The sequence below is a fragment of the Papio anubis genome, chromosome 16 (assembly GCF_008728515.1).
Source record: "Papio anubis isolate 15944 chromosome 16, Panubis1.0, whole genome shotgun sequence".
Classification (NCBI taxonomy): domain Eukaryota; kingdom Metazoa; phylum Chordata; class Mammalia; order Primates; family Cercopithecidae; genus Papio; species Papio anubis.
The window spans coordinates 16,404,733-16,476,821 of NC_044991.1; positions in this window are offsets into that span (position 1 = coordinate 16,404,733).

Sequence of the window (72,089 nt, forward strand, 5' to 3'; positions counted from 1 at the left end):
CACTGTAGACTCATCCTTGTCCAGAAACTCGGTTTGAGCTGTCCCTGCAGTCACGTAGGCGTTGGGCTGATGCTGGAGAGCCCTACACCCTCAGTCCCTCCCCTGTTATCTACTCATACAATAGTTAAGGTGAGAAGGTTCTGCATAAGGCCACACAGCACAGCTACACACAATGGTTCAGAGAGTACTTGAGCCTTCAGTTGGGTACCCAAGCCAGCAGAAATAATTAGCCAGAGACAAAACTAAAGATGCTAGCAGGGATGAAAGGAAGTAGAGTAATTAAAAGCCCCCATGAGGATTCTGTAATAAGGGGAAAGGTGAATGGTAGCATGGTGGGCAAAAGCTATCCACAGGCTACTTTCAAATTAGAAGAACAGACAGCCAGCTCCCTGGGGAATCTTGAACAATCTGGGAAACCAGGCCTCCATGGCTGGGTCTCCTGCTCATGAATGGAAGCTGCTGACTAGTCACATTCATTAAATAAAAGAGAATATTGGCTTATCTGTAGGTCTAAACACTTTCTGGTTGGCAAAACACTTTCTTCATATTGTCTTTCATTTGATTCTCTCAAATACCCTAAGGAGGAGGTGGTTGGAATTATACTGGAAAGAAAATCAAGGCACAAAAGTTAGGTGAATTGCACAAAGTCACATTGATGGTGAAAGGGAAACCTAGGGCTAGGACCCAGGTCATCTGATGCTAAACCCAGACGTTTTCCCACCCACTGTCACTGTCCCCAGGAGACCTGAGAACACTAAGCCCTGTTGGAAGCATCTTCTAAGCTCCTTCATTGGAGACTAGCAATGATAAGCTTCACTACCCTACAAAGAGCAAAGAAACTAGGTATCTGTCAAGGAACAGATATCAAGCTTGACTTAAAAATCTTCTCATGGGACAGCGGAAAATGCTTTTAAATGCTCCCCAGATGATTTTGATGTGCTACCAGGGTTGAGAATCACTGGACTAGAGTAGCGCTTCTCATTGGTATGCATCAGAATTACCTGGAGGGCTTACTAAAAGACAGCTTGTGGCCGGGTGCAGTGGCTCACACGTGTAATCCCAGCACTTCAGGAGGCTGAGGCGGGCAGATCATCTGAGGTCAGGAGTTCGAGACCAGCCTGGGCAACATGCTAAAATCCCATTTATACTAAAAATAAAAAATTAGCCAGGTGTGGTGGCGTGTTCCTGTCATCCCAGCTACTCGGGAGGTGGAGGCAGGAGAATAACTTGAACCCAGGAGGTGGAGGCTGCAATGAGCCATAATCGTACCACTGCACTCCAGCCTGGGTGAGAGAGTGAGATTCTGTTTCGAAAAAAATTAACCATAAAAAATAATAAAAAAAAGACAGCTTGCTAGACACCACTCCCTGAGTTTTTGACTGAGTAGGTCTGGGGTGGGGCCCAATAATGATGAATAAGATGCTGCTGGTCCAGGAGCCACACTTGAGAACCACCGAGCTGGAGCATGCGGGGCTCAGTCCTCGCCTTACTGTCTTCTTAAGACCTGCTGGCTTGCAGAGCGTTTCTTCCTAGTCAGCTCCCATATCAGTGGCACGCTCCATGGAACAGGCTTTGACTCCTCTGTAGCGAAGTGTGCGATTTTTTTAAGGAAACCCCAGAAAGAGCTTAGGTCAGAACCATATTTCCCAACCCAGCTTTGCTTAAAATAGAGCTAATATTTCTGACTCCTGATACAATTTTTCAATAGATTCTGTACTCGAAAGAGGAAGACAGGGTATTATTCTTCTGCGCAACACCACTGAAGAAGCAGCGTGTACTAGGAAGCCATCCTTCTCTGATCTGAGTCCTAAGCAGAGATAGTTGGGGCAGAGCGGACCTGACCTGAAGCCCTAAGCAGAGCCACCTCAGCCAGTATGTGGACATGTGAGTGAGAAATGCATGCTTGTTACTAAATGATACTGCATTTTGGGGTGGATGGTTATGCAGCATTAATGTATAATCACTGACTAATAAAAGAGGGATAATAGAAACCCAGAATGAGATTTAAAAGGAAACACATGAGTAGAAATAGTCCTAATAGAAATTATGAGTGTATGAGTCAGGTTCTCCAGAAAAATAGAAACATTAGGGGGTATCTTTTATGGATCTATGTCTATATCATCAACAGATTTCTTCTAAGGAATTCGCTCACACAATTATGGAGGCTCACAAGTTTCAAGATTTGCAGTCAGCAAGTGGAAGAACCAGGAGAACCAATGGTGTAGTTCTAGTTCACAGGTCATCACGATTGAGACCCAGGAAGAGCCAATGTTTGAGGTGGAGGCAGAAAATAGGAGGAAAAAAAAAAAATACTGTTTTAGTTTGAAGGCCATCAGGTAGGGGGAATTTCCTCTAACTCGAGGGAGAATCAGTCTTTTTGTGCTATTTAGGCCTCCAACTGGCTGGATGAGGCCCACGCACATTGAAGAGCACAATCCACCTCACTCATTCTGATAGAAATGTTAATCTCAGCCTAACAGACCTTCATAGGCACCCAGAATAACGTTTGTTCAAATATCTGGGCACCCCATGGCCTAGTCAAGTTAACATATAAATTAACCATCACAATAAGCAAGAATGCTCCCAAATAAATAAGACCAGATATTGAACAAGTTCATAGACTATCAAACAGCATAGAAAAAAAAAAAAAAAAACCTCAACTAGATATATGTAGTGAGCTTGAAGCACTTAAAAGACAAGAAAAAAAATTAAAATACAGAGAGAAATAGCAGGTCAAATGCAAATAGATAAAAATTTGGCTTTAAAATTGGTGTCATGGTCAGTCTCCAAACCCTGTCTGGGTCAAATCCAGCTGAACCAATTACCAGCAACCTATCATTAGGCAAACCACTGAACTTGGTCCTCAGTTTCCTTTTTTATAAAAAAACAGCTAATGATAACTATAACACTAACATTTACTAGAGTATTTATGAGGAGTAAATGAATACTGAGTTCCTAGAATAATACTTGCACAAAGGAAGTGATAGGCAAGTGTTCACTGCTATTATTTATATCAGGCTTTTAACATTCACACTAGATGCTAGCAGACAATGACAAAACACTGTTAAGTATTGTAGGGTGAAAATATAGAACTTATAGTTTACATTCCACTAAACTATAATTTGAAATTCATATAAAATATATTCTTGGATGTTGAAAACCTCACAAGGTTTACCTTTAAAAGGCCCTTTATGAAAATATTCATGGAAGAAAAAATAGAGCAAGAAAGGAGCCAGAGAAACATGGGACTAATGGTAAGTAACTCAATACAAGTCAATTTTGTTTAAATTAGTCACCAAAAAGATTTTTTTTTAAAAAAAGAAAAGCATATCTGTAGCATCCGTAGCAGCACAGAGGTAAAATTATTGATGAAATCAATATCACTGGGGTGCATGGCTGGGTGGTCATGAGAGAGATTAGGGTGCAAAACAGGGTCACAGAATAGTAAGATTTTTCCTTTTTCAGAGGGAAGACATTGGTATTCATTTAAGGACAACAATTATCTATTGGATTCCTGATATGCAGCATGCATTATTCTAGACAGTAGAGCTATCTAAGTGAACCAGGCAAAGATCTCTGCTCTTGTGGAACTTACATTCTAGAATGTGTGGTACAGCGGGAGGAGACGGGAGGCAAATAAATAACAGTAAACATGTCAGTAAATCTTTGGCATTTAAAAAAGTTAAATAAACTTTCAGGTTTGCCTCCAAAATGTAAAGATCCTGGAAGCTACCACTCCTGTCCTTACAACAACAATAAAAATGCTAGACAAATTTTAAAAAGTGATCACTTTCCTCAGATCCATTAGAGAACTGAATTTATAAGGCAAACCATCACCCTGAAGAGACTGACAAAATCCAGAGAGTCACAGCCAAGATCTACTTCCCTGGAGCAGAAGTTACTGAAGCCAGGAAGTGGTAGGACACTTAAATGGTCACTTGGATGAATTGCTGGGGACTGAGTGTGGACTAGCCCCAGAATGAGAAACTCCTGGGTCCCCCAGTCTTAGGGAGACCCCAGGCTAAAAGGGACCTGACATAATCATGGATTTTGCCTCTAGGAATCTCTTCTCATGGTAAAGATCCAAGAAAAATCGCCTGCTGGCACTGGCAGGGGAATGAAAAAGTAATCCTCCTGAAATACCTCCCAGCCTTCTTCATAAAAAAGACTTTCTTTTTTATGAGGAGGAAAAGATCATGCCAGAGAGCTTTATTCTCCGAGTCCCAGGGGAAAGGGCATTCCTGCCACTTCAGCCCCCTCTCTCCTTCATGTCTCTCCTAAGCAGGGAAACTATACAAGAAAAACACTTGGGAAGGGCAGAAGCCATAGACACAGGCCCACTGAAGAACTGAGAGCTCACTGAAAAATTATAGACCATCCCTCCTCACCCCTAAAAGAACACAACACACAGGATCTCTCTGAAAAGTATTTAGGGAAGCCCAAAGTCAAAAGGAAAGACAAAAACAGTATCATTAGAGGACTCTGAAGCCTTTCACACCTATAGCAAAATAGTATTTTTAAAAGCCCCACTCCTATCCAGATTTAAATAAATCCTCACACAAGAGACCTGTTTACCCCTCTCTTATCTGATACAGTGTCAAAAATGATGGTATGCAGACTTAACATAACGAAAATGGCATTTTACCTCTTTGCTCTTCCTGTCAAAACTCATAACCCCCCGTCTAATCATAAGAAATACATCAGACAAATCTCAATGAAGAAACACTACTCAAACTACCTGATCAGTACATCTCAAAACTTCTTTGAAGATTATCAAAACAAGGGAAGTATGAGAAACTGTCACAGCCAAAAGGAGACCAAAGAGACGTGACCACTCAATGTAATGTGATATTTAGCTGAAATCTTGGAATAGAAAAAAGACATTTGGTAAACACGAAGGAAATCTGAGTCAAGCATGGACCTTAGTTAATAATCATATTGCAGCATTAGGTCATTACCTACGATAAATGTAGCATACAATGTAAGAGGTTAATGATAAGGGAAATTTGCATGGGGTATATGGGAATTCTTCATACTATCCTCAGAATACTTTTCTAAATCTAAAAAGATTCTAATATTAGAACTTTATTTTTAAAAACAACAACAACTAAGCCATTAGGACATAATTCAGTTCATAACCTTGCATGAGCTCCTGAGTCAGCTTTCTTATTAGTATTTTGCTTCTTAGAAAAATGCAGCTGGAGATTCACACATAGAAAGGTATTGAGAATGAGACAGCACTCTTCTGACATCACCAGCTAGTGCAAGTCAAAATGGCATTACTGTATGTCACCATGCCACGCTGACAATATGGATGCACATGAGCTTTCTAAAATAAATGTCTTAAATTATACACTAAAATAATTCAGGTCTTACCCAATTAACTTTTCAATAGCTCTCTCAACATATTTCTAGTAAACAGGGCTAGAAAATACTCTTCATTTTAAACATGCTAAATTAATGAAAAAAGAAAAAGAAGAGCAGAATAAGTGTATAAGGACTGGGGATTTGAGAAGATAGATCTAGAAATGATGAGGGGAATGGGCAGGTAAGAATGGTAGATAAGGTGATCAGAATAGGCCTCATCTGAGGGGATGAGATTTGAGCAAAAACATAAAGGAAATAAGAGTTAGCCATGACACTATCTAGAGAAAAAGCACTCCAGGCAGAGGAAACAGTAAATGCAAAAATCTTAATTTGAAAATATATTGGTGGAAACTTACTGGAACAGCAGCAAGGAGGCCAGTATAGCTATGGCAAAGTCAGGAAGGGAGAGAGAGTTGAAGATAATGTCAGATCATCCATGGTCTTATAGACCACAGCAAGAACTCGGATTTTTTCTTTGAGTAAAATGGGAGCTTTTGCAGGGACTTGTACAGAAGGATGACATGATCTAACCTTATAATTTAAAAGACACTGGTTGCTATGATAAACATACCATCAGAGGAGGGATCTATCAGAAAGCTCTTTATTAACTGGGGATAGGTGATATCAGTGGAAGCCCTGAAAAGTGGCGAGATTCTGGATCTATTGTAAAGGTAGAGCCAGCACTATTTCCTAATGAATTGGATGGTGGTTATCAGAGGAAGGAGGAATTAAGAATAACTCCAAGGCTTCTAGCCTGAGTAATTGGAAGGATAGGAATTGCCACAAATTGAAAGAGAGAAGGTTGCAAGTGGCTCAGTTTTGCAGAAAGAGAATAAGATCTTAAGAAAAATCAATGAATTAGAGCTCTAGAGAGGGTAAGCTGAAAATATAAGAGAAAGGACAGAATGGGATGCATGAAATTGAAATAATAGGGACTTTGTAATTATTATTGACAAGATATAGACATATAAGCAGAAAAATGATTTAAAAATAAATATATCTGCCTTAATAGAAAACATTTAAAAGTTGAAACTAGAGACGATAAACATGAACAATGAAAACACTAAGGTAGCAATGCTAATATTCAAGGCAAATAAAAACACAGGGAAAAGAACACATTGTAAAATATATAATAATCATTATATATATTCACCAAAGATAGAGACTCAAAGTATTTAAAAGCATCAATTCACAGAAGCATAGACAGAAATAGATAAATCAAAATTTTCATTTGGATATTTTAATTCATATAAACAGTCACAGAAAATAAAATTTAGAAGAAATTTTGAATAACACTACTGCTAAGCTTGAACTAGTGTATGTGTACACTCAACACAAAGACATTAGCTATTGTCTCTGAGCATCACGGAACATTTGCAAAATCAACCATGTATTAGACCACATACCCTAAGTCATACCAAAAATCACATTTTATTAACTATATTCCCCTTAGCTTAATGTATTATAAATTAACAATAAAATATAATGTATTAATTTCTTATATCTAGAAAATAAATTCCAAGTAATTCATATGTTAACATAAAATCATGGGGAAAATTATAAAATATTTAGAGTTGATTGACACTGAAAGCACTACAAGTCAATACCGTGGTTCTTCACCACTGTGCAATACTTACAGGGTACATTACAACTTTAAATACAGTCATTATACAACAAGAGAATTTAAAAAGTAGTGGAATTAACTTTCAAATGGAGGAGCTAAAGAAATAGCAAATAGTAAAACTGAATAAACAAGGGGGAGTGAAACAATTAATTTAGTGGCAAAGGTCAATGAAAAGGAGCAATGTTAACCAAAACTCAATAGGGATCGTTTTCAAGACAAAAGGAGTTTGTTTAATGACAGACCTTTTACTATATTGATTACACACACACAGAAATAATTAATAATGTTTAATTTAAATGTCATATTGTATTAGTCCATTTTCACACTGCTATAAAGATACCACTCAAGACTGGGTAATTTATAATGAAAAGAGGTTTAATTGACTCACAGCTCCACATGGTTGGGGAGGCCTCAGAAAACTTACAATCATGGTGAAAGGAGAAGAAAACACATCCTTCTTCACAAGGAGACAGAAGTATGAGAAGTGAAAGGGAAAGAGCCCCTTATAAAACCATCAGATCTCATGAGAACTATCACAAGCAGAGCATGGGGGACCACCGCCATGATCCAATCACCTCCCACCAGGTCTCTCCCTAGACATGTGGGGATTATAGGGATTACAAATCAAGATGAGATTTGGGTGGGGAAACAAAACCAAACCATATTACATACTTAATAACAATAATCTATGTGAAGGTGTGAAATAGGATATACAATATAATGCTCACCTCTCTTACTACATAGAATTAAAACATACAATTTCCTATTGACTTTTCTATTTGGAGATATATAGAATATAAATATCATCTTTGAAAAACTAAAAGTTGTGAATATAATCCAACTTATGATGATGAAAGAGGAAAGATTGTCAAAATAGCAAATGGAGACAATGTAAACAAAATATTACGATGACATTAACAGAGCGTAAATCAACCATATAAATTGATGCAATAAATATGAATATGCTAAATACAGAATAAAATCTCTGATATGGGTTAAATAATTCTAAATCATTGCTACATAAAAGGGATAACAAAAGTGAATTAAAAATATTTTTTGTTTCAGTATGAAGCTGGACCCTTACCTCACATCAAAATAAAAATTAATTCCAAATGAATCAAAGACCTTAAGTGAAAAAGCTAAAAATATACAACTCTTAGAAAAAACATAGCCATACATTTTTATGACCTTTAGTTAGGCAATGGTTTCTTACATCTCACACCAAAAACACAAGCAAGCCGGGGGCGGTGGCTCACGCCTGTAATCCCAGCATTTTGGGAGGCCGAGGCGGACGGATCACGAGGTCAGGAGATCGAGACCACTGTGAAACCCCATCTCTACTAAAAATCAGCCGGGCGCAGTGGTGGGCGCCTGTACTCCCAGCTACTCGGGAGGCTGAGGCAGGAGAATGGCTTGAACCTGGGAGGCGGAGCCTGCAGTACGCTGAGATCGCACCACTGCACTCCGGCCTGGGCAACAGAGCAAGATTCCATCTCAAAAACACACACACACACAAGCGAGAAAAGAAAAAAATACATGGGACTTTATCAGAATGGAAAACTGTGGATCATCATCAAGAAAGTGAACCAAAATAGGCAAAGATAGAACGAGATGGCAAAATAGAACCATCCAGTGATTGGCCCCCCGCATAAACTTCAACTTGAAGAAATGTCCACATACAGAAATACTTTTACAAGAGCTAAGGAAACTAGGTGAGAGATCATAGTACCTGCTTATAGCACAATAATAAGAAAAGACACATTCAAGAGAGTAGGATAGACAGTTTTACATTACCTGTGTCACCCCTTCTTCAAAACCAGGTAGCACAGCACAGAGAGAGATACTGTCCAATTGAAGGAAAGAAAAGGAACTGTGCATAGGACATTGCCTTGGACCCTGACACTGGGTCCACCACAGTAAAATCCAGAATTAGGCAGACCCCTAAAGTCCCTAATTTCAGGGTGGTACCCATGGACTGAGCCTCCAGACCTGCCCCCTTGTCACGCAGGAACCCATAGCATCTGGGAGGCAGAATCTATCTTCAGTTCCATCCTTGGACTCCAAACAAACCTCAGGAGCAAGTAGGCATCAGCAGCTGTGGGCTTCAGGCATACTGCAGCTCCACACCAGCCTCAGCAACCATAAGATTACAGCTCAGCACCACACCAGCTGCAGTGGTCCAGTGCCTCAGTGTTCACAGGGGTCCCAGGCTTAGAGACCATGACAGATGGCATAACCAGAATCTCTGAACAGGCTTACCATTGAAAGGAATTCCAAAACTAAACCAGTCTGCAAAGAGCAAAATAAGTACCTACTTATTCAAATGTGTAGATCTTGGCACATGGTCACAAAAATCAAGAATAATTAGGAAAACATAGCATCACCAAACAGACAAAATAAAGTGGCAGTGACTGACTCTAGAGAAATGGGGATATTTGAGATGTCAAAGAATTCAAAATAACTCTTCAAAGAAAGCTCAGCAAACATCAAAAAAATGCAATGAAACAATTAGACAAAATGAGAAAAACAGTAAGTGACCAGAATGAGAAATTTCACAGAGATTGAAATAATTTTTAAGAATCAAACAGGTATCAGGGAACTGAAAACTACAATGAACAATATGAAAATGCAGCAGAGAACATGTAAAGAAAATGGCTGTGCTCCAGTCAGGAGTAGGCCTAGGCAGACATCCAGTGCAGCATGACACAGTAGGTTTGGAGTGCAGGTGCACAATCCCATGCCCTGTGTAATCACATTGCAGCCCTTTAATGTAATTCATTTTGTGTGAGCTCATATCTGGCTTTGAGCCGCTGTTGTCTGTGAAAAATATAACTGCACTTCTGACTCTGTTGGGGATATGGGAGAGAGTAAAGCCATGTCCCAAGGGCCTATGGTCCCTCAAGTGTTCTTTCAGCTACCTGCCATCCATCCACCAGCTCCCTTTGGACCCCGACTCAGGTTGAAACCTGACAATTGGCATAGTCAGCAGAATCCTGAGGTGAGTGAGCCCTCAGCCCCCAATGATCCTGGATCAGCCATAGTGGCCACAACATGGGTTGTGGTACCCAGTGGCAGTCGTGCTGCTCAGATGGGCCCCAGTGGAAACATGAGCAGTGGTAGATGGGTCCACCATGAGCATAGAGAAGGCACTGAAGCACCTGGAAGCACAGAGCACCAGGAAGGAGCATGCCTTTGCTGGCAAAGCTAGATGGACATTTTTGACAGTGCTATGGGAAGTGCACACTCAGTCCCCTGTGGGATGCAGCACAGATAAGTGACCTTCAGGTGCAAGCAGAGCACCTGGAGGCCCAGATACACAGCCTGGAATGAGAATTAGGGGCTGCCATTAGCGCAGGCCTGGGCCCACCATCCCGGTCAGAGACCCAACGAGGTCAGATACCAAGGAGGAAGAACCGCCGTTGCAGGCTCACCCAGTGGTCTATCAGAAAGTAGAGCATGAACAGCTGTTGGGACCCCAAGAATGGGCTCAGGGACCCCCTACCATGATGGAGCACATGTCATATAGTGCCTATACTCCAAATGAGTTGTGAGAATCAGGTAACCAGTGCCAGCAGTGTGCAGGGGAACCCCTATCCACCTGGATGCTTGGTCTTTGGGATGAGGGAGCCAACAGTATAGTATGCTCTGCCTCTAAATGGAAAAGTTGTCCTCCATTATGACCCATCCTTCCTTCCATCAGTGATCGCAGATGAGCAGGCAGTTAGCACAGGGGCAAGGCAACCACACCCTAATTGAACGGCTGATGGCAGCCATTTGAATGGTATGGAACGATGCCGAAGAAATAGCAGAAACTGTGAGTCAATGACAGTCATTTACAGATTCGGTGCAAAGTAATTCAGGAGATGGGTATGCGGCAGGCTATATTTGATCTGAATACTTGAGGGCCAGATAATGAACTTTATCTCCTCCCACATGAGATACCTTGTGTTGGGCTCTGAGCCCCTGAGTACCTTACACTCCCTGGCCACTGTCTTCACTCCGTATGTGGGACATCACATACATGAGGCAACTACTGCCATGGTGGCCCTCAGGGAAGCAGCGGGCCAAAGGCGGGATGGAGGAGTCCACACCATAAAAAAAGGCAGGCACCCCTTCTGCAGGGGGCCACCTCAAGGGACAAAAAGGGGTCTCAAATGGGTGACTCACGCAGAGATGCTGGGGTTGCCTGAGAGAAAATTGATAGGCAACCCAATGAAGTGCTGTTAACTTTGTGGAGGCAACTGTCCCCAGAGCAGCAATTCCAGAAAGTACCCAAGAAGGGGCAGGACAACGCTGCTCAACCCAGTCCTGCCCAGACGCTCCAGCTCAAGGACTACCTGCAGACGGCGCAGAGGTATACAGCCTATTGTATTTGATTAGGGGACTCGCCGAGGTGCCTGTCTTGGGGGAAACACCAGACAACTGGAGGCCACATGTGGAATTGGCAATCCACTGTCCCCCACCAATGCACATCAGGTGCTGGTGCTGGTAGACACCGGTGCACACTGTGGTCTCGTTGATGGCATCCCAGGTAAGTTTCTGGGCTGCATATATAGATGGCTATGGAGGCTGGTCAGTGAAAGTGAAATCTATCTTTCTCCCTTGGCGTTGGCTGCTTGACTCCCTGCTTATACACTCCCTGTATGTCTCTCCCATTCTTGAATACATTCTGGGGGTATTTTACGTGGCTTAGCTTTACAAATCATGGCCGGAGAATTCAGACTCTGAGTATGTGTGGTTAAGCTGGTGCTGCACAGACCTACATATCACCGGCCCCAGGTCCTGCCATAACCCTGACGGGTTACTTCCACCCATCAACACTGTTTGGCAGGTGGACATACAGAGATAACTGAGACTATTAAGAAGTTAAAGGAGGTGAAAATAGTGTGTGACACCCATTGACCCTACAATCCTCTGGTATGGCCACTCAGAAAGTCTGATGGAACCTGGTAGATGATGGTGGATTATCAAGAACTAAACAAAGTAACACCCCCTTTAAATGCAGCTGTACCATCTATCATGGATTTGATGGACTGCTTGACAATGGAATTGGGACAGTACCACTCTGTGGTGGACTTGGCCAGTGCATTCTTTTCTATTGACATTGCTCCAGAGAGCCAGAAACAGTTTGCCTTCACATGGGAAGGATAACAATGGACTTTCACAGTGTAGCCACAGGGCTATGTGCGTAGCCCCACCATATGTCATCATCATCTCGTTGCCAGAAATTTAGCCATATGGACATGTTCAAAGGGGGTCTACCTATTCCATTATATTGCTATTACATCAATTCACTTCCAGAGTAGGAATTTAAGATGAAATCTGGGTTAACTACCCAGCATTGCATGCCTGGCTCAGATATGTCATTAAAAAAGAAAATTCTAAGTTTCACATATATATCCTGAACACTTAAAAAATTATTTTATTGTGGTAAGAACATGTAACATGAGATCTACCCTCTTCACAAATGTTTAGGTGTACAATAAAGTGTTGTTAACTGTAGGTACAATGTTGTATAGGGGATCTCTAGAACCACATTCATTTTGCTTTACTCAAATTTTATGACAGTATTAAGCAAAGAAAATGTGGTCTATACATGCAACAGAATATTGGTTAGTTTTAAAAAATGAAACAAATTCACCATGTTGTCCAAGCTGGTTTCAAATTCCTGACCTCAAGTATCTGCCCATCACAGCCTCCCAAACTGCTGGGATTACAGGCATGAGTCACTGCGCCGGGTGAAACCCCGTCCCCACATCTGTACTAAAAATACAAAAATTAGCCAGGCATGGCGGCACGTACCTATAGTCCCAGATACTCAGGACCCTGAGTCAGGAGAATGGCTTGAACCCAGGAGGCAGAGGTTGCAGTGAGCCCAGATGGTGCCGCTGCACTCCAGCCTGGGCAACTGAGTGAAACTCTATCTTAAAAATAATAATAATTCTGCAATATTCAACAACATGAATGAACCTAAGGGACATTACACTAACTGAAACAAGCCAGTCACAAAATGACAAATATCGTGTGGTTCCACTTATATGAGGCATCTAAAATCGTCAAATTCATAGAATCAAAAGGTGGAATGGTGGTTACCAGAGACTGAGCAGAGGAGGAAATGGGGAGCAGATACCAGTCATCTGAATCTAAAGATTTAGAGATTACACAAGACTCAGGCACACATGGAACTCAGCTGTCTGGCAGTTTAAACAGTAAAGATTGTTTTATTCCTGAGTGACTCTAAAGTTAAACAAAAATGCTTTCTTCTGGCCAGGCACAGTGGCTCACACCTGTAATCCCAGCACTTCAGGAGGCCAAAGCGGTGGATCACCTGAGGTCAGGAGTTCAAGACCAGCCTGGCCAACATGGTGAAACCTTGTCTCTACTGAAAATACAAAAAATTAGGCAGGCGTGGTGGCAGGTGCCTCTAAATCCCAGCTCGTTGGGAGGCTGAGGCAGGAGATTCGCTTCAACCTGGGAGGCATTCGTTGCAGTGAGCTATGATCACGCCATTGCACTACAGCCTGGGCAACAAGAGTGAAACTCTGTCTCAAAACAACAACAAAAAAAGCTTTTTTCTTTCTCACGAATTATTTGCCGACGCCTCAGATACTTAGGAAAAGCTTTGCTGTGAAATGAGCTGTAGTGTGCTACACACTGGACCCACCACAGTGCTGGCCATCTATGCTTTCCAAAGCTTTCCTTGGTGCTGCACACCAGTGGCTGTCAGGCTTCAGAACGCATTGGAATCCCCAGCAGGGTTTGTTAAAACCCAGACTGCTGGCCCTACTTTGGGAGACTCCTGAGTCAGTAGATCAAGCGTGGTGTTCAAGGATTTGCATTTCTAACAGGTTTCCAGGCCCTGCTGGCTGATGCTGCTGGTCTGGGCACATGGAGTCCTACTGTGGTAGACCTTGCATATGCTGAAGTTACAAAGCCTTTGATAGCCAGAGTGACTGCACAGAAGTTGACTGAAGCCACTATGGCGTTATCCTTTATGAGATCTGTGTGGCCCTTCTGCCTTTGTGTATGCGCCAGTGTACACTTGATCTTAGCCAAAAGGCCAAGAAGCAATGGGCCAGTGTAAGTGGTGTTGCATCTATAGAAACAAATTTGCCTGTGGATAAAGCTGCCATAAGCTGAATTCACCAGCCAACATCAAATACCATGTGCTGTAGGGCTTAAAGGCCAGGTCTTAGAAGTTAGAGGCTGGCCCATTACCAGCCTCTAAAAACCGCAAGGTCAAAATGCCCTACTCATATGGTAAAGTTTAATGCCCGAGGTTACATGTTCTGCTTTTGCCAAGACTCCAGAAAAGGGTATCTGTTTTAAACTCAGTCTAACAATTCTTTCCTGTGTTGTTGAGAGTTGCTCAATTCTTATATGTGGTATACTAACTACATTTTGATTCATTTATATCATGCCTTTTCTGTATATCTTTTCCTAGCTTTTTGAGCCATCATGTAGATTACGTTTTTACGTGTATTCTACTTTTTTCTTCTAAGAATTCAGAAATTATATACTATCTTTTCTTTTAGTGGTTACCATAGAAGTTTTAACATACTTATTTACAACAATGTCAAAGGTTAATCAGTATCACTATCCTCCTTCTGAACAATGCATTATAACCCTGTATTCTTCTACTAATGTTTATTTGATCACCAGTCAAGGTTTTAGTGCAACCCTATTTTAAAGTTTACAATTTAAACATTATTTTTGTTTAACCAATGTTTGTTTATATTTACACATTCACTGTGGGATATTTTACTTCTTCCTGAAATTAATCCTTTCAATTCAGCCTTTAAAAACTTTTAACAACCGTCTATGGGTTAAAAAAATTATGTTTTTCACTAAAAATGTCTTAATTTTGCCACAGCATTTAAGAGATTTTTTATTGCGTATGCATCCTTAGTTGTCAGTAATCTTATGTCAGAAATTTGAAAATGTTATTCTACAGTCTTTCTTCAGGCTTCCATTTTTACCGAGAGGGGCAGCTGCTGCTCTGATTGTTCTCTGTGTAATTTATTTTTTCTATCAGCTTTTAAAATCTTTTCCTTGTCCCTTATTGCACAGTTTGAAATAGATAAATTCAGGTGTAAGTCTCATTTTACTTATCCTGTTCATGTTTCATTGGGCTTTCTGAATCTGAGCATTAGAAAATTATATTTATTAAGAAAATTTTCAGCCATTCCAATAATGTGTCTTCCCCCTTATCTTTATTAGTGTTCTGTGGAACTCTGATTAGACACATATTAGATTTCTCATTTCATCCTCTATTCCCATGACTTCTTTCCACGTTTTTGTCTATTGGTCACTCTGTGCTACATTCTACATACTTCTGCATTATTTCTTCAGTTCTATCTTTCAATTTACTAGTCCTCTATTTAGATGTGTTAATCTTCTCTTTATCTAAAGGTTTCTACTTTTGGTTATATAATACTTTTTCCTAGGAGCTCTTTTTGGTTCTTTTTAAAATCCACTTGGTTTGTTGAAATAGACATTTTCTTGTATTATAATTTCAGTAACTTTTCTGAACATGTAATAAACATACTTGTGTATATGGTATACATACATGTGTATATAGTATATATGCTATATATACTATGTGCTATATATACTATATACTATATATACACGTGTATGTATACTATATATATTACATGTTCAGAAAAATGTAATGTATGTGTGTATACTATAGTGTATATATACTATATATTACATGTTCAGAAAAACAATGGTATGTAATGGTGGGTGTATATATATTACATATATGTATGGTCTGTGTATATATACACACACTATATGTCACATATATATGGTCTGTGTATATCTACACACCTTACATATGTGTATATATAACATGTGTATACATATATACCATATGCACATATATACACATATATAGGCACATGTGTTATATATGTGCATATAGTATGTATACATATACACACCATATGTGTTATATATACACACACCATAAATATGTAATATATAGTACATATGTAATATACATAACATATATGTATACACTATACACAAATTTCTCTTCCCATTTTTACAATTTCTCTGATAGAATATTTGTTCTTACCGTAGATCTCAGCACCTCGGCATACAATTTTTTTTCATTCTTTATTAAGTAGAAAACTTTTACCTTTCCACTTGATGGGAGTACTTTATGACTTTTCTTTGGCATATCCAAATTGCTAACATCACTAAACTCTTGGGCTTTGGGGCAGTGATTAAGTAAAATAAGAGTTACTTGAGCACAAGCACTGTGACACCTGACAGTAGATCTGATAACTAAGATAACTACTAAGTGAGTCACTCATGTAGCATAATACAGTGTGGGTGCACTGGACAAAGGGATAATTGTCCCAGGAACAGAGTGAGACCTCAAGATATTTCATAATTGTATTGGTTCATTTAGTGTTGCTATCAAGGGATATCTGAGGCTGGGCAATTTATGTAAAAACAAACAAACAAAAAAATGAGGTTTATTTGGCTCATGGTTCTGCAGGCTGTACAGGAAGCATGGAGTCAGCATCTGCCTCTCTTGAGGGCTCAGGCTGCTTCCAGTCATGGCAGAAGGTAAAATGGAGCTGGTGTGTGCAGAGATCACATGGTGAGAGAGGAAGCAAGAGCAAGCGGAGGGTACTAGGGTCTTTCAAACAACCAGCTTATGAGGACTAAGCGACTGAGAACTCACTCCTGAGGAAGGCCATTAATCTATTGATGAGGAATCCACTCCCATTAGCCAAAGACTTCCCACTAGGCCCTGCCTCCTAACACGTCCACACTGGGGATTAAATTTTAACATAAGATTTGAAACGGACAAACATACAAACTACAGCAATTGTGCTACTTAGAATGGCACACAATTTAAAATGTGAATTACTGCTTTCTGGAATTTTCCATTTAATATTTTCAGACCATGGTTGACCACAGGTAACTGAAACTGCAGGGGGGGGGAAAAAACTGTGGATAAGGAGGGGATGACTGATTGATTCCAATTTCTGAGTGAATGGTAAAGGTAACTAAAACTCATGTAAGTATATACTCGAAGTTAAACATTCCCTGGGTGAACGCTTTTGTCTTTTGCTTTTTATTTTTTCAGATGAGCATGCACCAAGTCTAAGAGAAACAAGACTCCATATTGTATATCTCCGAGAGTGTGTGGGTGTGCTGTGTGTATGTGATTTTAATTCACCAATGACAGTATTGCCCTCAGAAGGGATCATCTTTATGCAAGGCCCTCCCGTCTGCACATGCTTTCAGTTTATTCCTCTGATTGTATCTTACCCCCAACACACATGGAACCCTTTAAAATTCCCTCTGTAGTCCATGGGGGGGATGACGTAAGTTCAGACAGCAAATGGAATAATAAGGCTCACTTACCTCTCTCTGTTTGCTTAATTTTGTTTTTGGCCTTCTGAAATTTGTATTACTTCCTAGTCATTCATTTAAAGAGTCAAGTCCCATATTTTATCCAGCATTTTATGTATTCTTCTGAGAAATTCTCTCTGGATATCTAGTTTTGTCATATTCCCATTATTAAAAGTCTAGAAATCACTTCCAGAGTTCAATTAATAACATTAAATATTATTCATAATTGAAAAATATCATTTCGTTTTTACTTGATGTTGATTTTGGCTATTTTAGTTAAGTTTATAAATTAAATGCTTAATCTAATTAGATTTTTGTATTTAATAATGAAAGATTTTAAGATTTTAGATAAAAGGTAACCTTTCTTCAATGATTTTGATAAATATTGTTCTCATTTTTGCTATTTTCAAAATAGCATGTAATTATATATTTTATTTCTTCTCTGTGAACCAATTCTTATTTAATAGAATGTTAACTTCCAAGTGGTTTTCTCACATTGTTTTGATTACACATTGTGATTAATTTCTAGCTTTAATGCTGTGTTGCCAGAGAATATGGCCTCTACAATTTCTACCATATAATTAAATTCTGTAAACATTACATTAGTGCTAACAAAGGTGTATTTTCTGTTTGATGTAGGTATAATTGAATATATACTTTTATTAATTTTATACTATTTAAACGATTAAATCTTTGTTCTCTTTTTCACTTCCTATTTTGTCAAAGGCTGAGAAAATTATGCTGAAGTGTTTCACAAAAATAGTTTATAAATTTCTCATTTAGTGTCTAAAAGAGTTTCTTCATATTTTGGTCTTATTTTTAACCTTTTATGATGTATGATTTTTAAAACTTAACTCTGGGATTAACGTTTTCTGAATTTAAATTGACCTTTTTGAAATGATTTTTGTCTTGAATTCTACTTTCTCTGATATTATTATGATTCCTAAAACGTGTTTGTTTAAATTTGCTCAACTCTTGCTTTTCCTAATTTCGGGGGGGTGGGGGGGTTATAATATACATACTACATAATTTACCTATTTGTTTATTTAGAGCCTGGGTCTTACTCTGTCACCCAGGCTGGAGTGCAGAGGCACCCTTATAGTTCACTGCTGACTTGACAAATGGGCCAGTGGCCAACTAACCAATTCTGTAACTTCCAGGTAGTTAACCACAAGGTCAGGCCTTGATAAACTGCCCAGCTATTGGTGCAGATTACCACAGGGGTCTCCTCCTTGGCGACCACTATCCACACTGCCCTGAGTTTAGCCCACTGACTACTTTGTCCACACCCAGTATCAAACCATATGGTATACATACCAGGCTGAACTGTGACGGCAGTCCAGGCAGCAGTAGGACCCCAGCTGAGCCCATCCACATACCATCCCCATTGGGAATGGGGGATTATCCCTCTTTAAATGGTGATGGATGGCTCAGGGTTTAGGGGTGCCTCAGGCTAAGGTGGATGTCTGTGCTGTCCCAGTCTGGGGATTACCCATGAACGTATCCATCCTGCTACTGGGTAAGTCATTCACACAATGATGACAGCCCATCCCATCACACTCCCACAACCCTGAAGGATGGCATATGCAGCTGCCAACTGCTTCTCTATCAATGAATACCAGAGCTCCAGCTCCCTCCCCAAGCTGGGACCAAAACTTACTGGTATTCTAAAGTGCTCTGTGCACTGCCATGGGCTGCAGCCAAAACCATCTGCGGTCATGTGCACACTGAGTTCAAAGGGGCACCCAGGGTCAATCACTTATAAGCCCTGCACTCACTGTATGACCCACTTGGTTGCCAGAAAAGCCATCTCAGCCTCATTGTCCCAATCCTAAGTAGTTCTTTTGTCAACCAATACAACAGTCATATCATCTGAGCCAGATGAGGCACAAATGCCCACCAATATCCCAAGAGGCCTATAAAGGTCTGTAGCTGCCTCATCATTGTGAGCTGGCCATATGCCTGAACTTTATCAAGGATGGTCTCGGGTATAGCCTTCATCTTACCCGACCGGAAAACTCCCAAGAATTTAGCAGACAATCCAGGCCCTTGGACCTTGGATTCATTGATGGCCCAACTGCATGCTGCCAAATGTTGTCACAAGAGGGGTGCCACTGCTTCTAAATATGCAAAACAATCAGAGACTAATGTAATATGCATGTATCACTGCAGTATGAACCAATTCAAAGGTTCACGGCAACTTTCTGTGTTTGCAATGTTGCCGATCATACAAGTAGTTTTCCTTAGAATGGTTTGAGTCCATTTTAGAGTTCTGAACCAGAGTGATGTCATTTTGTATATCACATTTCACTTATTCATTTAGAACTTTAACATAATCACAATTAAAACATCAGACTTTCTGGGTTTTTTTTGTTTTGTTTTGTTTTTGAGACAGTCTCACCCTGTTGCCAGGCTCGAGTGCAGTGGCACAATCTTGGCTCACTGCAACCTCCGCCTCCCAGGTTCAATTCATTCTCCTGCCTCAGCCTCTTGAGTAGCTGGGATTACAGGCATGCACCACCACGTGCAGCTAATTTTTGTATTTTTAGTAGAGACAGGGTTTCACCATGTTGGCCAGGCTGGTCTCGATTTCTTAACCTCGTGATCCTCCCAAAGTGCTGGGATTACGAGTATGAGCCACTGCGCTCAGCCAAACTAAACATCAGACTTTTTAAAGTAGATATATTAATTTTAAATTTATATGGAAAAACTTCAAATGCCTAGACCTTTTGACCTGGCAATTCCAAATCAGTGAAATGAAACCTATACATGGTAAGTTATGGTAGTAGTATTTGCAATAACTGAAGACTGGAAATAATGCAACAATCATTATTTGGTTAAGTAGAATATGGCAAATCCATACAATAGAATTTACTAAGCTGCTAAAAAGAAATGAGGAAGTTAATTATTTACATACTGATTTACAAAGATCTCAAAATTAAACTGCTAAGTGAAAAAGTAAAGTAGAAAACTGTGTACATAATATACCACCCTTTGTGTATAAAAAGAATATGGAATCATATATTTGCATTTGTATACATAAGTTCTGGAAGTTATGAACACTGACTCAAATGATTAACTCTGGCTGTGTATGGCTGGAACTGGATAAATTGAAAACAGAGATCAAAAGATTTTGACTTTGACCATGTGCATTACTGGCCTATTTTAATAATTAATCAACATATCTTCAAAATGCCAACAAGACTGAATGCTCACTAGCATATGATTTTGGAACCTACCAGTTTAGCAACAATTAAAAAGCCTGGTAACATCAAGCATGGTGAGGGTATAGGGCATTGGGAATGCCTATACATTTCCGGTGCCAGTATAAAGTGGCTCAACCCCTTCAGGGAAGATTATAACCAAGTGAAGTTTAACTCCAAATGCCTTACAATCTCACAATGTTACTCCTTCCCATATATCTCAGGAAGTCTTGCAACCAGGTACTAGAGAATACGTGTAAGAATATTCAAGGAAGCATTTTTTTTTAATAGAAAAATCTTTGAAACAATCTAAACATCCATCCAGGGCAAAATGGATAAACTAATTATATAATACTTATGCAAGGAAATATGCAACAGTGAAAAAACTATCAACTCCACTACAGGCATAGACTGCAATGAACCTCAAAAACTCTATGCCAAACAAAAATCATATAGTATGAGTTAACTCACTAAAAGTTCAATAATGGCAAAACTAACCAATATCTTGTTTATGGAAAAATGTGTATGTGGTAAATAAATATGGCAGTGACTTGTACGCTATTCAAGGATGTGTTTATTTCTCAGTAGAGGAGGACGGGGTTATTTGGAGAGGATGAGTTTCGGTTACTAGCAGTACTCTATTTACCTTTAGAACAAAATGTTCATTTGTTTTAGCTTGTTTTTTTCTTTTGAGATGGAGTCTTGCTCTGTCACCCAGACTGAAGTGCGATTAAGTTTTAGCATTTTTTTTTTTTCCTTTTGAGATGGAGTCTTGCTCTGTCACCCAGGCTGGAGTGCAATGGCGTGATCTCAGCTCACTGCAACCTCCGCCTCCTGGGTTCAAGCAATTATCTGCCTCAGCCTCCTTCCTGAGCAGCTGGGATTACAGGTGTCTGCCACCATGCCAGGCTAATTTTTTTTGTATTTTTAGTAAAGACAGGGTTTCACCATCTTGACCAGGCTGGTTGTCAACTCCTGACCTTGTGACCCACCCACCTGGACCTTCCAAATTGGTTTGGTTTTTTTTTTTTTTTTTGGAGATGGAGTTTCGCTCGTCACCCAGGTTGGAGTACAGTGGCACCATCTCAGCTCACTGCAACTTCTGCCTCCCAAGTTCAAGCAATTCTCCTGCCTCAGACTCCTGAGTAGCTAGGATTACAGGTGCCTGCCACCAAGACCGGCTATTTTTTTGTATTTTTGGTAGAGACGGGGGTTTCACCATGTTGGCCAGGCTGGTCTTGAACTCCTGATCTCAGTGATCCACCCACCTCGGCCTCCCAAAGTGCTAGGATTACAGGCATGAGCCACAGCGCCCAGCCTAGCTTTAGCATTTAAAAATATTTACATTCAAATGCAGTCTTTTGTATGTAGAACTTATTTCCTGATCTTTTTATATGGAAAGAAAAAAAGGCTCTTTGAGAAGATTAATAAAATGGACACCTCTAACATGTTGAATCAGGAAAATAATTTTAATAAGGAAAAAAGTTCTCCTCCAGATGAGGAAAGAAAATCATTTTAATGAGGAAAGAAGTTCTCCTCTTGATGAGGAGAAAATAAAATATTAAAAGGTATAAACAGCTGTGTGCATTTACACTTCAGAATCTCGGGAAAATGGAAAGTGTCTGCAGAAACAGACACTTTAAAAAGTTCATAGGTAGAAAACCTCAATAGAGAAGCTACTGTGAAAAACTCTGAAAAATTTATCAAAGAATTACTTTACAGAAACTCCTATGCCGGGTAGTTTTGGGATTCCATTTTCAAACTTTCAAGAGAACTAAAATCTTCATGCTATCAAAATGGTTTATGGGCATAGAATAATACGAACGCATTCTTTATGTTGTAAATCCAACATAATCCTGATTCTGAAATGTGAAAAGAGGGAAGAGAAATCTGTAGTAAAATTTGAAAGAGATACAAAAATCGTTGATTATATATTACCAGACCAAATTCAGCAACAAAATCAAAAGAATTATTTACAATGGCCAAGTAGGACTTATCCAAGAAATGCAAGGATCATTTATAAAGAGATCTATTAATGTAACATTTTACATTCATATATATTTTATTTTTAGTAGAGATGGCGTTTCACCATGTTGGTCAGGCTGGTCTCAAACTCCTGACTGCCCACTCATGATCTGCCCACCTCAGCCTCCCAAAGTGCTGGGATTACAGGCATGAGCCACCGTACCCAGTCAACATTTTACATAAATATTTTAAGGAAAAAAATAGGAATTTTAGTAGGGGAAGAAAAGACGGTCAATAAAACTGTCAATTCAAACTACATTCTATAATCCCAAAGTTTGTTTTCTGGGAAAATTTAGGAATGGATTTTTTTTTTTTAGCCTAGTAAGACTTTCTCTCTCAAGTCAACATTATTCTTAACAGTGAAAAACTAAAGAGAATTTCTGTTAAAACCAGAGGCAAAAGCAAGCAAATAAGATGCCCACGGTCATCTTTATCACATATTGCATTGTTCTGAAAATTATGAGTAATGTAATTAGTATGAAACCTGAAAAAGAGATGTGATTATCGAAAAGGTAAAAAATGTGATTTTGCATAATTCAATTATGTTCTTATAAAACTCCAAAGAATCCATTTTAAAACCATATATCTTTTAACTTCATAGAAGCATTTTAAAAATCTATATGTTTTATATATATCAATAATAATCTATGCTAAAATGACAAGCCATTCTAGAATGGTAACCAACACATAAAATTCTGAAAAAAAACCTCTTTGAAAAATAAGTCAAATTTATGGGATATACCCAAAAAATTGCTGAAAAACAACAACTATTTTCAATATACAGGCAAAAATATTCATGAGAAAAATTATACATTAATTCTTCTAGAATTTATGAGTTTAATGAAATCTCAATTAAATTCTTAATGGAATTTGCCTGGAACTTCATTATTGGATTTTTAAGTTCACCTGAGGGAAAAAGCAATAATAATAAAAACAAAACAACGTCATGAGAAAACAGCTGAGAACTTTTTAAAAAGAGGGATCAGGAGATAATTTTCCCACAAAAAATTTATAGACAAAAACATAGGACATCAAAATTGTGCGACAGAGCAAAAGAAGAAAGGTCAGTAGAGGGGAGTTGGGGTGAAATAAGAGTGGGCTGGGGAGGTGGCAGCAGAGATAAAGAGGTGAGGGTTAGAGAGGGGAAGGTTAGAGATAGGCTTCAGCACTGGTTCATAACTGAACGACATGGGAAGCCTCACAAAACAATGAGGAAGCAATAGTTCTTAAATATATTTTAATGGAGAAATTCAGTAGGGGGTGAAGGGAATAAAATTGCGGTCTCAACGGAATTACTAAAAGCAAATTCTGTGCTGATAAAGAGTTAGAACTAAAGACAAACAAGCAAATATACAAACCCAGAAATCTAGGAGCAGCCATATGGGTAAGCGTCCAACTGTCTTGGGTCAGCCAGGATGTCTCCATCAGACCTTGCCCATCCTCCTCCCCAGCCCCAGCCACTGCCAAGTCCAATGGGACCCAGCGCTGAAGACCATCTCCAACCTACCCCACCTCCATCTCTGCCTTCACCTCACCAGCTCAAAATGCTCTCCATTTGCCCATCTGGGACCCGGTGGTGAAGCCTCTCTCTAGCACTCCCCACTTCTCCATCTCTGCTACCACCTCCCAGGCCCCAGTTACTCTCCCCTGAACCACCTGGGACTCAGTGCTGAAGTCTATCTTAACGTTTCCCACTTCTCCATCTCTGCTACCACCTCACTACTTCCGGCCACATTAACCTGGCCCACCTGGGACCTAGCACTAAGGCCCATCTCTAACCTTCCCCACCTACCCAGCCCTGGCCACCATCTCCTGGACCACTGCAGTCCTCTCCAGGGATTTTCTGGTTTTGCATCCTTCCCATCCTTTCTCCACCCAGCAGCCCATGTGCCCCTCATAACACACAACTCTCTGTATTATTCCCATTTACCTCCCTTCCTGACCATTCAGTGCACTCACAATTAATCCCAAAATGCAACACCTGTGCTGCCTCATTCCTCTCTGCCTCTCCACTCCCTGTGTCACTGTTTCCTCTCTACAACTCTGCTGCTCCAGCTACACTGCCTTCCATCAGTTTCTCAAACACAAGAAGCTTGGAAAGAAAACAAAAATGCCCAATGAAAGAACTAGCTAAGACAAAAAAAAATGACTGATTTGATCACCTGAAACTTTAAACCCTCTCTACATAAAAATCATCATTAAGATAATGAAAGACGAACTGGAGGGAAAGATTTGCAACAAACAACTAGAGAAGGGTTCAGAAACATTTAACAAGGCTCTCCAAATTAGCAAGATATGAACCAAGAGTCCAACTGGAGTCTGGGTTGGAATATGCACAGGCAATTCGACAAATAATGGTTAAGACAGATGAATGTGTGAAAGATTTTTATCTTTAGCCAAAGAAATGAAAGGTTGCACTATAACAGCATTTTTTTTACCTATTATTTTAGTAAATATGTATTTTTCCTTTACATAATGCTGTTTTGAGTTTTAACTTTTTGAGATGGAGTCTCGCTTACATAAAGTATGCAAATATTCAGCTTTTACATTTTTGTAAAAGTACTTTTTTATGTTTTACATAGATTTTACATTCATGGAGTCACACTCAGATCAAGGTACAGAACATTTAAGCCTCCCAGAAGCTTCTATTGTCCTCCTAGGATATTAACTTCTTAGTTAATATTCTCCTCACAAGAAGTAACCATTATTCTGATTTCTATCTCCATAGATTCATCCTTCCTGTTCTTGAAGCTGGTAAAAAAGAAATTGTACAGAATGTACCTTTTCTGTATCTGTCTCCTTTGGCTCAACATACCTTGTGGCGGCTATCATCAGTATTGGTTTTGCTGTTTTCTTTTAAAAACTGCTGTGTGGTGCCTCATCGTAGGAAACACTACAATGGATCTCTTTATTCCCTGGTTGATGAACATTAGGGTTGTTTCCAGGATGGGTCTAGTATGAATAGTTCTGCCATGAACTATTTTTGTATATACACTTTGGTGGGCATATATATTTATTTCTCTTAGCTATAAACCTTGGAGTAGATTTCCCGGGTTATAGATTAGACAGGGATTTAGCTTTACTAGATACTGTTGAATAGTTTTTTCAGTTATTACACCAAGAATTGATGTTCCAGCCTATCAAAATGAAGTCTGATAGAGAAAAATAGAATGCTCCTTTCTTCCTTCCTTCCATTTCTCCTTATCTCCTCTCTTCTGCCGCTTAATCTGCCCTCTCTACCTTTTCCCATTCCAATCCCTTTCCCTCCTCCTCCCACACCATTTTAGACCACTTAAAGCTGGAAGATGCTTCTGGCCTAAGCAAGCCCATAAACTAGATTCTGAACTCCTTGCATCAGCAACTTCCTAATTAGAGGCACAATTTGTGGTTAAGGAAAGTGTCCACCAGCCTAATGTGCCTCACAGAGATGCACTTCTGCTGGTAATTACCTCCAGCTTCCAGTTAACAGAAGGACAAGAACATCTGTAACAAGAGTGATGAGAAAGCCCTTGCACAGGGCTTTCCTCTGGGTCTGAAACAGAGAGCAGGGAGCCAGAACCTGTGTGTGTTTAGTGGGCCATCCTTTACTCTCTGATAGGAGGAAGAGTGTGCAGCTCCTTGGCAACTCCTGTCACCTGTCTGTTTTCCAAAGGAGATGACTTTGTTTCTACTTCTAGAGCTGGGCAGGTCTCTATCCAGTGTTCATTATTTAAATAGGAGAAAATGCAGTGTGGAGCATAGATTTCTAAACATAAACACTGAGGCATGTTGCAAAGTTAGTTACCTCCCAATAATTAAAGAAACAAAGTGTCCAAATGATTGCCTTTTCCAATAGAAATAAGATTCAAGTTGTATTAGTCCGTTCCCACACTGCTATGAAGAACTACTTGAAACTGGGTAATTTGTGAAGGAAAGAGGTTTAATTGACTCACAGTTCTGCAGGCTGTACGGAAGGAATGACTGGGGAGGCCTCAGGAGACTTACAATCATGGCAGAAGGCAAAGGGGAAATGTGGGGTTGGAGCCCTCACATAGAGTCCCCACTGGGGCACTGCTTAGTGGAGCTGTGAGGCAAAGCAGCACATCCTGCATGGTGGGAGCAGAAGGAAGAGAGAGAAGGGGAAGTTGCTACACACTTTTAAACAACCATGTCTCATGGGAACTCACTCACTATCATGAGAACAGCAAGGGGGAAATCTGCCCCCATGATCCAATCACCTCTCACCAGGTCCCTCCACTAACACTGGGGATTACAATTCAACATGAGATTTCGGTGGGAACACAGAGACAAACCGTATTATTCCATCCCTGGCCCCTCCCAAATCTCACGTCCTTCTCACATTTCAAAACACAATCATGCCTTATTCAGGCATTAATTCAAAAGTCCAAGTCCAGTCTCATCTGAGACAAGGCAAATCCCTTCCACCTATGAGCCTGAACAATCAAAACAAGCTAGTTACTTCCAAGACTCAATGGGGGTACAGGCATTGGGTAAATGCCCCCATTCTAAAAGGGAGAACTTGGCCAAATAAACAGCCTACAGGCACCATGCAAGTCCAAAACCCACAGGGCAGTCATTAAATCTTAAAGTTCCAAAATAATCTCCCTGACTCCATTTCTTACATCCAGGCCACACTGATGAATGGGATGGGCTCCCAAGGCATTGGGCAGCTCCACCCCTGTGGCTCTGCAGAGTACAACACATCCTGTAGTAGCCACAGCTGCTTTCCAGGCAGGCACTGAGTGCCTATGGCTTTTCCAGGTGCATGGTGCAAGCTGTTGGTGGATATACAATTCTGGGGTCTGGAAAATGGTGGCCCTCTTCTCACAGCTCTACTAAACAGTGCCCCAGTGGGGACTCTATGTGAGGGCTCCAACCCTATATTTCCCCTCTGCACTGCCCTAGTAGAGGTTCTCCATGAGGGCTCTGCCCCTGCAACAGACTTCTGCTGGGCACCCATGTATTTTCATACATTCTTTGAAATCTAGGCAGAGGCTTCCGAGCCTCAACTCTAGACTTCTGCACACCCACACGGCCAACACCACATGGAAGCCACCAAAGCTTGGGGCCTGCACCCCCTGAAACAATGGCCTGAGCTATACATTGGCCCCTTTTAGCCACAGCTGGAACTAAAGTGGCTGGGACAGAGGGCGCCATGTCCCAAGGCTGCAAAGAGCAGTAGGTCCCTGGTCCTGGCCCATGAAACCATTTTTTCCCTCCTAAGCCTCCAGGCTTGTGATGGGAGGGGCTGCCATGAAGGTCTTGGAAATACCCTGGAGGTATATTCCCCATTATCTTAGCGGTTAACATTCAGCTCTTCTTTACTTATGCAGATTTTTGCAGCCTTGAATTTCTCCCCAGAAAATAGGTTTTTCTTTTCTGCTGAATGGGCAGGCTGCAAATTTTCCAAACTTTTATGTTCTGCTTCCCTTTTAAATATAAATTCTAGTCTTCTGTCATTTATTCGTTTATGCAAGTGAGTGTAAGCTTTTACAAGCAGCCAGGCCACATCTTGAATGCTTGCTGCTTAGAAATTTCTTGTGCCAGATACCCTAAATCATCTCTCTCAAGTTGAAAGTTCCACAAATCTCTAGGGCAGGGACAAAATGCTGCCAGTCTCTTTGCTAAAGCAGAGCATGAGTAACTTTTGCTCCAGTTCCCCATGAGTTCCTCATCTCCATCTGAGACCTCCTAAGCCTGAACTTCACTGTCCATATCACTATCAGCATTTTGGTCACAACCATTCAACAAGTCTCTAGGAAGTTCCAAATTTTCCCTCATCTTCCTACCTTCTTTCGATTCCTCCAAACTGTTCCAACGTCTGCCCATTACCCGGTTCCAAAGTCGCTTCCACATTTTCAGGTTTCTTTATAGCACTGCCCCACTTCTCTGATACCAATTTTCCATATTAGATCGTTCTCACACTACCATACAGAACTACCTGAGACTGGGTAATTTACAAAGGAAAGAGGTTTAATTGACTCACAGCTCTACAGGCAGTACAGGAAGTGTGGCAGGGAGGCCTCAGGAAACTGGTAATTATGGCAGAAGGCAAAGGAGAAGCCAGCACATCTTACCATGGCACAGCAGGAGAGAGCAGAAGGGAAGTGCTACACACTTTGAAACAAACAGATCTCATAAGAACTCACTATCACAAGAACAGCAAGGGGAAAATCTTCCCCCATAATACAATCACCTCCCACCAGGTACCTCCCCCAGCACTGGGGATTACAACTCAACATGAGATTTGGAGGGGGGGACACAGAGCCAAACCATATCACAAGTCTTATCTTATAATAATATTATACTCATTTACAATTAAATAGTCACATATTTAACTCTCTCTTCAGCACCTACGCTGTGCCAGGAAATGGGGATTGAGGACCAAAGTTAAAGTGGACCCTGGTGTTGTTCAGTATTAATCAAATGATCACTCAACTATTTGCTTAGTAACTGTGTTGGGCAGGAGTGCAGATAGGAGGAAGAAGTGAGAATTAAGAAGACATGAATGTGCCATCCCAAAATATGCTGAATTGGTGTCTTGGTTATTCCAAGATGAAAACACTGGAGAAATTATAGTTTCAGAAAAGGAGAGCCGATCTGTCCTTTTCTACATGTAGCAAGCCATAAATATTACTCCGGGAGGGACACTTTGCCCATACCAGGGTGAGAAAATAGCTCTCATCACCAGAAGACTGGAAGTTCAGGATGCAATGGGCCAGAATCAACTTCCTCCTAAGTAACACATATTTTCCACTGTTTTACACCCTTTTATGTCCCCTAGTGGCTTCCCTAGAACTTACTGCTCCTAGCCAGATACTCTTTGTCATGTCATTTCTTCACAAATTTACTTTTTGTCTAAAATGTATAAAAGCATCTTTCTTGGCCATTTTGTTGAACTTCACTCTCTTATGCAGTGCCCCATGTACATGTAAATATAATAAACTTTCTTTGTTAATTCTCTGTTAATCTGTCTGGTGTCAACTTGGTTCCTAGACCCAGCTGAAGAGCTAACATAAGAACTAAGGAGGGTTGGAGGTGATCTCTCCTTCCCCTACAAACTGCAGAATGAGGGAGTGATGTGGTGGGGAAGGCTATTCGATGGATCAGAGAGCCTAGGATGAGGCTGTTTTGGATTCGATGAGAAAGGGGAAGAATTACAATAGGGCACCAGAAATCATGAATCTACCTGGAAGCTCCCACTCAAACATTGTAGGTATGTGAAAGTTTTTTCTAGTTTCATTTGTTGGATTAAAAAAGAGAGAGAGAGAAACAGAGTCTAGCAGCAAGTTTTTGTGTGTGTTTTTGTTTTTGTTGGCATTCTATGTATCATGCACTGCTCTAAAACTAAAGGTATTTTTCTCATTTAACCTTCACACTCATTTTTGATGTAATTTTATATTCCCCATTGTACAGACATGGAAACTGAGGCAAAAACAGTTAAGTAAACTTCACAAGGTCACCCCACTAGTGAGAGAGAAGCCAAGGATGCAAAGGATTCCTGTGTTTTGTGGAAGCAGCGGCCATCATTTGTCTTGGACCTTACCTCTGGCAGCAAATCTACTATTAGCCCAGGGAGTTCCTGTCAGGCCTCTGAGCCCAAGCCAAGCCATCACATCCCCAGTGACTTGCATATATACGCCCAGATGGCCTGAAGTAACTGAAGAATCACAAAAGTGAGAATGCCCTGCCCCGCCTTAACTGATGACATCCCACCACAAAAGAAGTGAAAATGGCCGGTTCTTGCCTTAAGTGATGACATTACCTTGTGAAAGTCCTTTTCCTGGCTCCTTCTGGCTCAAAAAGCTCCCTCACTGAGCACCTTGTGACCCCCACTCCTGCCCGCCAGAGAACAACCCCCCTTTGACTGTAGTTTTCCTTTACCTACCCAAATCCTATAAAATGGCCCCACCCTTATCTCCCTTCACTGACTCTTTTCGGACTCAGCCCACCTGCACCCGGGTGATTAAAAAGATTTATTGCTCACACAAAGCCTGTTTGGTGGTCTCTTCCCACGGATGCACATGACATTTTTGTGCCGTGACTCGGATTGGGGGACCTCCCTTCAGAGATCAATCCCCTGTCCTCCTGCTCTTTGCTCCATGAGAAAGATCCACCTACAACCTCTGGTCCTCAGACCAACCAGCCCAAGGAACATCTCACCAATTTTAAATTGGGTAAGTGGCCCCTTTTTACTCTTTTCTCCAACCTCTCTCACTATCCCTCAACGTCTTTCTCCTTTCAATCTTGGCACTACCCTTCAATCTCTCCCTTCTCTTAATTTCAATTCCTTTCATTTTCTGGTAGAGACAAAGGAGACACGTTTTATCCGTGGACCCAAAACTCCGGCACCAGTCATGGACTTGGGAAGGCAGCCTTCCCTTGGTGTTTAATCATTGCAGGGACACCTCTCTGATTACTCATCCATGTTTCAGAGGTGTCTGACCATCCTGCAGGGATGCCTGCCTCAGTCCTTCACCCTTAGCGGCAAGTCCCACTTTTCTGGGGGAGGGGCAAGAACCCCGACCCCTTCTCTCCTTGTCTCTACCCCTTCTCTGCTTTTCTGGGGAAGGGGCAAGAACCCCTACCTCTTCTCTCCCTGTCTCTACCCCTTCTCTGCTTTTCTAGGGGGGCAAGAACCTCCCAACCCCTTATTTCCACGCCCCAACCTCTTATCTTTACACCCCAACCCCTTATTTCCATGCCCTGACCCCTTTCCCACTTTTCTGAAGGGCAAGAACCCCCAAATTCCTTCTCTCCGTGTCTCTACTGTCTTTTCTCTGGGTTTGCCTCCTTCACTATGGGCAACCTTCCACCCTCCATTCCTCCTTCTTCTTCCTTAGCCTGTGTTCTCAAGAACTGAAAACCTCTTCAACTCACACCTGACCTAAAATCTAAATGCCTTATTTTCTTCTACAATGCCGCTCGACCCCAATACAAACTCTACAGCAGTTCCAAATAGCCAGAAAACGGCACTTTTGATTTTTCCATCCTACAAGATCTAAATAATTCTTATCATGAAATGGGTAAACGGTCTGAGGTCCCTGATGTCCAGGCATTCTTTTACACATCGATCCCTCCCTAGTCTCTGTTCCCAATGCAACTCATCCCAAATCTTCCTTCTTTCCCTTCTGCCTGTCCCCTCAGGCCCAACCCCAAGTGTTGCTGAGTCTTTCTAATCATCCTTTTCTACAGACCCATCTGACCTCTGCCCTCCTCCCCAGGCCAAGCTAGGTCCCAATTTTCCTCAACCTTCGCTCGCCCACCCTGTAATCCTTTAATCGCTTCCCCTCCTCACAACCAGGCTGGCTTACAGTTTTGTTCCTCGTCTAGCCCTCCCCGACCTGCCCAGCAATTTCCTCTTTAAAAAGTGGCTAGAGCTAAAGGCATAGTCAAGGTTAATGCTTCTTTTTCTTTATCTGACCTCTCCCAAATCAGTTGCATTTAGGCTCTTTTTCATCAAATATGAAAAACCCAGCCCAGTTCATGGCCCGTTTAGCAGCAACTCTGAGACGCTTTTCAGCCCTAGACCCTGAAAGGTCAGAAGGCCGACTTATTCTCAAGATGCATTTTATTTTATTACCCAATCTGCTCCTGACATTAAAAACCCCCAAAATTAAATTCCAGCCCTCAAACCCCACAACAGGACTTAATGAACCTTGCCTTCAAGGTGTACAATAATAGAGTAGAGGCAGCCAAGTAGCAACTTATTTCTGAGTTGCAATTCCTTGCCTCCACTGTGAGACAAACCCCAGCCACATCTCCAGCACACAACTCCAAATGCCTGAACTGCAGCTGCCAGGGGTTCCTCCAGAACCTCCTCCCCCAAGAGCTTGCTACAAGTGTTGGAAATGTGGCCACTGGGCCAAGGAATGCCCACAGCCAGGGATTCCTCCTAAGCTGTGTCCCATCTGTGCAGGACCCCACTGGAAATTGGACTGTCCAACTCGCCTGGCAGCCACTCCCAGAGCCCCTGGAGCTCTGGCCCAAGGCTCTCTGACTGACTCCTTTCCAGACCTTCTCGGCTTAGCAGCTGAAGACTGATGCTGCCCCATTGCCTCGAAAGCCTCCTTCCCTGGACCATCACAGACACTTTGGGTAACTCTAACAGTGGAGGGTAAGTCCATCCCCTTCTTAATCAATACGGAGGCTACTCACTCCACATTACCTTCTTTTCAAGGGCCTGTTTCCCTTGCCTCCATAACTGTTGTGGGTATTGATGGCCAGGCTTCTAAACCTCTTAAAACTCCCCAACTCTGGTGCCAACTTGGACAACATTCTTTTATGCACTCCTTTTTAGTTATCCCCACCTGCCCAGCTCCCTTATTAGGTCAAGGCATTTTAACTAAATTATCTGCTTCCCTGACTATTCCTGGACTACAGCCACATCTCATTGCCGCCCTTCTCCCCAACCCAAAGCCAACTTTGCATCTTCCTCTCGTATCCCGCCACCTTAACCCACAAGTATGGGACATCTCTACTCCTTCCCTGGCAACTGATCACATGCCCATTACTATCCCATTAAAACCTAATCACCTTTACCCCGCTCAATGCCAATATCCCATCCCACAGCACGCTTTAAAAGGATTAAAGCCTGTTATCACTTGCCTGCTACAGCATGGGCTTTTAAAACCTACAAACTCTCCTTACAATTCCCCCATTTTACCTGTCCACAAACCGGACAAGTCTTGCAGATTAGTTCAGGATCTGCACCTTATCAACCAAATTGTTTTGCCTCTCCACCCTGTGGTGCCCAACCCATACACTCTTTTGTCCTCAATACCTTCCTCCACAACTAACTATTCCATTCTTGATCTTAAAGATGCTTTTTTCACTATTCCCCTGCACCCCTCATCCCAGCCTCTCTTTGCTTTCACCTGGACTGACCCTGACACCCATCAGTCCCAGCAGCTTACCTGGGCTGTGCTGCCACAAGGTTTCAGGGACAGCCCTCATTACTTCAGCCAAGCTCTTTCTCATGATTTACTTTCTTTCCACCCCTCCACTTCTCACCTTATTCAATATATTGATAACTTCTTCTTTGTAGCCCCTCCTTTGAATCTTCTCAACAAGACACACTTCTGCTCCTTCAGCATTTATTCTCCAGAGGATATCTGGTATCCCCCTCCAAAGCTCAAATTTCTTCACCATCCATCACCTATCTCAGCATAATTCTTCATAAAAAAACACACATGCTCTCCCTGCTGATTGTGTCTGATTGACCTCTCAAACCCCAACCTCTTCTACAAAACAACAACTCCTTTCCTTCCTGGGCATGGTTGGATACTTTTGCCTTTGGATACCTGGTTTTGCCATCCTAACAAAACTGTTATATAAACTCACAAAAGGAAACCTAGCTGACCCCATAGATCCTAAATCCTTTCCCCACTCCTTTTTCCATTCCTTGAAGACAGTTTTAGAGACTGCTCCCACACTAGTTCTCCCTGACTCATCCCAACCATTTTCATTACACACAGCCAAAGTGCAGGGCTGTGCAGTCAGAATTCTTACACAAGGACCGGGACTGTGCCCTGTAGCCTTTTTGTCCAAACAACTTGACCTTACTGTTTCAGGCTGACCATCATGTCTCTGTGCAGCGACTGCTGCTGCCCTAATACTTTTAGAGGCCCTCAAAATCACAAACTATGCTCAACTCACTCTCTACAGCTCTCATAATTCCCACAATCTATTTTCCTCCTCACACCTGACGCATATACTTTCTGCTCCCCAGCTCCTTCAGCTGTACTCACTCTTTGCTGAGTCTCCCACAATTACCATTGTTCCTGGCCCAGACTTCAATCCGGTCTCCCACATTATTCCGGATACCACACCCGACCCTCATGACTGCATCTCTCTGATCCACCTGATGTTCACCCCATTTCCCCACATTTCCTTCTTCCCTGTTTCTCACCCTGATCACACTTGTTTTATTGATGGCAGTTCCACCAGGCCTAATCGCCACTCACCAGCAAAGGCAGGATATGCAATAGTATCTTCCACATCTGTTATTGAGGCTACTGCTCTGCCCCTCTCCACTACCTCTCAGCAAGCCGAACCAGTTGCCTTAACTCGGGCCCTCACTCTTGCAAAAGGACTACACATCAATATTTATACTGACTCTAAATATGCCTTCCATATTCTGCACCACCATGCGGTCATATGGGCTGAAAGAGGTTTCCACACTACACAAGGGTCCTCCATCATTAATGTCTCTTTAATAAAAACTCTGCTCAAAGCCGTTTTACTTCCAAAGGAAGCTGGAGTTATTCACTGCAAGGGGCATCAAAAGGCATCAGATCCCACTGCTCTAGGCAACGCTTATGCTGATAAGGTGGCTAGACAAGCAGCTAGCTCTCCAACTTCTATCCCTCACGGCCAGTTTTTCTCCTTCACGTCGGTCACTCCCACCTACTCCCCCACTGAAACTTCCACCTATCAATCTCTTCCCACACAAGGCAAATGGTTCTTAGACCAAAGAATATATCTCCTTCCAGCCTCACAGGCCCATTCTATTCTGTCATCATTTCATAACCTCTTCCATGTAGGTTACAAGCCGCTAGCCTGTCTCTTAGAACCTCTCATTTCCTTTCCATCATGGAAATCTATCCTCAAGGAGATCAATTCTCAGTGTTCCATCTTCTATTCTACCCCTCAGGGATTGTTCAGGCCCCCTCCCTTTCCTACACATCAAGCTCGGGGATTTGCCCCTGCCTAGGACTGGCAAATTGACTTTACTCACATGCCACGAGTCACAAAACTAAAATCTCTCTTAGTCTGGGTAGACACTTTCACTGGATGGGCAGAGGCCTTTCCCACAGGGTCTGAGAAGGCCACCACGGTCATTTCTTCCCTTCTGTCAGACATAATTCCTCCGTTTGGCCTTCCCACCACTATAGTCTGATAACGGACCAGCCTTTACTAGTCACATCGCCCAAGCAGTTTCTCAGGCTCTTGGTATTCAGTGGAACCTTCCTATCCCATATATCCTCAACCTTCAGGAAAGGTAGAACAGACTAATGGTCTTTTAAAGACACACCTCACCAAGTTCAGCCTCCAACTTAAAAAGCATTGGACAGTACATTTACCTCTTACCCTTCTCAGAATTAGAGCCTGTCCTTGAGATGCTACAGGGTACAGTCCATTTGAACTTTTATATGGACGCACTGTCTTACTCGGCCCCAAACTCATCCCAGACACCAGTCCTCTAGGCGACTATCTTCCAGTCCCCCAGCAGGCTAGACAGGAAATTCGACAGGCTGCTAATCTTCTCTTGCCTACTCCAGATTCCCAGCCATATGAAGACACCCTAGTTGGATGATCAGTTCTTGTTCCAGCACTTTGGGAGGCCGAGACGGGTGGATCACGAGGTCAGGAGATCGAGACCATCCTGGCTAACACGGTGAAACCCCGTCTCTACTAAGAAATACAAAAAACTAGCCGGGCGAGGTGGCGGGCACCTGTAGTCCCAGCTACTCGGGAGGCTGAGGCCGGAGAATGGCGTGAACCCGGGAGGCGGAGCTTGCAGTGAGCTGAGATCCGGCCACTGCACTCCAGCCTGGGCGACAGAGCGAGACTCCGTCTCAAAAAAAAAAGAGATAAAAAAAAAAAAAAGAATCTGACCCCTCAAACTCTACAACCTCGATGGACCAGACCCTACTTAGTCATCTATAGTACCCCGACTGCTGTCCACCTGCAGGATCCTCCCCACTGGGTTCACCGTTCCAGAATAAAGCTGTGTCCATCAGACAGCCAGCTTAATCCCTCCTCGTCCTCCTGGAAGTCGCAAGTACTCTCCCCTACTTCTCTTAAACTCACTCGTAATTCTGAAGAACAGTAATAACCCTTATGAGCCTAATACATCCCTTCATTCTATTAGGTCTGTTTGTCCTTACCCTACTTTTTGCAACAGGGCTTTATGAAGTCACCCCCACCATTGGACCGAGCCCCAAAAACTAGTCATCCCTACTATCTTCTGTCTAGTCATACTCCTATTCGCCGTTCTCAACTACTTGTAAATGCCCTACTCTTGTTTACACTGCCGGTTTACACTATTTCTTCAAGCCATCACAGCTGGTATCTCTTGGTGCTATCCCCAAACCACCACTCTTAACTCCCTCTTAGAGTGGATAGATGATCTTTGCTGGCAGGGCACCCCCCAATACTTCCACCCTGATGAAGTTCTATTCTTTACTTTTACACTCACTCTTATTCTCATTCCCATCCTTATGCCACCCTCTACCTCTCCCCAGCTATCTCCACCACACTATCAACCTTACCCATTCTCTCCTAGCTGCTTCTAATCCCTCCTTAGCAAACAACTGCTGGCTTTGCATTTCCCTTTCTTCCAGCGCCTGCACAGCTGTCCCCGCCTTACAGACAGACTGGTCAACATCTCCTTACACCTCCAAACTTCCTTTAACAGCCCTCACCTTTACCCTCCTGAAGAACTTATTTACTTTCCAGACAGGTCCAGCAAGACTTCCCCAGACATTTCACATCAGCAAGCTGCCGCCCTCCTCCGCACTTATTTAAAAAACCTTTCTCCTTATATTAACTCTACTCCTCCCATATTTGGACCTCTCACAACACAAACTACCATTCCTGTGGCCGCTCCTTTATGTATCTCTCGGCAAAGACCCACTGAAATTCCCCTAGGTAATCTTTCACCTTTTCTCGATGTTCCTTTACTCTTCATCTCCAAAGCCCAACTACACACATCACTGAAACAATTGGAGCCTTCCAGCTCCATATTACAGACAAGCCCTCTATCAATACTGACAAACTTAAAAACGTTAGCAGTAATTATTGCTTAGGAAGACACTTACCCTGTATTTCACTCCATCCCTGGCTACCTTCCCCTTGCTTGTCAGACTCTCCTCCCAGGCCCTCTTCTTGTTTACTTTTACCCAGCCCCGAAAATAATAGTGAAAGGTGGCTCGTAGATACTCAACATTTTCTCATACACCATGAAAATCGAACCTCCCCCCTCTACGCAGTTACCTCATCAGTCCCAATTACAACCTCTGATGGCTGCGGCCCTAGCTGGATCCCTAGGACTCTGGGTACAAGACACTCCTTTCAGCACTCCTTCTCACCTTTTTACTTTGCATCTCCGGTTTTGCCTCGCACAAGGTCTCTTCTTCCTCTGTGGATCCTCTGCCTACATGTGTCTACCTGCTAATTGGATAGGCACATGCATACTAGTTTCCTTACTCCCAAAATTCAATTTGAAAATGGGACCGAAGAGCTCCCTGTTCCCCTAATGACACCAACAAAACAAAAAAGAGTTATTCCACTAATTCTCTTGCTGGCCAGTTTAGGACTTTCTGCCTCCACTGTTGCTCTCAGTACTGGAATAGCAGGCATTTCAACTTCTGTCATGACCTTCCGTAACCTGTCTAATGACTTCTCTACTAGCATCACAGACATATCACAAACTTTATCAGTCCTCCAAGCCCAAGTTGACTCTTTAGCTGCAGTTGTCCTCCAAAATTGCTGAGGCCTTGACCTACTCACTGCTGAAAAAGGAGGACTCTGTATATTCTTAAATGAAGAGTGTTGTTTTTACCTAAATCAATCTGGCCTGGTATATGACAACATAAAAAACCTCAAGGATAGAGCCCCAAAACTTGCCAACCAAGCAAGTAATTACACTGAACCCCCTTGGGCACTCTCTAATTGGATGTCCTGGGTCCTCCCAATTCTTAGTCCTTTAATACCCATTTTTCTCCTTGTTTTATTCGGACCTTGTATCTTCCGTTTAGTTTCTCAATTCATCCAAAACCGTATCCAGGCCATCACCAATCATTCTATACGACAAATGTTTCTTCTAACAACCCCACAATATCACCCCTTACCACAAGATCTCCCTTCAGCTTAATCTCTCCCACTCTAGGTTCCCACGCCACCCCTAATCCTGTTTGAAAAAGCCCTGAGAAACATTGCCCATTCTCTGTCCATACTGTCCCCCCAAAATTTTAGCCGCCCCAACACTTCAACACTATTTTGTTTTATTTTTTTTATTAATATAAGAAGGCAGGAATGTCAGGCCTCTGAGCCCAAGCCAGGCCATCGTATCCCCTGTGACTTGCACGTATATGCCCAGATGGCCTGAAGTCACTGAAGAATCACAAAAGAAGTGAAAATGCCCTGCCTCACCTTAACTGAGGACATTTTACCACAAAAGAAGTGAAAATGGCCGGTCCTTGCCTTAAGTGATGTCATTACCTTGTGAAAGTCCTTTTCCTGGCTCATCCCGGCTCAAAAATCTCCCCCACGAGCACCTTGTGACCCCCACTCCTGCCCACCAGAGAACCACCCCCCTTTGACTGTAATTTTCCTTTACCTACCCAAATCCTATAAAACGGCCCCAGCCTTATCTCCCTTCACTGACTCTCTTTTCGGACTCAGCCTGCCTGCACCCAGGTGATTAAAAAGCTTTATTGCTCACACAAAGCCTGTTTGGTGGTCTCTTCACACGGACGCGCATGACAGTTCCCACTCAGATGTAATGAAGCCAAGAGATTCCTCAGAGGATGCTTCTTTCCTGAGACCAGTTTTCGGCCCTGACCTTGTCCAGCCAACATTTTAAGAAATGTCCACCCAAAGAGCCTGCAGAAGCCCAGAAACAGCATGAGGAAGTATGTATAGTAACATGTCAGGGGAAGCCTGTGTATTCAGCACAATGTCACCCAAGGAAAACATCAGTGTAGCAAGCATAACTTTACTGCACAAAACTCAGGTTGAAAAATGTTCACGATATTTTCTTTTTCTGAATCAATTGCAATCTGGCTTCTAGGACCATGAGTGGGTAGATCATTCCTCTCCCTAAGGTCACTGGGGAGCTCAGAGAGAGAATCAGTACAGAAAATGTTGCAAGTAGCTCTGTTCTTTCTTCCCTGAAGGCCTGCTCTTCCCAGCTCCTTGTATAGCAGTGTGGGCCTCTCTCCCTGGCCCTAAAGCTCACCTTCGCCAAGAACAAAGGCCCATTCATTCTCTCCTGGGACAAGTGAAATTCATTTCTCCATTTGCTGGGTGGCAGAAGTAAAATAATACACCACTTGGTTTTTTACTGATGAGAATCAAACTAGTCTCTCTCTCTCTCCCTCTGTGTGTGTGTATGTGTGTATGTGTGTGTGTGTGAGAGAGAGAGAGAGAGAGAGAGAACAAAACACTAACTAGAAGAGAATACTCCAAATATAAATACCAATCACTGCTATATGTTGGGATTTGGGGTTTTTCTTTCCTTCTTTATACTTTTTTCTACTTTCTTTTTTTTTTTTAAATTGACTTGTATTGCTGCCATAATCAGAAAGGAAACAAAAGGAGTTGTTTCTCTCTCTCCCCCTCCCACCCCGCCCCCCCCCTCTTGATTTTACTCAGGCCTATATAATTGCATGATGCCTTTACTGAATACAACCTCCTGGAATTCCCCTGTACTATAAGCTGAATTTTTCTTTCCTTCTGTCTAATTGCTACTATGGGCTACTATTATTATCACCAGCTTTCCTCCTGTCCCTCCAGAAAAACAGGAGCTCACAAAATGAACCCTTTCATTTTACATTCTGCGAATAGGTCTATGGCTAATGACTCTGACCCACACCTGGAGTCCAGAATTAAAAGGGAATTTCTTGGGGCCACACGAGTCTCAATTAGGCCAAAAGGAAGGAGAGTGGCCATTGGGACAGACGTATCTTAGATGACCCCGTGCTAGCTCTGCAATTTCATCTGTTTTGACAAGAGTAATTTAGTTCTAATTACCGACAATAATTATTTCTCAGCCCACAGTGGGAAGCTGTCGGGCTTGTAGCTGTGGTGGATTCCAAGGGGCTCTATTTTGGCTGTGGTTTTGTTTGAAACAATTTGAACCCTGGGCTCTCTTTTAAGAATGGCTAAGCCTGGAGATGAAGGGGAGAAGGGGAGGAGGAATCCCAGGCAGGAGAAAAATAGCCAAGGGAAACCAGGCTGACAGAGCCTCAGGGCCAGGAGACCCAGTTCTGCCTCTAACTTGCTGTGCACATGTGGACCTCTTTAAGTCTCTGTTTTCCCATCTATAAAACGGCGATAACACAGGCTTGTTGTGAAGAACAGAATAGAAAATTCCAGAATAGAGGGCCTTTTTGCGCTTTGACCTCTGAGCATTCTTTCTAGCTTCCCTGGGTCACTCCACTTCCACTCCCTTCTAAGACCTTCCTCCTCCCGGATTATGGGTTCAAGTGCCTCAGCAGGCAGCCCTCACCTGGCCCAGGTGGCCCCCAGGCAGTCAGCGTGCACAGCTTCCGGCTCCTGAGTTCTCAGAGACAGAATATGTGAGTGAGCCTTCTGTTACCAGAGCCAGTGGAAACTGTATACCTACCAAGGGGAGGCCATACAAGGAAACCGAAATATCAAGTTTTCTTACATTAAAAAAAATGTTAATTCACAATAATTGTGTATATTTGTGGAGTACAATGTAATGCTTTGATCTAGTTACACATTATAGAAAGATTCAATCAACCTAATTAACATATCCATTGCCTCACCAATTATTTGTGGTGTGAACATTAAACATCTATTTAGCACTATTATTATTAACTGTGGTCAACTTGCCATGCCATAAATCACTGAAAGTTACTCCTCCAGTCTAACTGAAGCTTTGTGCCTTTTAATGAACATCTTCCCTTTCTCCATCTTTCCCCCTACCCAGCCTCTGGTTACCACCTGTCTACTCTGTTTCTATGAGATTGACTGTTTTTTGTTTTTTTTTTTAACTTAGGACTCAAACTATATTCATTCAGCGTAGGAAAACTGACCACCTCATGCTCGTTGGAAGGTCTTTTTTACAAAGCATGAGTACAAATTAATCATTGTGTCACAGATGCACTATTTTAGACATGATCTTCTAAAACAGATCCACAGGATGGGGGTAGGGGAGTAGCTACAAGGCTGCTTGGGTATTCACATGATGAAATCCTAATTAATTCCCTTCTGGTTCTCACAATCTCTGAGCATCATGTGGAAACCATAAGCCTCTTGATAGGCAGAGGAGGGTATTTAGGATTTGGGAGTGTAGTTCAACAAACCTGACACCACAGGGCATCGACACTTGAAGAGACTAAGTAGAGGTGACATGCTCCTGGCCTCTGTTCACGAGTTTTTTCATGCCTTACAAAAACCTGTGAGGTAGGATTATTATCCACATTTTACAGATGAGAAAACTGAGGCTTGGAGAGGTAACATAACCTCTACAACACTGCTCATCAGAGAGCAGTACAGTCAAGGTTTGCAGGAGAGCTTGAGAACTTTAAAGGCAGGCCCACCCGCCACCAGGCACAGCTCTAAGCAGGCTCGGAAGCAGCAGCTGCCGCCACAGTTTCCTGGTCCTTGGATAGCAGCTTAGCCGTTTTGTTGCTGGAGACAATAGTTTCCAGGGTTGGGGTTTTTTGATTTCCTGCCTTCTTGGTTGTGGCCGAGGAAGCAGCTGCAGGGGCAAGTTGGTTCTGTGGTGGTGTTCTGGGGTTTCTGAGCCACAAGTTGATAGCCTTTCTTCTAACCTTTCCAAAGGTTTTGAAAGTCCCCAATGCTCTGTTTAAACATACTTCTTGTTAAAAACATCTAAAGCTGTTTCTGTTAACTGCAACTGATTCCTGATTAGTCAACTCCCAACTTCACCTCCCATATACATCCTTCTCTTTCTCAGGAAGATGAGGAAAGGAAATACCCAAAGTGACTAAGCACAAAGCAGAACTCTTTCCTGGGGTTTATTTTCATTTCTTTTTCCCACCGAGTTCCATTTTCTCACCATGGGATAGCTGTGACTTGGATGAGTTTGGGGCTGTTGATTTTACCTCTTCCTTCTTCTGATTTGCTGCAGGATTGCTCACGGCACACATTTATTTAAGGAGCAGGAAGCAGCTTTCTTAGGTACCTTCTAATTATAAATTAGCATCGAGGAAGTCCTTGCACATTTACTAAGAGCTTAGCAAAAATATTTCATTAGCTATTCCTCCTAACATTATGGGCTCCGGATAGGACCTCAGAAGTCATCTGGGGAGAGGCTACAAACACGTGAGACCTGAGTAAAGAGAAGCACATTCTAGAATCCAGAGATAGTTTTGGCCCCATCTTCATTTCCGCCCTGCTGAAGGCAGCATGATTCCCTGGACCCCTCAGGCCTAAGTTAAGCATTTCATATTTCCTTCTTAGTACTATGTAACCATGGACATTTAAGTATTCAATGCCATTGTTTCCTTGACTATGAAACTAGAAAAAAAATAGTTCCTACTTTCTAAAATTGTTATAGGAATGTAATGAAATGATGTGTATACTTCACTCAGAACAGGTTCAGGCAAAAGTAAGTTCTATATAAACATTTGCTGTTACTATTATTCATTTTGTCAGGTGGATATTATTTCTGTTTTACATTTGAAGAATCTAAGGCTCAGAGAAGTGAAGTAACTTTCCTAAAGTTTCTGCTGTCACTTCCTCTCTGGCCTGACAAAATACCGGTTCTATTTTCTGGTCCAGCTTAAATTCACCCTTCTCTGTGATGGTCATGCATGCGTGTGCGCACACACACACACACTCTCCAGGTTAGATATATTTGTAATATTTCCCGTCACTCTATTTTATGTAACTTGTAAGACTCAACACATTTTGCCATATACTTTTAACAAGGGTACCAATATCTACTTCTTTAAAAATTTCAAGAGCTTAAAAGAGAGCCTTTAAGCCAGTGTTGAATGCCCCAGAGGCTACTAACACAGTGCTTTCCATATTGATTAGAATATTCATAATGTGATATAGATTTGTGGTTTATACAATCTTCACCTTGAGTCCCATCAAGTTCCTACCATCTCCCTATGAATTTTACACATTATTCTCCCCAACTTACAATAAAGAAACAGAAGGCAAAGGAGGGCACATCACGTAGTCTATGAGACACACAGAGCTAGGGTTTGAACCCAAGCCTGGTGCCAGAGCTCACGGCTCTTTAATATACTGCTGTACCTTCAGTAAGAAGCCTCAACAGGGAGTGGAGTGGGATGGGATGGGATGGGGTGGAGAGGCATGGAGAGGACTGGAGTGGTATAAAACAGATTAGAAAGAACACAGTGAGGAGAGGGAAGGAGAGAACAGCGTGTGTCGGGAGAACAGCACGCATTATCAGAGGAAAAAAGTAGGAAAAACAGTACAACTTGACCTCTGGATCACATTTTTACAATAAAGCCACTTGTCCGTTCCTTTTCTTCGAGGCAGTTCTGAGTATGAAAATGAGGGGAAAAAAAGCCAAAAGAATGTTGAGGTAAAAACAGCACTCCTTAGAAACACAAAGGATTGTTCATCCTGTCCCAATGATGAGGGAAATGACAAGGCTGGGTGCTCCCCCTTTCAGAATGTCCTGACCCAGCAATGCTGACATCAAAACCATTGAGAGTGAGCAGATATTTCCTCTTCTTTCACCAAATGCAAAATTTATTTCTCCTTCTCTCTACCAAGCTGATAAATGACAGAACAGAAGAGGACTAGATCTACCAGGCTCAGGTCCAGCTGAAAGGGACTGGTTCCAGAGGCGAGCTTGGGCCAAGTTTCTGACAGGTCATTAATCCCAATGGGGTGGCAGGCATGGGGGACCATGCAAAAATCTGGGCCATAGTTAAGGTCAGCAGCTGGGTGCCCAGAAAGGTCGCAAGGACCCACTTCACAAGAATAGGTTTTATGTCAGGATTCCATTTTTTAATGAATTTTGTACAGGAAAAAAAATGGGTACCCTTTCCACAGACAAAATACTGTGTCACAGCTAAGAACCAAGATACAAAGAAACGTCTTGGTCACATCAACTCTTCAAAGGCCCAGACGCAAGTCTAGGAGCAAAATCTCTTGGATGCCAAGTCACTGAAACTCCTCATTGGCAGTTGTACAATCATTAGGACTGACCAGGCTGCTCTGCCGGGTAGAAGTCAAGAGGTTCCATCTACAGGTACTCTGGGCCCTCTCCCCTTGACCCGATCTGATTTCAAAGCAAGTTAAGGTCCCAGCTAAAATAATGGAAAGTATGTGTATTTTGAGTTGGAGTCTTAGAATTCCAGCCCAAAGTATGGACCCACCACCTATTCAAATGCTCCAGACTCTGAGCATTAAAAAAAACAATGATTAAACATGTGGTGTGATCAGGGACCAAGGCCACTCATTAATTCACTATTTTTCATTTATCAAACATGACAAATAAAAGATTGCTTCTGCTTTGAAGGCGTTCACACAAAACAGACATGTAAATAAATTATGTACTTTGAGTAAAGTGCCATGCCAGAGGCAAGAACATGTTACTTCGAGTTTACTGTGAAAGCTCAGAGGAGGAGCATCTTAATCAGACTTTGGAGACAGCAGGCTTCCAGGAAGAAATGAGGCTTAGCTCAAATATTATAAGATGAGTCCACTGGATAATTAAAAAGGAGACCATCTCAGAAAATACAGTTTACTCAGTATGTATTTGTGGAGATCATATCAGGTGCCACCCTGCTAAGGACCAGGATATGGCAGTAAACAAACATAGTCCCTGGTTTCATGGAAACTCTCAGTTGGTATCTCTGATAGGAAGAGAAATTTGAGAGAGATTTATCTTATAGAAGCTTGTTGCAAGACGGTCAAAATGAATGAGGGTCAAAGAAAAGCCAGAATTGAGCCGGGTATGTATACAATTAATGACTTGGAGCCAAAGTCCTAGAGAACAGGATGGTGTGATAGGTAGTAGGTCAATGCTCCAAGAAGATGGTCATATGCAATAGCCACATTGCTGAGTCTTTTGGTAGGTACCAAAGCTTCATAAGAGAAGGCAATGTAGGTATAATGGAAGGTGAATCCCCAGGTATTCACTTGGAGCAGAAGAAAGATGTTAAGGAGGTGGACCATTATCTCACTTCAGCAACCAAGAGGCAGGGAGGTAGAGAAAGGGTGACCCTTCAACTACAGAAGCCACCTGGTATCTTATATCAAGTACAGAGGAATAGTAGGTGCCAGGAGGTGGGAGGGAATGAGAGGCCCAACCATTGGTAAGCCCCTATGAGCCACTCCACGGACTCCTGAAGACAAGGATAGTGGGATCTGGGAAGGCTGGAATCCTGAGGAGGACTCCATAGTAGGAACTGAGCCAGGATAACAGTTTCGGTTTGGCTCCGGAAATGTCATGCCACCCTGACTCAAAGGCTACCACTTATTAGCAGGGCTCCCTCTCTTTAAGATCATAACACTAGATCTCAGAATGAGATCTCTTGAAAAATGAAATGGGCAAGAAAAGAAAGTAAGACTCACCAACCAGGAAGATGCAGCTGTTGGAGGCCAGAGCTCTCCTCTTATAATGAAGGCAGGCTGGCTGCCTTCGCTAGCTGCACTCAGCTGTCCTGGAATGCCTGTTGGTGACATCACCCGTCATCTCAGCCGAAGATGCACGGCAATGCATGGCAATGCATGGTTGATCATCTTGGAAACAAAAGGGCTCCAGATATTTCTACTAGATACCAGCATCTGCCTTTCAAATGGAGTAAAGACATAGAAGCAAAACCAGTGACCAGTGTTGGGGGTAGCAAGGAACACTGTCACATACTTGGAAAGATACATGGATAAAAGGCAAATGCCTCCTCCTTTATCCAACAGCCCTTTCTCCTCTCAGTCTTCACACTCTCCCTCCCACTTTTTTTTTTTTTTTTTGAGATGGGGTCTCACTCTGTCACCAGGCTGGAGTGCAGTGACGTGATCTCAGCTGATGGCAACCTCCGCCTCCCAGGTTCAAGCAATTCTCCTGCCTCAGCCTCCCGAGTAGCTGGGACTACAGGCATGTGCCACCATGCCCAGCTAATTTTTGTATTTTTAGTAGAGACAAGATTTCACTATGTTGGCCAGGATGGTCTTGATCTCTTGACCTCGTGATCTGCCCACCTCGACCTCCCAAAGTGCTGGGATTAGAGGCGTGAGTCACCACACCCGGCCCCCCACTCCTATTTCTAAACATCTTACCTCTTCCTACCACCCACGAAGGTTCTTTATCTTACCAGTCTTCACCACCAACTGCTTATATAGTGTTACGTTAGGAGGCCCCCAAAATAAACCAAGAACTTCTCACCACCATCTGCCAGGCCTTTCCCAGGGGGTGCAGGCAGAGGCCAGCATCTGTTACAGGAAAGGGGTCCTGATCCAGAACCCAAAGGGACAGTTCCTGAATCTCGTGCAAGAAAGAATTCAAGCCAAGTCCATAAAGTAAAGTGAAAACAGGTACATTAGGAAAGTGAAGGAATAAAAGAACGGCTACTCCACAGAGTAGCCTTGAGGGTGGCTGGTTGCCCATTTTTATGGTTATTTCTGGAGTGTATGCTAAACAAGGAGTGGATTATTCATGCCTCCCCTTTTGAGACCATATAGGATAACTTCCTGATGCTGTCATGGCATTTGTAAACTGTCATGGCACTGACGGGAGTATAGCAGTGAGGACGGCCAGAGGTCACTCTCGTTGCCATCTTGGTTTCAGTGGGTTAGAGTCGGCTTCTTTACTGCAACCTGTTTTATCAGCAAGGTCTTTATTACCTGTATCTTGTATCTCATTCTGTGACTTAAAATGCCTTAACTGTCTGGGAATGCAACCCAGCAGGTCTCAGCCTTATTTTACCTGGTTCCTATTCAAGATGGAGTTGCTCTGGTTCACACATCTCTGACATAAAGGAGTCTGGGAGAGGAAGTTGGGAGCTTCACACTCTAGTGTCAGCTTAGTATTTCTTGAAGGTACAGGGTGTTTTTAGTTTTTTTTTTTTTTTTTTGAGACAGAGCCTTGCTCTGTCACCCAGGCTGGAGTGCAATGGCACAATCTTGGCTCACTGCAAGCTCAGCCTCCCGGGTTCACGCCATTCTCCTGCCTCAGCCTCCCAAGTAGCTGGGACTACTGGCGCCTGCCATCACACCCGGCTAATTTTTCCTATTTTTTAGTACAGGCAGGGTTTCACCGTATTAGCCAGGATGGTCGCAATTTCCTTACCTCATGATCCTCCCAAAGTGCTGGGATTATAGGCGTGAGCAACCATGCCCAGCCGCGTTTTTTTTTTTCCTCTTGTTTTTTTGTTGTGGTTGTTATTGTTTACAGGGTCACTCTCAGGATATCCTGAAGGCGCATTTTAGCTGGGAAGATAATGAAGAACAAACTCAAAGGCATGATGAAAGGGAGAAAGAGAAGCAAGGGAGTGACATTTAGCCTCATTTTGTAAATGAGGAGAACTGGGGGCTCAGAGAGGTTAAATTACTCAGTAAATGTTACACAGCACAGGAGTGCAAACAAGTTATGAATCAGGTCAAATTTGAATTCTCAGTCCACCTTAGAAATTACATCATGCCCACAATAATAATCTGTTAACATTTATTGACTATTTACTATGTGCCAAACCCTCCTCTGAGTACATTTTACATAAATAACTCACCTAATCCTCACCAAAAAAAAAAAAAAAAAAAGCAAAACATATTAGTATTCTATGAGGTAGATACTCATATTATCTGCATTTTACATATGAAAAAACTGAGATCACACAGTTAATGAGTGATAACACCAGGGGATTTATACCTAGATGGCCCAGCTCCAGAACTCATGTTCTTAATTCTGTCTCATGCTGACTTTCTAATTCTTGCTCATGATCAATAATCACTTTGCTAAGCCCTTGAGGGAGAAATATGCACAGGACAATGCCCAGAAAATCAAAGGCAAAGTAGCCCTTGATTTCATGAGCTGAGACTTGGGTTGAAGCTTCCAATGCAGAGATCTCTGGCAAGATGAGCAGGGCAATGTCTTTTTCCCTAAGATAAGCTTAAACACTTCTAACCTGGACAAGACTCAAGAGGTCTGTTCTATTTTAACGCTAAAGCTGTATTTCAGATCTTAACAGCCTGAAGTAAGGTCAGCTCCCTCTCACAGAATGGGCTGAGTCCTTACTCTACATTCTGGACTGTAGGGAGGAAGAACTGATAGCTTGCAGAGGGATTGGAATGTGGCCAGTGAGGAGTTTTGATCCAGCCGAAAAAACATCAGCGAAGAAGGCCAACATCAGTTGTCTGAGGATCCCATCCCAGAATTATTTAAACTGTGTCATGGGCAACTCTGCTGGGACAACTAAGACTAAGAAGACTCCGAAGTCAGTGTCCCGGAACTTTAATTCGAAGCTGGTATGAGAGAAAACCTTGCAGTTGAGTGTCCTGAAGTTTCAACTTTGACTCTGTGAATCTCCCCTTATTGCAGTCATACATGAGGTCAAGGTGGCTTCAGATGTAGGAATCAGAGAGCTGAGGGGAAGACACTAAAGATAGTTAATGGCAAATGTGTTTAACTTCAAATGGGGACATCTTAGAGCAACCTTATGGTAAATGAGGAAGTAAAGAGGTGAAGTTATTAGCCAATCCCCCACTGACTGGGGGTGATGTATTCTTTACTCCACTGCTATTGGGACGCTCTGATGGCAATCTCTTTTATTCCTCCACTTTAACCATTGCATTCCATGTGAAAACATTTGTATTAGGGCCTCTGGGGCAATGAGATGTCCTATTCTTCTTCTCAGTGACCACAGTACAGCAACACTTAGGCTCAAGGTCTGTCTTTGCCTTTCTGCTCTGTGCAACATCGAACATGTTCCTTACCCTCTCTGAGCTCCAGGTTCCCATCTGTAAAGCTAAGAATGATAATAGTGATGGTACCTAATTCAGTAGGTGATTATGAGGATTAAATGAAAGAGGTGGTGTAAAATGTTCAGCATCTCATGGTTTCTAATGTATTATTCTTTTGAAGCTGGGAAAGCGCTATTGAGACAACTCTCAATTCACACCCACTCAGATATTTTAATTACCCCCAGATCTGCCTGTTTAGCCCATGAGGGAGCTTCAATCCTCTCCTTACTAATGGCTGTCAGTCAAGCAGCCCCCTTACATTGCAGACTTTTCCACAGTAGCCAGTGGGGCACATAGGGTGGACAGGAGCATGTGGCCCAGTGGAAAGGACAGACATGGGGTGACTGGCAGGCAATCCAGAGGAGAGGGAGTCAGAGCTGAAGATTCTGGGGGAGAGTACAGGCTGCAATGCTCATACTGTCCCAGCAAATTTCAAGTTCTGGGACTCTTGTTCCTAGAGAGTTTTCAAAAAGAAAAAGGAGAGAGAGAGAGAAACAAAAAGAGAGAGAAGTATGATTTTACTGACTTCAAAAGCACTGACCTTTCAATCTGTTCTTCCAAAGAGAAAATGGTTTGTGTTTCACAGTCTCACTGGAGTCAATGATCCTGAATACGTTTCTTGAAACAGACTCTCATAAATCTATACATGTACAAGTTAAAAAGATAATGAAGCGCTCTGATTCTGGGATCCAACAGTCCTCAACAATTAAAACACCTAAAATGCATTCATCTTAAGCTCTTCTCTTTTGGGACCCGAAGACCTTTTCTTCCATTCTCACTCATCCTCATTATAATTCAACCAAAATAATACTCAGTGAGCATACTCTTTTGTCCAGACCTAAGAAAGCCCTGTAGAGAATACAAAATAAATAAAAGAATGAGGCCCCTACTCTCAAAGAACTTAGATCAGGAACAAGGCAAGTTCAATTACTTATCCTACCAATATTGTCAGGTGCTACAGATATAACCGTGACCTAGATAGACACATTCCTTTACTATATGGAGTTTACAATCCAAAAAGCTATTGAAAATAGGTAGTGAGCAAACTTAGAGCTAAACTCTAGGTCCCAGATAAGTGGTAAGGACAGAAAAGAGGCCAGTACTTTTCACTCATTTAAGTGCCTTCTGTGAACTAACAATATCAATGCTACTTTGCATGCATTTTGCATTATTTAATTCTACAAGGAAGGGATAGATTTTGTGTGACTTTGTGAGGGAATTAACTGGCTGACCCAAGGTCACATAGACAGCTGATGACAGAACTGGGATTGGAACCCAGGTCTGACCCCAAGGGTGTGTAATTTCAGCTATTGTAGAACTGCTGTAGTACAAAGACACGCTGAAGATGCTGGATCCAAGGCCTAAAGAATGGATTGGCTGTCAGATCTGTGGTGCCTACTAAAGCCAATTCCTCATTTGATTCTGAGGTTCACAGAAACAGACATGAATTATCACACATTGAGCACATATGCTGTTCTTTCCCACCCTGAGGGCAAAGCCTTCTGCTTTAGAGAATCCCTTTTCCCTACTCTCTATTGAGTGAGGTGGAAGATTTCCCCCATTTGTTTCTGGGAAGAGCTGGTATTAGTTTCCTATGGCTGATACAACAAATTAGTACAAACATGGTAGAAATGCGTTATCTGCAACTTTTGGAAATCAAAAGTCCAAAATTAAGATGTTAGCAGGGTCATACTCCCTCTGAAGGCTCTGGAGGTGATGCCCTGCTCCAATGTATTGTGGAATGGAATTTATTTAAATATGGACTTAACTTGTTTGAAAAAAAATGGATGAAATGACATTCATCTGAGAGGGAGGGAGGGGGGGAGGGGGGAGGGGGAGGGGGGGGGGGGAGGGGGGGGGAGGGGGGGAGGGGGAGGGGGAGGGGAGGGGAGGGGAGGGGAGGGGAGGGGGGAGGGGGAGGGGAGAGAAGAAGAGGAAGGAAAAGGAAAAAGGAACAGAACGAAAGAAAGAAAAAGAAAAGAAAAATAGAGGCTTAGAGATCATTAGAGACATCCAGACACCCACCAAAGATTAGTGTTATCTCCTAAATAGGTTACTGTTCAAAAGTAAGTGAACAGCCAAATACAACATTTCAAGTTTACCTTCCATCTCACTGGGGCCCTGTGACATGCTTTTGCTGATGGAACATGTGTCACCTCCAGGTTGAGTTGGTTAAGATGTGCTTATGTCTTTTCCATCCTCTATTTACCCATATGCAGGCTGAAGAGGACGGGGGTAAAGGGTACAGGAGAGGATGGAGCTCCAAAAACAGGCTGAGCCTGAGTCTCTGAATCACAACATAGAAGACCACCCAAGAACAGGGAACAGAAAGAGCAAGCTGTTCCGTGAACATGAAATCAGTGTCTACAGCATCTACTAAGTCATTTAGATTTGGGGTTTGGGGGCTGTACTTGTTATGGCACCTAATAGTACCGTAAATAATTCCCTACTCAAAATCACGGACTGGAAGGGCTGAGGTACAACTAAAATCTTCCTCCACACCCTATATTCTTCCCATGGCATTTTCTTTTCTAGTCTATGAAAGGCAGCAGGATCTGGACTCAGGCCGGAATCTCCATCATAGAATCAGGATGAGCATCTGGCTGGAACAGAGTTTATCCTAAATCCCTTAGGAAATTGAGTTTGATGGATGGGGTGCAGAAAAGCAAGTGCTCAGGGTGTCATGGAGTACACAGGAATGGTGGATTGGATAAATCAACATGAGCATTGTGGAGAGTGAGCTCAGAGCCAAATCTGCAAGGGAATCTCAGTATGGATGGCCAATTCCTCAGGCTCCGTAAAGGCAGATGTCTTTAAGATGCAGCATAACCTCTTTCAAATGTATGGCTTCCTCTTTCTCCATACAACCAACCCAACACAGAACAACTTCTCAAAGATATTTTATTGTTCTTTTAATAAACCTAAGCTCTCTCTTTTCTTTCCCACTACAGAAATATATTGGCCTAACATAAAGAAATCCCTAACTACAAATTCAAACATTGGCTATTAATAGTCAACTGTTAAAATTTAAAAAATAAAATAAAAAGAACACTTCTTATATAGTACATTCCTTTGAAAAGCACTTGTATTTCCCATTATTGAAGCAATGGTGTTTTATTTTATTCAGCCAAACATAAGAATTTGAAGCCGTTGTAGACTATCCAGAGGAAGTTTGCAGACAGAATTTTCTTTCAGAGATTAAAGCACATTTGAGCAAAATGCTTAGCATTTTATCATACATAGGAGATCCCTTCAGAACTGGGGACTGGGGCTTTGTCAGGTGGTGGAAAAGGCCTTTATTACTGCATTTAATGCCTTGTGTTATACTTAGTTTTGTTCATTCCGAGCACTGGGTTTGAAGTCTAACAGACATGATGTTCGGGGATTCATCATAAGGTTTTGGTCTCTGAAATCCAACGAATATTCAGATCAAGCCACGTTGGCTTCTTCCCAAGAGATACTCACAAGGGACAATGACAAATGGGAAAACTCAGCAAAATGTTATTAGTTGAGCTTGTGCCCAAAAACCACATAAAGAGCTCTCTGGTAAATTCAGCAGAAAAGAAAGCAGAATTCACCTGAAGCCTTGGAAAGAGGGATCCGCTCCAATTCCGTAGACTAAAACCCCAGTGACTACCAGATGGCTGTTCTGCTCATGACTGAAAGGATGACAACATTTAAGCTTGAATAAGAGAGACAGAGAAGGACAGAAAGAAAAGGAAGAGAGGGAGAGGGAGAAATTGTCATTACCTTAGTGCTGGCCTTGTACATATAGTCATCCTTACATCTGGTATAACAAGCGGAATCACATTTCCAGAATTTACCTATCAAACGAAGAATGCCTGAGTGAAGAGGAAAAGGAAAGCAAAGGAGGGAGAGTTGAACCCTGCTGGTGCACCTTACACCCTAGAAACCTACAGTGGTGCTCACAGAAGCCCTCTATTTGTGTGGCCTCGGGAAAGTCATTGGTCCTATCTGCCTTGACCTTCCTCAGATAAATGACATAGTAAATAAAAGGAATAAAATACATAAAGCCTCTAAAGCAATGCCTAGACTCAAAAAATCTGGCGCCTTTCCTAGCTCAGATCAAAATAAGGGAAAGTCTGAGCCTAATGTAAAGGTCAGGTGGCCCCAGCTGCAGAAAGAAGAATGTAAAAGCTGAGAAGGGATTCAGGATTAGGATGATGACACAGTCAAACTGGAATAAGAACCAGAATTCCTGGACCAGAAGAAACAAGAGCCTGGCTCACTATGAGACTGGAGTACAGGTCATGATGAGATCCTCAGGCAGGTTATATATCCAAGGATATTTTTTTTTTCCTTTCTGATTAAGAAGCTGGTTAGTTTCAGAGCCTGAAGCAAATCAGCCCTGCTCTGGGGACTAAGTGGCCTGTGCTGCAGGAGATCATTGAAACATGAGGCAGGGAGCCAGGCAGGTCATTATTTTTTCCAGGTGCCAACCTAAAAAGGGAGTGGAATCTGGCAACTGCCAACACTTTTGACAATTGTCATTTGATTTAATTGTTCTGAGGCAGCATGGCTCAGCAGTAAATACACTTAGGAGGCTCACAGAGAACTCAGATATTCTGGTGGCCACTGTGGCATGAACAACTGAATAACTCTATCAAAAGGAGGGCAGGCCAGGGGAGGGAGAGAAAGACAGCTGTGAGAAGAACTGGGCTGCCCTATTGTTCTAGTAGGAAAAAAAGTCCAGGACTCAGAGCTCAGCAGTTCCTCTACTGGGCCCTGATCCCTAATCTATAGGTTTATGCAAAGTCGCTTTTTGTGGAAGTCTCTGGTCTACTGGGGATGATGGGGTAGTTGAGCTTTTGTAGGTTTTCCAAGACTAGGGTTTAGAAGGGATTTTTTTTAAAAAAACCAGAGGTGTTGAATGAAGGTTCAAAGTTACAAAATCAGACTATGGAAAGATAATTACTTGTATTAAACAATTACAATGGCCAAAGCACTATGTTAAGTGCTTCTATGGATTATCTCATTTCCTCCACTAATTAACCCTAATGTCTTAGTCTGTTTTGTGCTATCACATAATACCGGAGACTTGGCAATTTATAAAGAACAGAAATGTATTCTCTCACTGTTCTGGAGGCTGGGAAATCCAAGATCAAGCCAGTGGTATCTAGTGTAGGCCTTCTTATTGTATCCTCACATGCCGAAGGTGGAAGAGCAAGAGAGCGAACCCACTCCCTCCCTTTTTGTAGTGGCATTAATCTATTCATGGGGGCTCAGCCCTCATGACCCAAACACCTCCCAAAAATCCTCAAAAACCAACGCTGTTGAATTAGGGATTACATTTCCAACACAGGAATACTGGGGGACACATTCAGATTGTAACACCTATGGATTCAAAACAACTGTAATACCAATTGTTTAGATGATGAAGCTGAGGCTTCCATGTGTTAAATAACTCCCCCTGGAACACACACAGCTGGTAAGCAGCCCCTCAGGAACCCACTCTAATGCTCACACTTCAAACTACTCCCATGTTGCCAGGAATCTGAAGTTTGATGCAAACATACTTAGTGGCTGCTAGGATGCATTTGGCTGCAAGTAAGAGATTGCTTGACTGATAGCTTAAAGTGTAATAGTTACTGTTTACTTAATGAAGTCACACCCCATAGATATAAAGTCCCTGTCTAAAGTCTCTGAAGGTTGCTTGGCCTATCGTTACTGAAAGAAATGGCCACATTGCAAGTATGACATTCTCACTTAACAGCTCCCATCCCATTTCTCTGTTCCCTTTTACAGCAAGACTCATTAAAAGTATTTCCCATACCCTTTGTCTCTCCTTCATCGCCTGCCATTCTTCCTGGAACCCAATCCAATCGGGCCATTTCCTGAACTGCCCCACTGAAACACTTCTTTGAAAGTCACCAGTGACCTCCACATTGCCTAATTCAACAGTCAATTCTCAGCCCTTACTCTTAACCCATCAACAGCACCTCATACACAGGATGACCATCCTTTGAGAAACACCTTCTGACTTTGCTTCCAGGACTCCGCTCACTCTTGGTCCCCCGCGCTTTCATCTTTATAGTCACTCCATCTCTGTCCTCTCTTCTGGTTTCTCCTTGCCTGTCAACCTCCAAATTTTATGTGCCTCAAGGCTCAGGATTTAGGCATCATTTTACTGTATTTGCTACACAATCCCTAGGTAATATTATCCAGCAGAGCTTTAAACACCATTTATAAACTTATCAAAAGGTATTTCTCCAGCATTAAATTTCAAACCTGAACATAAAATTGACTTTTTGACATCTACACTTAGATATCTCCAAAGTTCACATGTCCCAAACTGAACTAAGTTTCACTCCCTTTCCCAAGCCTAATTTGTCCTCAGTCTGACTCTTCTCATTAAACAGCAGCTCTGTTCTTCCAGTTGCTCAGGTCTGAAACACTGGAATCATCCTTTTTCTTTACCTTTATCAGCCTACATTCAAGCCATCAGAAAATCCTGTTGGATCTTTGAGATACATCTAGTATCAGGCCCACTTCTCAGTATCTCTCATCCTACACCTTTAAGATGATGGTCTAAGCCCCCATCACCTCCTACATGAGCTATCAAAATAGCATCTTACTGTTCTCTGTATTTCCACCTTTGCTCTACTATATTACATGCTCCGAAGAGCAATCAGAGTCATTTTTTTAAAAATGCAAATCGCTCCTTAACTCTAAATGTTCTAATAGCCCCCCCCTACTCATTCAGCTTGCTTGCAAAATCCAAAAACCTGTTCTCTGGCCTCCCATTACCTCTTTGATCTTAATTCCCATCTCTCTCACCCAAGCTCGGTATAACTGTGGGTTCTGACCTACTTAGAATGTTATATAGTCAATTTAGATAGTAATGACCAGGACATTTTAATGAAATAGAATAAAATATAAGAGACACTATCACAGTGCATTACACATGGTAAAGGTGGGTTCTTTTGTGAAACTTTGACTTCTGTGTACGTGAGGGCATGTGTGTGTGTACTGGGTTAGAATATAAACTTTCTCACTGTGGGTCATGGTCCAAAAGTTTGGCACTAGCTCACCCTGCTCCAGTCACTCAGATACCTTTTTAATTTCTCCAACATGCCAATCATTCTATCGCCTGAAGGACTTTGCCCTTATTACTCTCTCGCCTGGAATTTTCTTACACAAGATATCTGCTCCCTCACTTCTTTTCACTCTTTACTCAAGATTAACCCGATTAAAGAGGTCTTTTCTAGTCACACTGTATAAAACAGCACCCCGTCGCTATTTCCCCACTCTGCTTAACTTTTCTTCATATTGCTTCTCACCACTACAGGTTAATTTTTATAACTAGATTATCAGCTACCTTCCTCCATTATAAGTTCCATTAGGGTAGGGATTTTGCTCTGTTTACTACGTTTCTAGAGATCCTATTTTAGTTTCTGGCACACAGTGGGAACTCAGTAAGTATTTTTCAAATTCATTAATTACACAACCCAAACAAGGAGGAGGGCAGCCGCAGAAATAATTCTCTAACCACCATTTGTTGTCTTTTAACAGGGTAGTCTCCAGCAACTTTCCTTTTTCATCTCCTTGTTCAGAAATTGATCATATGACTACCCCCAAAGCAGTATCAGTCAAAGAGGAATTCAATTTCCACTTTTGGCTTAGAATCATGGCTCATTCTGAGGAGATGGTGGTGGAGCTTCCTACCTGGTGCCTGCACAAAATTGGATTCTATTAGTCAAGAAGGACTTGGGGTGCAGGAGGGAGGGATGTTCTAGGTAATTAGTAAGGTATGTCACAAAGACCTCAAAATTTTCAGGCCTGCTCAGCAGTGAGGTATAAGACCTATGCCCTCAGAGGCATGCAGTATGGAGGAAGAAGACTCTAAGAAGGGCCAAAGGAATCGTCCAAACCCAGAGCCCACAAGTGGTGAATCTGTAATTCAAACTTGGGTTGTTTTGGTCCAATCTCTACTCTTCTAAGCTTTGAACCTCAATTACTTTGTGTCTGTGAATTTCAACTTCCTGAATGTGTAAAAGGGAATGTCATTAGCTACTCAGGAAAATGAGATAACTTCATAGCAGAAAGGACTAAGACACAATTTATAAATCTTAGAACTATTCTGGTTGTGATTTATTGAACACAGAATTTTGTCAGGCAGGGCTTTCTCATTCTTTGAAGGGAGAAACTGACCCCCTCAACATATGAGCCATTTGTCTTTCTTGAAAAATCTGTGATGTAAAAATATAAAATTCCTGCAACTGGAGTCTAGGCATTTTAGTTTGAATCCTAACTCTAGCTAGATGGCTTTGGGTAAATCACTTAAACCTTCTGAACCTAAGTGTTTTTGTCTGAAAATGGTTATATTTGTACTTTTTCTCATGAGATTGCTGCAATTACTAAGAAACATATATATGTGTATAGTATGTTGTAAAATAGGTGAGCAACAGTTTTAATAGTGCAATTAATCTTCAATGCCCACAATATCCTATTTTAATTTTTGGAGGAAAGAAGGGGCTAATTAACTTCCAGTTTCTCTTAACCATGTTATATTCTCTGCAATGAGGAGTCAAATCTCACCAAATGCTCTTCTTTCTCGAGATGAGAATAAGACGTTTCTCCAGGAGGATTGATCTCTCTCATTAGGAGGGGTAGGAGAAGTCTCATTCAAAACGCTGAGTGTACTTCAAGTAGGGAAGGAAGAAGCTAGGGCGGAAACATGAGCTGAAAGCTCCCAGCTCCCTAAATAAGCTGAATTCCTCGCCCAGCAGTCACGAATCCATATTGGGCCCTGTGTGTGGGCATCAGGTTGGAGGCCTCCTTATCTGCCTTCCCCAGCTCCTGGCACAGAGTCAGGACGGGCCCCAACTCCATTTTAAATAGCAGGGAGAGTTTAGTTGCTCCATCTCGGGGGATATCAACAAATTCATATCCAAAAATGTTTAGTGAACATTTCTGTGTGAGGCATTCTTCTAAGGTCTGGGGATAAAACCATGAAAAAGATAGACAAAATCTCTGTTTTGATTAAGCTTATGTGGCAATACATTTCAGAACAATTAAACTAATAAAGCAGCTTCAGCTAGATGTGAGAGCTGTGACGAAAATGAAATAGGGTAATGTGAGAGGGTGGCAGGGCAGGACGACAGAACTCCATCGAATAAGGCAGTTCTGGGAAAACGTTTCTAAGACACGTTTGAACAGAGACAGGAAAAATTATGGGGTAGGTCTTATTCCTGTCCTGAATACAGGCCGTCCTCATTATACACAATAGTGCAGGGCCACGAAAGTGACCACACACGCTGAAAAAAGCAATCTTAACCCTAGAAAACAATACGATTTCATGACCTTTAAAAATGTTTGTCAAAGCATGTCTCTGTCATTCATAAATGTAAAGAGACATAAAATAAAACTAATACGATAGTCCAGTTTCCCTCCTATGTATATCCTTTCTGTGTGACAGCATTGTTTCTGTCCCATTCACGTTAGATTTGCTGAAGACAATGGAACATGAGCAGAAGTGATGACGTAACTTCCGAGCCAAGTTTCAAGAACTAGCCCTGGGTTTGCCTTGTCTTTATTTTCTGTCCTAATTAGGGGCTGCTCCGTATGCTGGTAAAGTGAGGATACTGTAAGACCACCACACAGTGCTCTTGAAAGGTGAACGAGAAATATACCTTTATCATCCCAGGTGATGAAATTAGTGCATATCAAAAACACCCGGAGGACTTGGTAAAGCAGAGATTGATGGACCCCATCCTTAGACTTTCTCATCAGTAGGTCTGGGGTAGAGTCCAAGACCCTGCATTTCTGACAAGTTCCCAGGTGACACTGTTGCTGCTATAAGAATCGCTGTTCTAAGCCATGAAAATCTGGGGATTCAGTTGTTAGCGCAGTGTAACTTAGCCTACGCTAACTGGTACAGAGGGGAATAAAGCAGTTATACAGTTTTTTTTTTTTTTTTTTTTTAAGAGTAATTCAGGCAGAAGGTACTTCAGGGTTTTGGAATCAGATTTAAGTTAAAATCCAACTACTTACTGTGAACCAGGCAGTACGCCAAGATACATGACGCTGAATGAGAATTCCTGCTCTCAGGAAGCTTATACCTTTTGGAATATTTATTCAAGTTAAAAAATGACACCTTAACTACTTCTGTTGCCCAAGAGAGTGACACTTTTGATTCTGCTAAATGACTTTATATTGAATCAAGATGAGTTAATTTCATTATTATTTCTTCCAGAGATTTCAAATTTGGTTAAAGATATTCTGGTTACACCTGATCTATTATTGCAGAAAACGTTAACCGAAGATTCTATTGGATGGACATCAACAGCTTCGAATGTGTAATGAGTAGCAAGAAAAAAATAGCCTTCAGTAGAATAGGGAGGAACGCTTTAAAGAAAAGTAACATATGAGCTAGGGAGATTGTCCTGATGTCTTTCCAGATTCTGGTTCCAATTCTATCCTAAGGCCCAGCTGTTTTCTTCTTGGGTGGCTTACATGAGATACTTACGTATTTTTATAACGAAATCCCTCAATCCCTGTATCTTTTTTTGCTTTAGCAGACCCCAGTGGATATTTATAACTTACATCCAAAGAATCACAAGAATGAAATTTTAAAACAAATAAATGCAATACACTGTGATAAGTGCAGAGAAACTGGTCTATTGAATGCACTGTGAATGACTGATGAACTGATCATACTAACAACTCAAGCACATTGTCCTTATGCTCTCAGATTGCAAGATAGATGTAATTACATACTTCTTTGGCAGCACTTAAATATATAATAACTACTAAGATATTATTTTCAACTGACCAGACACTGCTTTTAGACAGGATATCCTACAGGGGATTGTAGGAGGTGGAGTATTCTGTTTGTACTCAGAGCCAATGAGGGGGAAGACCTGAAAGGAAGAGGATGTATGTTAAGGCTTTACTAGGTTTTAATCATTGTCTAGCCCAATGCTAACCCAAGGCCTCAGAGGAGCCCCCTGCGTGGTTCCAGAAACCAACTTCAGCCCTGCTTCCTGCACCAAAGCACTCAAATTCCCATCTTGATCATTGATGTGTGACATTACCTGCTGATGGAAACGTTTGTTCTTTTTTTTTTTCTTGAGATGGAGTCTCACTCTGTCACCCAGACTACAGTGCAGTGGCATGATCTTGGCTCACTGCAACCTCTGCCTCCCGGGTTCAAGCACTTCTCCTGCCTCAGCCTCCCAAGAACCTGGGCCTACAGGCACCTGCCACCATGTCCGGCTAATTTTTATATTTTTAGTAGAGATGGGGTTTCACCATGTTAGCCAGGCTGGTCTTGAACTCCTGACTGCATGATCCGCCTGCCCCAGCCTCCCAAAGCGCCAGGATTACAAGCGTGAGTCACTGCGCCCGGCCTGTTCTCATTTTCTAAATGAGATCTGTTCAGTGCACACACTACAAGGGGGATGATGAGGCATAACTGCCTCTTAAGGTGCATTCATTCCTTCATTTATTCATCCACCCATCCAAGCATGCATTTACTCTTTTAAAATGTAATTAGCAGCCACGTATCATGAGTCAGACCTCATGCTGTAGATATACAAATGCAATAGATACAAACAAAAGTAAAATATTATTTCTACCTTCCAAGAATCTGCAGTCTTATCTAGTGGATAAGAGCATTGACTTTGAAGTTTCTTCATCTTTAAAATGACTTGTTTACTATAAATTGGTTTAAATATTCACTGAGATATCACATGTAACTAAAGGATAAAGAACACTCTGGTATTCCGATAAGTGTTCCGATAGTATGTATTCTTCTATCCCTTTACTTTTAACTTATCTGTGCCTTTATATAAGGGATTTATTACAAAAAACAGTCAGGTCTTGCTTTTTCATCCAATCTGACCATCTCTGGAGTGTTATACCATTTTGATATAATGTAATTATCAATGTGGTTGGCATTTAAACCACCATATTGAATATTTTTTCCTCTTTTACTACCCTCTTTTGAATTAAGTATACTTTAGTATTTCATTTTGTTTCCAATATTGGCTTAATCACTGTACTTTTGTTTTTATTTTTAGCTGTGGCTCTCAAGTTTACAATATACAACTTTAATCACAGTCTTCCTTCAAACAACATTATACTACTTCATGAATAGCATAAGAATTATATATCATTGCAATTTCTTTTCCCTCTTCCCATCCCTTGTCCTCTTATTGTTTTACAATTTTCTTCTAATGTGATAAACCCCATAATATGTTGTAAACATCTTTGCTTGAAACGGTCAATTAATTTTTAAAGTGATTACAAATGAGGAAAACAAGTATTTCACATTTATTCCAATAGTTACCACTTCTGGTGGTATTTATTCCTTTTAATAGATTGCAAATCCTATCTGATATCATTTTTCTTATGCCTAAAGAGCCTAAAGTTTCTTGTAATGCAGCTTTTTGTAAATTGTCCCAGCTTGTATTTTTCCAGTTTTTTGTCCTAATTTTTGAAAAATGTTTTCACTGTAGAAATCACATTTTCTATTCAATCCTTTAAGTACATCACCTCAGTGTCTTCTAGTCTGCACACACTTTGAGAAGAAGTCTGCTGGGATTGTTAAATTTGTTCCCCTGTATGCGATGTGCCCCTCCTCAGCTGCTTTTGTCTTTATCTTCAGATCAATGTTTTCAGATATTTAACTCTGATGTGTATTTATATGATTTTCTTCAAATTACTCTATTCGCTACTCACAATTCACTGAGTTTTTTGATTCTGTATCATTCTCATCAAATAAGAAAAAAAATTTTTTTAATTGTAATTTTTTTATTGGAAAACAAATATACAACTTGGAATGGATTTTGAGGCAAATTGTGCCATAAGCAGATTTTAAGTGGCTAAACAAAGTTTAAAACGCAAGTAACAATAAAAGAAAATGTTTCTGGTACAGGACCAGCAGTACAAAAAAATAGTGTACGAGTACCTGGATAATACACCCGTTTTGCAATAGTGCAACTTTTAAGTACATATTGTTGACTGTCCATAGTCCACGCAGAGTTACAACTCCACACTTCAACAACAACATGCTGACAGTTCCTAAAGAAAACTACTTTTAAAAAAGGCATAACCCAGATGTTCCCTCATTTGACCAACTCCTTCTAACTTCAGATGTGCAGAAGGGCTTAGATATATCCAGAGTAAGCCACATGCAACATGTTACTTGATCAATTTTCTAAAATAAGGTTTCAGGACAATGACAGTAAGATAAGGGAAGAAAACATGGAGGAATGAAGTCCTAATTACTATACATGCATTTTTTTTGACAGTAGGGAGAAACCTTTTACAGATAAGTTCATTACTCCGTCAAATGCTTTTCTGGTTTCCCTCCTTCTGAAATTCTACACATGCATCATTTAGATTGTTGTACACTGCCTCACAGAAGATTTTCTTGCAGATATTATAAAAGATTTGAGTTCCTCAAGCTTGGAGTTCCTGAACCGTGACCTCTCCATGCTGCCCCTGTACAACTGTGGAGGCAGGGGTAGCTAATGCAGACCTGCAGCTCAGGCTGCCCACTGCACTGGGAGCAATCGGGTTGCTTTGTCTCTGATTCAGAAGGCTCATGTCACCTGCCAGAATCTGGGAAACTATAGCAGTAAGGTGACATCTCAGATACTTCACTGTTCTAAACAGTGGACACCACATCATCCTTTACACCACACAGCATAGGCCAGTCGTGATAATTCTATCCCCTCTTGACAGAGATCCACTAGGGTATGAACATTAGCTCTGATTCTAACCAATGGTATATGAGAGGAAGCTAACATTGTGGTGCTTCTGGACAACACTTTGTTTTCTAAGATAGAGAAGAAAGAGGAGGGAGGAAGAGGAGGGAGGAAGAGGAAGGAGGAAGAGGAGGGAGGAAGAGGAGGGAGGCAGGGAGCAGAGGCAGGAGCGGGAGGTGGAGAAGAAAATGGCAGCACAGGCTCTAGCCCTGTTTTTCTCCTGAGTGGCTATTTTTAATCCGTCCAAAAATCAGTCAAAAGATCCTGAAAATAGAAGAGCAGAAATATGGAAAGAACCTAGGTCCTAGATCATATGGTTGACTTAATGAATCCACTAACCCTGGAAGCTTCCTATATGTGAACTTTTCTTTGCCTGAAATAAATTTTCCTATTGTTTTTACCAGTTTGAGTCAGAGTCTCTGTTATTTTAAGCCATTATCATCCTATAGAAACAGATAGAGACAGAGACAGAGAGACACAGAAACCATGAGAGAAACAGGAAAAAAGAAGAGAGAGAGAGAGAGAGAGGAAAAGAGGAGAGAGAAAAAAGAAAGAAAGATTTATTCAGAAGATCAATCCTGAGAGCCTAATATAGACCAGAAACCTCATCGACACTCAAAGGCAGTAAAGACTAACCAGACAGAGAAGGACACCCCCCTTGAGATGGAGGATTGGGGACAAGGAGAAAATTGGTCATCAAAAAACAGTAGTTTTGGGGAAGTATTTTGTTTGGAGACAGGGGCTTGCTCTGTCACCCAGGCTAAAGCTCAGTGGCACAATCACTGCTCACTACAGCCTTGATCTCCTGGGCTCAAGTGATCCTCCTACCTCAGCCTCCAGTGTAGCTAGGACCACAAGCATGCACCACCATGCCCAGATAAAAGTTTATTTTTTATGTTTTGTAGAGACAAATTCTCACTATGTTGCCCAGGTTGGTCTTCAACCCTTGGAAGCTGGAATACCTTACCCCACATCTGCAGGCTCTTAGAGTCCTTCTGCTTGCAGTTATACAGTCCAACAGTTAATTTTACTGTTGTTGTTGTTGTTGTTGTTACTGTAACAAAAAAGCCTGAGGGAGAGAGATAAAAGGTGAGAGAACATTGGTCCCACATCAAATAGAGCATGTTCTCAGTTCCAGTCTTCTAAGAGATCCATGGAGGCTGCTGATGAAGATCTCTGGAGAACACAAAGAGGAGACCAGCAACACCTATGGCCTTCCTCTCCATTTACCGTCTTCTCAGCCCTCTACCACCATTTACTCATCACCCCACCTCAATTTTAGTCCCCATTCTCCCAGGGCTGGTTTTGGATGTAACTATCTCTGTGATGTTTCAGGGAATATAGGTTAGGCCTTCTGATTCTCAGTTATTGTGGGCCTCACAGTGCTTGGCATGTACAGAACTCTCTATTGGATAGATGGATGGATGGACAGATGGATGGATAGATGGATGGATAAGTGGATGGACGGTAGAATAATAATTAAATTTCTGAGTTTCAGAATCAGGCAGAATTAGTTTAGAATCCAAGTTCCATTACTTACTACCTCAGTAATCATGGGCAGATGATAAAGTTTTTCCACAATATGGTTTTCTCATTGGAAAAATACTACTTAAATCATGGAGTAGAATATTCAGTAAATATTAGCTTTTCAGATGTCATTATAGGAGCTAGCTTACTGGATATTGAAGAACCTTCCTTCAAGATTATTCTGATAATGATGAACAAGATGAGGTAGATGTTCAGGTAGGGAAAGAGAAGGAAAAGTATAAAAGATCATATAAAATTCAAGAATGAATTAAATGACTCTTGGCATCTGAAGACCAATGCTAAGATAAGTAGATTAAGCAACCAGCTACAAGGATCTCAACGTACATCCAAAAGTAATTTAGAGAGAAGGAAAAGGGAGAGGTATCTACTCCACTTTCTCCTTCTGTAAACTTGAGAAAGTGAGTTTGGAAGTGGTTTCAGTTTTCATTGCTGATGTTCTAACTTGGAAAGCCACTGGAAAGTAGTTAACTTTAAAGGCTCTGATTGAAAATTATCTGTAATTTCTCTCCCCATGGGCATTAACAGATAGGAATCTTTAAGAGTCAGTGTCCAGGCCAGGAGCAATGGCTCAAGCCTGTAATCCCAGCACTTTGGGAGGCCAAGGCAGGCGGATCACAAAGTCAAGAGTTTGAGACCAGGCTGGCCAACAAGGTGAAACCCTCTCTCTCTAAGAATACAAAAATTAGCTGAGCTGAGCCTCTAATCCTAGCTACTCAGGAGGCTGAGGCAGGAGAATCACTTGAACCCAGGAGGCAGAGGTTGCAGTGAGCCAAAATCGCACCACTGCACTCCGGCCTGGGTGACAGAGCAAGGCTCCATTTTGGAAAAAAAAAAAAAGAAAAAATAAATAAATAAATAAGAGAGTCAGTGTCCATACAGGAAGTCAGGAGCCACATTAGGTATTTCAAAAAGAAAAGAGGAAGTACAAAGAACTAGTTTTCAACATGTTGCCAAGGCCTGAATACAAAAAGAAGAAGGTATGATAACATGATAACACAGAGATGATTAACTGCAGGGAAGAGCAACCACCTCAGGGCTGGAGGAACATGGGATGAAAGATGGCATTAGCAGAGCTCAGGAGTGTACCTGCTACAGCAGGGCTGGGATGCCACCGAGTCAGAGCTGGAACTGCCCAGGAGAGATGGCCCTGGTCAGGGCTAGAGCCACGTAGGAGGGTGCAACTGGAAGAACTGAAGAGGGGCTGCCCTGCTGAGGCTATGGTCACCAAAAAGACAGCAGCTGTGGCTAAAGCTCAGATTATATAAAAGGATGCAGCCCTTTCTGAAGATACAGCCAAAAGCAAGAAAATTGAGCAAATTTGAGACTTTCCTCCCCCTGACAGTGTGTCCTTGTTGGCAAAAGCAAACAAGAAGCCAGATGGTAGGAGAGTTCAGGAAGTGTAATTCACACCAGTTTCCAGCTTTGACATTACAGGAAAAGGTACAGGAAGATCACCTCTACTGGAGAAAGGAGAAGAAACTGTGAGGGAGGAGATGATTACACGGACGATGGCAATGACAGTGATGATGACTACTACAATAAAAATAACAACAACGCCAACAAAGAGCATTTACGACCAGGCACTGTTCTCTAAGCACTTTGCATGTATCGGGAGAGAGAAAGAAGAAAAAGGAGAGGAAACCAGGGGGAAAGAGAGTGAAGGAGGAGGAAACCACAGTGCATTGAGATTTAGCATTTCATCCCTGAGAAATTTCATTTTGTCCTTCCTCTCAATCACATCCCTCCTCTGTGCAACGGAGGAAACATTAACATTATTGGATGACAGTTAGGGGCTAGGCACTGTGCTGAGAAATTTTACTACATTACCTTATTCAATTTTCACAAGAATCCTATGTTTAAAAGGCAAATGGGCTAGAGAGGTTAAATAACTTGCTCACAACCTATGAATAGCTCACAGACAGTAAAATTTAGTTCTGATTCTATCTATCCGAAGCTCATGCTGCTACAAAAATTAAGTGGAAATAGTAAAAGCTGTTCTCAGACACCCAACCAATGCTTATCCCTAGTCTTTCTCAGAATACCGCTTGGATCTACCAGGAGGCTCTGCGGCCCTGGTGCCGCCTTTTAACTAGGAATGTATGGAGTGAGTTGGAAGCCTCTAGCCTGGAGCAAGCCACTCTGCCCTAAATGGGATGTGCTTTGAGAAAGGAGTTTTGAAGTTGATAATGAAAGTCATTCTTCCCCTAATGGAGCTGAAATAGCAGATCTTGAAAGCCTGTCAAGCAAAGAATAGTTTGAAAGAAAAAGAAAAAAAGACGGAAAAATTAAAAGTGCTAACATAATCCGCTCCCTAAAGAGAGAAATATAATTCAAGAGACAGTAAGCTATCTAAACTGAATAGTAGGAAGAGACCCATAAACTTTCTCACAAGGAGCTGCGGCCATGAAGGCTCCCTGGTGTACAGGTGCCTCTGTTGGGAGAGTAGCAACCTGAACTGTAGTCGGTCAAGTACGTGTCAATGTGAACAGGTTCAGTGTCCTTTACTGGGGAGACCATCTTGATTTGATAATGGAAGGAGACAGAAGCTTTCAGGCCCTAGTGCTCAAAGCAGGAAGGAAAAGAGACCACCGTATTAGTTTTCTATCACTGTTGGTTTCTATCACTACAGAACAAATTATGACACACTTAGTGGCTTAGAACAACCCACTTATTATCTCACGGTTTCTGTGCATCAGGAGTCTAGGCATGGCTTAGGGTCCTCTGATCAGAGTCTCAAAAGGTGGGTATCAAGTTGTCATTCAGAACTGGGTTCTTGTATGAGGTCCCCTTTCAACCTCATGTGGTTGTCAGACAGCACTCAATTCCTTGTAGTTGCAGGATTTGTGGACTTGCTTCTTCAAAGCCAGCCACAGAGAAAGAACAGCAGGGAAGATTGAGAAAGAAAGTCTCAAGTGAGTACACCAGCAGAACATGCCCTTATGCAACATAACGTATCACAGGAGTGATGTCCATTCACCTTTGATATACTTATTGGTTAGAAGCAAGTGATAAGTCCCATTCACAGAGAAGGAGGGGGAATCCTGGAAGGGCATGAACCCCAAAATCCCCAGAAGCAAGAGTCAGAGTCTGTCTGCCACAATCACTGAGGCTGCAGACCGCAGTAGTGATAAGATGCTGATAAGAACCTCCCTGGCTTTCTTACCTTCTTCTCTCTCCATCTTACCCGACACACCCACTCTTTTCTCACCTTGCACTCCCACCAACCCCATACACCATGCAGCAGCCTCTGATCTTTCCACATTTCCCATGGATCCATTTGCCAGGAAACAACACCAGAAGACTTGGCTGATCAGGGTTTTCCTGAGAAGGCTGGGAGAAGGAAAGAAGGCCTTTGGAGGGCTGTGTGCGCATCAGCAGATACATTTCTAGGGCCTCTGCCCCAGGGCCTAGTGTGGGAATGGAGAGGAACGGATTAGCAGGTGATGAGAAGAGGCATGGCTATGTTTAAACCTTCTCGCCTATCTAATCTCTTATTGACTGAGAAACATCACAGGGAGGTGTCTGGTAGGAATTAACACTAATTCCTTCCCAACTCTTCAGTGTCTTGGCTCGCCCACTGCCTTCTCTGCTGGATGCTCCAAGGGGGGGATGTCAGTGAGAAAGGATCCTGGGTAATTGATTAAGAGACTAACACTCCTCTTTGGAAATACATTATCCCTGATCCCACCAACGCTTCCTTAAATAAAACACAGTAAAAGTGAGATCTGGGGCATCCCACGTGAATTAAGAAAGAAAAATGAAAGTGGGGGCAAACACAGAAACAGCATGGGTTTTATTTAAAGAGAAAAGGAGAAGAGATCAAAGAAAAGAAAAATGAAAGAAAAGGAGAGAAGAGAAAAGAAAAGGACTAATTTTTCTCTTAAAGCTTAATTCTGCTGCTAACTGGATCAGACGAGACCCCCAGGAACCCATTCACTCACAGTGCATAGTTAGGCTTGCTAAAGGGTAGGCGTCAAGGTAGTGAGGCTGCAACAGGAGCCACATGGTCAGGGGCAGGGTCCTGCTGATAACAAAGGTCCTGGATCTTTTTTTTTTTTTTTTTTTTTTTTTGAGACGGAGTCTCGCTCTGTCACCCAGGCTGGAGTGCAGTGGCCGGATCTCAGCTCACTGCAAGCTCCGCCTCCCGGGTTCACGCCATTCTCCTGCCTCAGCCTCCCGAGTAGCTGGGACTACAGGCGGCTGCCACCTCGCCCGGCTAAGTTTTTGTATTTTTAGTAGAGACGGGGTTTCACTGTGTTAGCCAGGATGGTCTCGATCTCCTGACCTCGTGATCCGCCCGTCTCGGCCTCCCAAAGTGCTGGGATTACAGGCTTGAGCCACCGCGCCCAGCCAAGGTCCTGGGTCTTGTCTCCCAGGTCCAGATTGACCAGTACACAGCCTGATACAGAGGAGATATTCTGGAAATGCTTGTCAAAGGCATCGGTATTTTGTTTTTTATGCCAATCTTAAGTCATTCTCCTCCAAGGCTATGGTTACCCCATTTTTATGCACATATTATCCATTCATCCATTTATCAGATATTTATTAAGTGCTACCTACTCAGTGTCAGTCACTGTAATGATAAATAGTGCTCTAATAGTGAATCAGCTGACATGGTTACTTTCCTAATGAGCCCCTGCTGTTGGGCAGAAATCCATACAACCTCAATGGTGTTATAATTAATAAGTTTTAAGTTAGAACCCATAGAAGAGGCACTTAACCCCAATTTTATGGGATATAGAAAACATTTTGGAACAAGTTACATCTAAGACCTAGTTGGTGAAAACAGGCAAGATGGCTTGGCACCGGTGTATTTCATTTAAAGGGAAGAGCACAGTCAAAGGCCCAGATGTCAGAGCAGCACAGTAGATGAACATTATTTAGAATGATGAGAGCAGGGACAAGTGCAAGCTTCCAAGTACAGGAAGGTGATATCGTTTGGCTGTGTCCCCACCTAAATCTCATCTTGAATTGTTGTTCCTATAATCCCCATGTGTCATGGGAGGGACTTGGTGGGAGGTAACTGAATCGTGGGGGCAGTTACCTCTATGCTCCTCTCGTGATAGTATGTGAGTTCTCACGAGATCTGATGGTTTTATAAGGGCATTTCCCCCTTTTGCTGGGCACTTCCTCCTACTGCCACCAGGTGAAGAAGGATGTGTTTACTTCCCTTTCTACCGTGACTGAAAGTTGCCTGAGGCCTCCCCAGCCCTGTGGAACTGTGAGTCAATTAAACCTCTTTCCTTTATAAATTACCCAGTCTCAGGTATGTCTTTATTAGCAGTGTGAGAACAGTAATACAGAAGGACGGGGTCCTGAGACACAAGCCTAGAGGAATGAGCAGGGTTAGTCTATGTTTGGTATTTTCTTCTGAGAGAAATGAAGAACCTCCAGAGGACTTTAAGCAGAAAGAACTACATGATCAGACTTGTGTTTAAAAAGCTTTACCCCTGGCATAGAGAATAGGTTAAAGGAGATAAAACCGAAGGTAGTCAAACTAGTTAGGAGGCTAAGACAACAGTCCAGATCAGAGATAAAGGTGACCTGAATATATGGAGAAGTGGACAAGATGGGGAGAAATGAAGAGATTTGGTGGAGGGAGGGGATGGAACTGCTAGAACTGAATGGCTAATTAGACTCAGGCGAAGTGTCAGGAATGACTTTCCTCCTGGTATTGGTCTTGTGTAACCGGATGGAGGGTGGTGCCATTTACAGGAGGGAAGACAGATGATGGGCTCAAATACAGAGGAGCTCAGTTATCTATGGAACTTCCAAGTGGAGACACCCAGTAGGTTTCAGGAGGGAAGCCTGGACTAGAGACCAATATTTGGGTAGCATCAGCATGGGGTGGTAACGAAGGCCACAGCCCAAGTGAGTCTGGGCCAGGAGACATGGATCCTGCAGCCATGCCCCCACCTCTCTGCTCAGGCATCCTTCCCCGGGTCAGACAGCCCACACCAGAAGTGTAGATATGGCTGAGCTCCATTAAAACGAATCTTGCAGCAGTGTTTTGGTCGGGGGACTTCCTTAGCATCAGGTTTGGGCAACAGAAAAGCTTTCTGCTGTTTCTACTGTGATTCCTAGAGCCAGAAATGTGTATTTGGAAAGTTGGCTATTTTTATACTGCCTATATTTGCTGCAATTATTTCCTTTCAGTTTCCTTTACTGTTTAGTAAAAATCTTTCCGAAAATATCAGCCTGTCTCAGTTGTGTGAAAGGCACAGAAGTAAAGAAAATTTAGTCAAGCTTGGAGCCAACTATTTAAAAGGTAGCTGTGGTTTTAGGAGGCTTGGCTTGGTGTCACAGGAGGAACAAGCTGGAAAGAGACCCACAAGGAAAGTAAAACCCTGGAAAACAGCGTTGGGGGTCACTTGTGCAGCTACCCCTTGCCACCTGAAGATAATCTTCCAATGTGGTTCTCTGCTATGACTTATAGTGGAATGTTGTGGAAAGATAAAAGACACTGGTGTCAGAAATGAATGTGAACCCTAACACTACCACTTAGCAAACTGAGAAACCTTGGCCAAATTACTTAACTATTCTGAGCCTCCATTTTCTCACAGATAAAATAAAAATAATAATGAACCTTGTAGTGCTTTTTGAATAATGCCTGCAACACTCAAGGCTTAGAGCAAGCACTCAGTATATGGTGCCTATTGCTATTATCATCCTCTGGGCGGCCATAAGTAATGAAAACGGCCAAGGACTAGAATTCAGAAATCAAAGATGGTGCTAAAGGAACAGAATCAAGTGGACCAAATGGCAAACGTAATGAAAGTTAGCATCTGGTCAAAGCCGGGCAATGAGTTCAAAGCCAAGGGGTCTGCAGGAAGCAGAAGCACGGAACAAAGTACGTAAGCACCCCCAACCTTTAAAAAATGGCAGGCTGAGACCATGTCCTGCTCTAGCTTCTTGCATTTCTCTTGCTGGAACAGAGGTCTACTCCTGGGCTCGGTTTGCCTCTGATCTGAGGCTGGGTCCAGCAGCCAGAGACTGCAGGTGGCTGGAACATTATGGTTTTTCTGGTATGCTGAGGTGCTCTGTCAAATCATTCATGCTGAGTCCTTACTGTTTGCCAGTGGCTCTGAGTATAGCCCATAAGCTCTATCTTTCCTATCCACTCTTTCCCTAAGAAATTGAGCAGGATAAAACCTCAACTGCATTTCCACCTAAGCACCTTCCAAAGACTGGGTGAGTGACTACAGAGAGAGCAACTCATGGCCTCCAGCCCATTTCCTCCCCCTTGCCAGTTGTCTCTCTATTCCTCTTCTCACCTGCCTCCAGTGGGGGTGGATGGATTATAGTCATTTCCTAGGAATTACAGCTGGAGAGATGACAAAATTGCTAGGGAGCAGGTATATCTGGCATGGATTCACTCTTTTTTGTCGGGGGGGGGGGGGTAGATATTTACAACACTGGAGCTGAAAGAAATTATGAAAATCACAAAATCCAGGGGCTGCAAATTCAAATGTAGTCGCCTCAATTCCTCACTCCTTTGTCCTTGGGTCAGAAAAGTACCCTTCCTAAGAGGCCAGCACATGG